This window comes from Hyla sarda, chromosome 6 (genome assembly GCF_029499605.1).
Source record: "Hyla sarda isolate aHylSar1 chromosome 6, aHylSar1.hap1, whole genome shotgun sequence".
NCBI classification, from domain to species: domain Eukaryota; kingdom Metazoa; phylum Chordata; class Amphibia; order Anura; family Hylidae; genus Hyla; species Hyla sarda.
The window spans coordinates 240,277,241-240,349,329 of NC_079194.1; the positions used below are offsets into that span (position 1 = coordinate 240,277,241).

General features: G+C 45.9%; 1 long non-coding RNA gene across 1 annotated transcript; it reads right to left on the reverse strand.

Annotated features, from left to right (window-relative positions):
* Positions 1 to 10,095: 10,095 nt before the first annotated feature.
* On the reverse strand, positions 10,096 to 39,820 carry LOC130276854 (uncharacterized). The gene is made up of 3 exons (XR_008845267.1): positions 39,770 to 39,820; positions 23,820 to 23,883; positions 10,096 to 11,233 (listed from the first exon to the last, which is right to left on the reverse strand). It is a non-coding gene; the product is annotated as an uncharacterized LOC130276854 (long non-coding RNA).
* Between the last annotated feature and the right edge of the window lie 32,269 nt (positions 39,821 to 72,089).

The window sequence follows — 72,089 nt, forward strand, 5'->3', positions numbered from 1 at the left end:
GTAAGGAAAATGTATATTACAAATAAAAAAAATTTTTATTCACATATACAATATGTCTACTTTATGTTTGCATCATAAAAGTGACGAATTTTTACTTTTGGAAGACACCAGAGGGCTTCAAAGTTCAGCAGCAATTTTCCAATTTTTCACAACATTTTCAAACTCACTATTTTTCAGGGACCAGTTCAGGTTTGAAGTGGATTTGAAGGGTCTTCATATTAGAAATACCCCATAAATGACCCCATTATAAAAACTGCACCCCCCAAAGTATTCAAAATGACATTCAGTCATCATTTTAACCCTTTAGGTGTTTCACAGGAATAGAAGCAAAGTGAAGGAGAAAATTCACAATCTTCATTTTTTACACTCGCATGTTCTTGTAGACCCAATTTTTGAATTTTTACAAGGGGTAAAAGGAGAAAATGTATACTTATATTTGTAGCCCGATTTCTCTCGAGTAAGCATATACCTCATATGTCTATGTAAAGTGTTCGGCGGGCGCAGTAGAGGGCTCAGAAGGGAAAGAGCGATAAGGGAATTTTAAAGAGTAAGTTTTTCTGAAATGGTTTTTGGGGGGCATGTTGCATTTAGGAAGCCCCTATGGTGCCAGAACAGCAAAAAACCCTCACATGGCATACCATTTTGGAAACTAGACCCCTTGAGGAACATAACAAGGAATAAAGTGAGCCTTAATACCCCACAGGTGTTTCACGACTTTTGCATTTGTAAAAAAAAATTATTTTTTTTCACTAAAATGTGTGTTTCCCCCCAAATTTCACATTTTTGCAAGGGTTAATAGCAGGAAATACCCCCCAATATTTGTAACCCCTTCTCTTCTGAGTATGGAGGTACCCCATAAGTTGACCTGAAGTGCACTATGGGTGAACTACAATGCTCAGAAGAGAAGGAGTCATATTTGGCTTTTTGAGAGCAAATTTTGCTCGGGGGGCATATCGCATTTAGGAAGCCCCTCTGGTGCCAGAACAGCAAAAAAAAACACATGGCATACCATTTTGGAAACGAGACCCCTTGAGGAACGTAACAAGGGGTACAGTGAGCATTTGCCCCCCACTGGTGTCTGACAGATCTTTGGAACAGTGGGCTGTACAAGTTTTCATTTTCACGGACCACTGTTCCAAAGATCCGTCAGACACCTGTGGGGGGTAAATTCTCACTGCACCCCTCATTACATTCCGTGAGGGGTGTCGTTTCCGAAATGGGGTCACATGTGGGGTTTTGTTTTTTTTGCGTTTTTCAAAACCGCTGTAACAATCAGCCACCCCTGTGCAAATCACCTCAAATGTACATGGTGCGCTCTCCCTTCTGGGCCTTGTTGTGCGCCCCCAGAGCACTTTGCGCTCACATATGGGGTATCTCTGTAGTCGGGAGAAATTGCGTTACAAATTTTGGGGGGCTTTTTTCCCTTTTACCTCTTGTGAAAATGTAAAGTATAGGGCAACATCAGCATGTTAGTGTAAAAAATTAAATTTTTTTACACTAACATTCTGGTGTAGACCCCAACATTTCCTTTTCATGAAGGGTTAAAGAAGAAAAAGCCCCCCAAACCTTGTAACGCAATTTCTCCCGAGTGTGGCGATACCCCATATGTCGCCCTAAACTGTTGCCTTGAAATACGACAGGGCTCCAAAGTGAGAGCGCCGTGCCCATTTGAGGCCTAAATTAGGGATTTGCATAGGGGTGGACATAGGGGTATTCTACGCCAGTGATTCCCAAACAGGGTGCCTCCAGCTGTTGCAAAACTCCCAGCATGCGTGGACAGTTAACGGCTGTCCGGCAATACTGGGATTTGTTGTTTTTCAACAGCTGGAGGCTCTGCTTTGGAAACAGTGGCGTACCGGATGTTCTTATTGGGGGAGGGGGGCTGTGTAGGGGTATGTGTATATGTAGTGTTTTTAACTTTTTATTTTATTTTGTGTTAGTGTAGTGTAGTGTTTTTAGGGTACAGTCACATGGGCGGGGGATTACAGTCACATGGGCGTGACCCAGATGCGAGAAACCCACAGTAAAAGCCTCGCCCATGTGAATGTACCCTGTACATTCACAGGGGGGGGGGGGGGGTGCACCAGCTGTTGCAAAACCACCACTCCCAGCATGCATGGTCTGTTAGTGCATGCTGGGAGTTATAGTTTTGCAACAGCTGGAGGCACACAGGTTAGGAAACACTGAGTTAGAAACAGACAATGTTTCCCAACCAGTGTGTCTCCAGTTGTTGCAAAACTACAACTCCCAGCATGCCCAGACAGCTGAAGGGCATGTTGGGAGTTGTAGTTCGGCAACATCTGAAGGGCCAGATGTTGCTGAACTAAAACTCCCAGCATGCCTGGACAGTAAGTGCATGCTGGGAGTTGTAGTTTTGCAACAGCTGGAAGAGCACAGATTGGAGACCATTATACAATGGTCTCCAAACTGGGGCCCTCCAGATGTTGCAAAACTACAACTCCCAGCATGCCCAGACAGCCAAAGGCTGTCTAGGCATGCTGGGAGTTGTAGTTTTCAGACTCCTAGAAGCAGCAGTGAAGATCTTCACTGCTGTTTCTGAGGACCATATACTCACCTGCCGGTCCCGTCGCTGCTCGTCCACGTGGCCGGTCCTGCCGCTGCTCCTCGGTCCCGCCAGGTAAGGCCGCCGGTCCCCTGATGTTCCCCCCCTATGCCGCAGGTCCCCGCGAGCCCCCGCAGCCATCGTCCCCCGTTCTGCCCGACTTCCAGGGGCGGGGGATCTGAACTTTCACCCCAGATCACTGTGAATGGTCCACACGGACCAATCACAGTGATCGCTGACCAGGACCATCAATGGATGGTCCTGGGGATGAAGCAGAAGTTGTCCCCTGCTGGAAACAGCGGGACTTCTGCCAGTTAACCCGTGCGATGCTGCGCATCGCCGGGTTAACTGAATGTCATTTATAAACGCCGGGATGCGCGAACGCACTGCACAACCCGGCGTTTATATATGCCATTCTGCGGGAAGGGGTTAATAGTTGCTAAACATTAATGGAAATACCAGGTAGCTCTAGTCATGGAGCACAGTGTTGTTGTTTTTCCCACTTTAGAAATAATACAAGAATTTAGGTGCACTACTGTGTTAGATGTATACAATGACATTGGCTATCCCTCAACACTGATGTTAAAATTGAGACATTCGCCAGTATATCCTCATATGAAGGACATACCTGAGCCGGCACACCAATGCCAAGGTTTCTCAAAATGGCGCGGGACCTAACGCTAATCCTACCTGTGCGTAATAAGCAAAACAGGGGCCAGTGGGCAATTACGGCAGCATTAGGTCCGACTAACAGCCTCCTCCCAGGTACCCTCCAGTTGGACTGAGCACACATACAATGGGAGTGGGGGAGGCAAGCTGCAAGCCCCACCTGAATTGGCTAATATAGGTGCATGGCCTCACAGGTGCTACCCTAATGCTGCCTGGAAGATATTCAAGGCGCATTAACTATGGAGTTTACACACCACCAAGTATAAAATTTAAACAGACGACAAAATACGTGGTCTCAAATGGCTGGAGGTGCTCTACCCCAAATGCGGTTGTGCATTTATACTGGGGGAGCAGATCCTGCCCTTGTAGTCCATTGCTAGGGGTGATCCCCAGCATAAAAATGCATACAATGGAGGATGCCTGCAGCGGACTGCAAGTGCCACAATAGAATCCTACACCAGATAGACGGTGTGGATGTGTAACAATTAGAATAATACAATACAGGAATATGGGTGCACTACTGTGTTAGATGTATACAATGACATTGGCTATCCCTCAACACTGATGTTAAAATTGAGACATTCGCCAGTATATCCTCATATGAAGGACATACTAGAACCCGCACACCAAAGCCAAGGTTTCTCAAAATGGCGCGGGACCTAACGCTAATCCTACCTGTGCGTGATAAGCAAAACAGGGGCCAGTGGGCAATTACGGCAGCATTCGGTCGACTCACAGCCTCCTCCCAGGTACCCTCCAGCGTGACTGAGCACACATACAATGGGAGGGGGAGGCAAGCTGCAAGCCCCACCTGAGTTGGTTAATATAGGGAGGAGGCTGAGTTGGTTAACCTGGAAGGAGGCTGTGAGTCGACCGAATGCTGCCGTAATGGCCCACTGGCCCCTGTTTTGCTTATCACGCACAGGTAGGATTAGCGTTAGGTCCCGTGCCATTTTGAGAAACCTTGGCGTTGGTGTTCGGGCTCTGGTATGTCCTTCATATGAGGATATACTGGGGAATGTCTCAATTTTAACATCAGTGTTGAGGGATAGCCAATATTATTGTATACATCTAACACAGTAGTGCACTCATATTCCTGTATTGTATTATTCTAATTGTTACACATCCACACCGTCTATCTGGTGTAGGATTCTATTGTGGCACTTGTAGTCCGCTGCAGGCATCCTCCATTGTATGCATTTTTATGCTGCGGTTCGCCCCTAGCAATGGACTACAAGGGCAGGATCTGCTCCCCCAGTATAAATGCACAACCACATTTGGGGTAGAGCACCTCTAGCCATTTGAGACCACGTTTTTTATTGTTTGTTTAAATTTTATACTTGGAGGTGTGTAAACTCCATAGTTAATGCGCCTTGAATATCTTCCAGGCATCATTAGGGTAGCACCTGTGAGGCCATGCACCTATATTAGCCAACTCAGGTGGGGCTTGCAGCTTGCCTCCCCCCCTCCCATTGTATGTGTGCTCAGTCCAACTGGAGGGTACCTGGGAGGAGGCTGTGAGTCGACCGAATGCTGCCGTAATTGCCCACTGGCCCCTGTTTTGCTTATCACGCACGGGTAGGATTAGCGTTAGGTCCCACGCCATTTTGAGAAACCTTGGCGTTGGTGTGCGGGCTCAGGTATGTCCTTCATATGAGGATATACTGGCGAATGTCTCAATTTTAACATCAGTGTTGAGGGATAGCCAATGTCATTGTATACATCTAACACAGTAGTGCACCCATATTCCTGTATAGTATATCAGTGTTTACAAATGAAAATGCCTCCAAGTGTTGCAAAACTTGGAATGCTGGGAGTTTTGCAAAAGCTGGAGGCACTCTAGTTGGTAAACACTGTGTACATGTACCAGAGCTGAGTGCGTGATCATGTACATGTAGCAGAAATGAGTGTGCAACATGTGTATGGAGCAGTGCTGAATATGTGATTATGTGTAAACATGACCACGCACACACTCAACTCTGATACATACACCTGATCATACACTCAGCTCTGCTGCATACACACAATCACAAACTCAGCTCTGCTGCATACACAATCACACACTCAGCTCTGCTGCATAGACAATCACACACTCAGCTCTGCTGCAAACACATGATCACACATATACACAGACCTAACAGCCATACCTCCTTCTCCCTCCCTGCACATACAGTGGTATTCTTAGGGCTTGTTCACATGGCCGTCTGTTAATAAATGCCCGTTCTGATATCCATTTGATCATTTTTAAACGGGTTGCAAACAGCAGTAAAATAATCCCATTGATGTAAATAGGATTTTTATACAATTCTTTATCACCCATTTGCACGCGTTTGCTTCCTGTTCTGTTTTTATTGATGGGAGAAAAGACGGTGCATGCAGTATTTTTCTTCCGTCAAAAATAACTAAATAGAAACGGATATTATAAATTTAACATTGAAGTCTATGGCACATGGATGAACCTTTAATGTCATTCGTTTGCCTAGGTTTGTAATATCCGTTTCTGAACTGATATTACTTCTGAGTATGCTCAAAAGAGGTGACATCAGCAGACTCCTGCAGTGCTGAGGGACTACTACTCCCATCATGCAACAGACTAATTTCCATGATGGGAGTAGCAGTTCCCCCAACTGCCGGCGGCTGGGTAGGCTACATTAGTGTTTGTACTACTACACGCCACACTACTACTTTGACACCCAAATGTATGCCCCCATGCATATTTATAATAATTCATTGGCCCCAGTGTGTCTATAATAATTCATTGGCCCCAGTGTGTCTATAATAATTCATTGGCCCCAGTGTGTCTATAATAATTCATTGTCCCCAGTGTGTTTATAATAATTCATTGGCCCCAGTGTGTCTATAATAATTCATTGGCCCCAGTGTGTTTATAATAATTCATTGGCCCCAGTGTGCTTATAATAATTTATTGGCCCCAGTGTGCTTATAATAATTCATTGGCCCCAGTGTGCTTATCCTTATCCCCCCCCCCCCGTGTCCTTATTTCCCCTCCCGCCTACTGCTCCTCATCTTCTTGGAGCAGGGCAGCAGTGGGGACATGTTGGGGAAGGGCGGTGGTGAATGATGAATGAAGCTAACATGTCCCTCATGTAGGCTTCATTCATTCATTCATTTACCACTGCCGCTGCCCGACATGTCTATTCTCTGCTGCTTATCTCCGTACCCGATGGTGGTGATGAGCAGCAGAGAATAGACATGTCCCGGCGGTGCACTGATGGGGACATGTCGGGCGGCGGCGGTGAATGAATGAAGCCTACATGCGGGACATGTCGGCTTCATTCATTCACCGTCATCGGTTCCCGACATGTCCCGCTGCTGCCCTGCTCCAAGAAGATGAGGAGCAGGAGGCAGGAGGGGAAATAAGGACACTGGGGGGGGGGGGAGAGTAAGGGTAAGCACACTGGGGCCAATGAATTATTATAAACACACTGGGGCCAATCAATTATTATAAACACACTGGGTCCAATGAATTATTATAAATATGCATGGGGCATACATTTGGGGGTCAAATTAATAGTTTAAAAACCCCACCGGGAGCCCTGAATCGCTCTTCGATGCCAGCTATTCAGGGCTTCTGGCGGGGGATTTAAAAATGAAAGTTTACATAGTAGTATATACATTGCAGGAGAGCGGAGCATGACACCTGCTCCCCAGCTTTATAACTGTTGATCGCATCGTGTCTCAGAAGTGAGACCCAGTGCGATCAATCCCTTATCCCCTGTACTACTACCCCCAACATGGAACAGACTCCATTCCATGATGGGGGTAGTAGTACAAACACTTATGTAGCCTCCCCAGCTGGAAAGGAGTCTGTTGCATGATGAGAGTAGTAGTAGTCTGGCTGCAGGAGTCTACAGGCGGCTGGTACGTGTGCCCTTGATGTTCTATATTTGCGTTAAAAATTTCAGCAATGCGCAAAGTTTGACTGGGTAAACAAACCTTGCGTAGGTAATAAATTAGTGTCCACTGCATTTTTTGCTCCATGGTGCACGAACAATAGACAACATCTGAAAATGTACCAAAAAAGATGTACAAAAAAGACGCAATGTAGGGGGCGTGGTTTGGTCGCCGGGCTGAATGGCTGCATAAAGACGGAGCTCCTGCTATAACACTGGGATAACTAGTGATATCTCCCTGCCAGCGACTTAATTTTGCACCCAGTGAGTGGTCCTACCACTATGGCGACCCCGGGCAGAAAAAGAAACTTCCATAAAGGGGGGTTTTCAGACCCTGACAAGCTATTTTTCCTCTGGAGACCCTGCTAGCAAGTATGCCCAAGATGGCACCGCGGTGCGCTCAGAGAAGGCTGTGGCGGGAAGAAACAAGCAAAGACAGCGGGACACGGGAGGAAGTCCGGAGGCTCTGAAAAAGCCCGTACCAGTCGCTACCCTCCACCCGAGTGCACCAACCTTTATCTTTTGAGATGCCACTTCACTGGAGTTCTCGTCACCTACCCGCCAGGAGAGTGCATCATGGCCGGAGGAAGCGCCGAGTGCCGGAGGTCTTGCGCAGGAGTCCTCCCCGGCCTGCAACTCGTGGGATACCGCTGCTGCTGATACCCAATCTTCTCCTCAGGTTAGTCCCCAAAAGCAGAGGCCCCGTCTGACTGCACCAGACGGTGACCCGGAAACAGCCCAAGATCCTGCGCAGGCTGCGGATACTGATATCTTCTCCTCCCTTAAAACTAATGATACGGCAGTTTCTGACACCCTGCTTAAGGAGATGTTACAAGGCCTACCCAGCTCACTCCAAATTGATTTTAGCAAGTTACTGTACCCATTGCAAGCCTCTACTTCACTGTTAGAACTGAAAATGTGCCATACAGAAACCAAACTTACCTCCTTTGCTTCTGCCCATAATGAGCTACAGGATGCGCATAATGCATTAGATGAGAAAGTGGATTCCCTTCATGTTAAAATGGTAGATTCAGAAGATCGCAACAGGCGTAACAATGTGAAGTTCAGGGGTATCCCTGAAAACATTCCAGGATCCCAGCTTGTTAAATATGTAAAGCAACTCACCAAGCAGCTGCTCCCAGATCTTGAGGACTATGAGTACAGTATTGACAGAGCACATAGAGTGGCTAAGCCACGTTCTTTACCTGATGAACTGCCAAGGGATGTTTTAGCCAGGTTTACGTTCTTTATTGCCAAAGATCAGCTCCTGCAATATTCCCGCAAACATCCTGTACTCCCGGAACCTTATGAGGATGTCAAGCTCTTTGCAGACCTGTCCACCGCCACACTGCAGGCCAGATGCAATTTCGGCCCTTTAACTGAGACTCTCCGGACCCTGGGGGTCCCCTATAGGTGGGGGTTTCCGGCCAAGATTTTGATCAATAGAGAAGGCAAGGTACATGTCATGCCAACTGCTGATATGGGTCTGTCAATCCTACGGGACTGCCTGAAAATGATGATCCCCCGTCTCCCCGTGCCAGCGCTCCTAACAGAATTAATCCAGAGTAACTGAACTGTACTGTTTGATGTTTTATTCTCCCCTATATTGCTTTCTCTGAAGGTCCTGGTGGAGTAGCACTTGATGAATCCCTTGACCAGTTTGTGACTTTAAAAACCCACACCCACGGATACGGTGCCTATAACATTCTTACCACCGGTTTCTCATACTGTTCTGAGACTTTGCTCAGTCCCTAACATAACCTATTCATTCCTGCTATTTTCTCTTTGAAGGATAACCTTGTTGCATCGATTTTTCTCTTTTATTATTTTTATTTCTATTGTGCTTGTTCAAAACTAATGTTTCTTCCTTTGTAATTTTAGTAAGAGCAACCGTGTGACACCCCCGTCTTTGGCTCACAGAGCCAAGTCGGGTTTTTAATTCTGTTTCTTGACAGTCCAGTGTGTGTCGACTTTACTTCTACATACCAGGTCAGTGTGTGAAATCCTTGTCTGCAGCATCATATGGTGAGTCGAGTTTGTCACTTACCCCACCTCTTCCCCCTTAGCGTACTTCTACTATCAGTTAGCATGAGCTTGAGTATACTCTCCCTAAATGTCAACGGACTTAATAGTCCGCAGAAACGGCACTTCATGTGGCGTGAAGTAGAGAGGAGAGATGTTTCAGTGATATGTCTACAAGAGACACATGCCTCCTCCTCAAATCCTCCTCCTTTGAGCCACAGAAAGTTTCCGACTATAATCTCCTCTTCTCTCGATAAGAAAAAAAGAGGTGTCCTGATTGCATTTCGAAATTACTTGGCTGTATCGATCTCCAAACAGATAATAGATCTTCAAAGCCGATACGTTATTTTAGTGTGTTGCATAAACAATGTGTCTTATATGCTTGTGAATTTGTATGCCCCCAATACCAGGCAAAGTCTCTTTCTGAAAAGACTATTCAAATTAATTGCGGATGTGCGGGAGGGGGAGGTGCTCGTTTGTGGAGATTTTAATTCAGTACCCAATCCTTGTATAGATTTATCTAAATCTGATGGGAAACGTTCATTTTATTTAAGCGATAGCCTTAAACGTAATGATTATTTTGATGCATGGCGTATCCTACACGCTTCAGAACGCGACTTTACCTACTATTCCCCCCGCTTCCGCTCTTACTCAAGAATTGATTTTATTCTAGTGTCCAGGGGGCTTCTAGACAGGATGGAAAAAGCGGAGATTGGCGAATTAACGTGGTCAGATCATGCGCCTACTATGTTAACGCTTATAGATACCAAACCCCAGCACAGCGACTTTGTCTGGAGAGCTAACTCTCATATAATAGCGCACACAAAACATAGCAAAACTATAGAAGACTCCCTTACGGAGTATTTTCAATTGAATTAATCCTCCAAGGTGACCCCTACGACTGTGTGGATGGCGCATAAAGCAGTTATAAGGGGCGACTTCATTCATTTAGGTTCCACTCTGTACTGGAATCTTCACACAAAACCAATCCCCAATCAGAAGTCTTTTCCAGACTAATTACTGCCTGTACCAAATTACGCCAAATACTCCACCAGTTTGAAATAGATTTACGGAAGTCTAAGTTTCGCTTCTATACTCAGGACAACAAACCAGGCTCTTTATTAGCTAGGAGACTAAAGCCCTCCCTGGCCAAAAGTAGAATAGCAACCTTAATACACCCAGTTACGAAAAAAACAGTGCTCTCACCTAGAGAAATAGCCAATGCCTTCAGAGATTATTACAAAAATCTTTACAACTTGCAGCTTGATCCCCAGACGACCCAGACGACTCATTCATCTATTACCTCCTTTCTGCAGTCTGTACATCTTCCTCGCCTTTCTGACTCTGCCTTACAATCCCTCAATTCTCCTTTTTCTCTGTAAGAAGTACTGTCCGCTATAAAATCTTTACCTTCACATAAAGCCCCAGGCCCAGACGGACATCCGAACGAATACTTCAAACCATATAGTAACATTCTAGCACAACACTTATTGACGGACCTCAATATACCAATGGATACGGGATCACTCCCACAAGAGATGTTAACTGCTCTGATAACTACCATTCATAAAACAGGCAAACCTGCAGACAGTACTACCAATTATAGGCCCCTTTCCCTGTTTAATGGTGACGTTAAGATATATGCAAAGATACTGGCGTCCAGATTGATGCCCTTGCTCCCTTCCTTAGTCGGGGCCGACCAAGTTGGCTTCATTGCAGGACGAGGGGCCCTGATAATACTAGACGTATGTTATCTCTTATCCAGTGTTGCGAGACACACAATCTCCCAGCTGCCTTCCTCACTCTCGATGCCGAGAAGGCGTTCGACAGAGTGAACTGGCGATATGCGTTTTCGGTCTTGGAGACTTTTGGCTTTTCTGGGGCCATCCTTAGCGCTATTAAAGCTCTCTACTCTAATCCAGCAGCAATGGTTTTTTCTAATGGTGCGTTGTCCGACCGGTTCACTCTGTCGAATGGAACAAGGCAGGGGTGCCCCTTTTCTTTGTACTCTCTGTAGAACCTCTTGCCCAAGCAATACGTGCTCATAACGGTATCCATGGCTTATCTGTAGGAAAGAGAGAACACAAAGTTGCACTATTCGCGGACGATATCATTTTGTCTTTGACTGACGTCTCGACTTCCCTACCCTCCCTTTTTTCTTTACTTGACGACTTTAGCAAAGTATCCTACTATAAACTCAATGTCACGATACCGGCTGGCAGGAGGTGGATCCTCTGTGCCAGAGAGGGATTGGCGTGGACCGTGCTAGTGGACCGGTTCTAAGTCACTACTGGTTTTCACCAGAGCCCGCCGCAAAGCGGGATGGTCTTGCTGCGGCGGTAGTGACCAGGTCCTATCCACTAGCAACGGCTCAACCTCTCTGACTGCTGAAGATAGGCGCGGTACAAGGGAGTAGACAGAAGCAAGGTCGGACGTAGCAGAAGGTCGGGGCAGGCAGCAAGGATCGTAGTCAGGGGCAACGGCAGGAGGTCTGGAACACAGGCTAGGAACACACAAGGAAACGCTTTCACTGGCACAATGGCAACAAGATCCGGCGAGGGAGTGCAGGGGAAGTGAGGTATAAATAGGGAGTGCACAGGTGAACACACTAATTAGAACCACTGCGCCAATCAGCGGCGCAGTGGCCCTTTAAATCGCAGAGACCCGGCGCGCGCGCGCCCTAGGGAGCGGGGCCGCGCGCGCCGGGACAGGACCGACGGAGAGCGAGTCAGGTACGGGAGCCGGGGTGCGCATCGCGAGCGGGCGCCACCCGCATCGCGAATCGCATCCCGGCTGGAGGCGGTATCGCAGCGCACCGGGTCAGTGGATCTGACCGGAGCGCTGCAGTAGCGAGAGTGTAGCGAGCGCTCCGGGGAGGAGCGGGGACCCGGAGCGCTCGGCGTAACAGTACCCCCCCCCTTGGGTCTCCCCCTCTTCTTAGAGCCTGAGAACCTGAGGAGCAGACTTTTGTCTAGGATATTGTCCTCAGGTTCCCAGGATCTCTCTTCAGGACCACAACCCTCCCAATCGACTAAAAAAAAAGTTTTCCCTCTGACCTTCTTGGAGGCCAGTATCTCCTTTACGGAGAAGATGTCAGAGGAGCCGGAAACAGGAGTGGGAGAGACAAGTTTGGGAGAGAAACGGTTGATGATGAGTGGTTTAAGAAGAGAAACGTGAAAGGCATTAGGAATACGAAGAGAAGGAGGAAGAAGAAGTTTGTAAGAGACAGGATTAATCTGGCACAAAATTTTGAAAGGACCAAGATAGCGTGGTCCCAATTTGTAGCTAGGGACACGGAAGCGGACATATTTAGCGGAGAGCCATACCTTGTCTCCAGGAGAAAAAATGGGGGGAGCTCTTCTTTTCTTATCAGCAAACTGCTTCATGCGTGATGAAGCCTGTAAGAGAGAATTTTGGGTCTCTTTCCATATGGTGGAAAGATCACGAGATATTTCATCCACAGCGGGCAAACCAGAGGGCAAGGGAGTAGGGAGGGGGGGAAGAGGGTGACGGCCGTACACCACGAAAAATGGGGATTTGGAGGAAGATTCAGAGACTCTGAAGTTATACGAGAATTCGGCCCATGGTAGAAGATCTGCCCAGTCATCCTGGCGGGAGGAAACAAAATGCCGTAAATAATCACCCAGGACCTGGTTAATTCTTTCTACTTGCCCATTGGATTGAGGATGATATGCAGAAGAAAAGTTTAATTTAATCTTGAGTTGTTTACAGAGAGCCCTCCAGAATTTTGACACGAATTGGACGCCTCTATCCGAGACGATCTGCGTGGGCAACCCGTGAAGACGAAAAATGTGTACAAAAAATTGTTTTGCCAACTGAGGCGCTGAAGGAAGACCAGGAAGAGGGATGAAATGTGCCATCTTGGAGAATCGATCAACGACCACCCAAACAACAGTGTTGCCACGGGATGGGGGTAAGTCTGTAATAAAGTCCATACCAATCAGAGACCAAGGCTGTTCGGGGACAGGCAGAGGATGAAGAAGACCAGCGGGCTTCTGGCGAGGAGTCTTATCCCGGGCACAGACAGTGCAGGCTCGCACAAAATCCACAACATCCGCCTCCAGAGTCGGCCACCAATAGAAACGAGAGATGAGTTGCACGGATTTCTTGATGCCCGCATGACCTGCGAGATGGGAGGAGTAACCCCATTTGAGGATTCCGAGGCGTTGGCGTGGAGAGACGAAGGTCTTCCCTGGAGGAGTTTGCCTGATGGAGGCTGGAGAAGTGGAGATCAGGCAGTCAGGAGGAATGATGTGTTGCGGAGAGAGCTCTACTTCCGAGGCATCCGAGGAACGAGAGAGAGCATCGGCCCTAATGTTCTTATCGGCAGGCCGAAAGTGAATTTCAAAATTAAATCGGGCAAAGAACAGAGACCACCTGGCCTGGCGAGGATTCAGCCGTTGGGCAGACTGGAGATAGGAGAGGTTCTTGTGATCGGTGTAAATAATAACTGGAAATCTTGATCCCTCCAGCAGATGCCTCCATTCCTCAAGTGCTAATTTAATGGCTAGAAGCTCTCGATCCCCGATGGAGTAGTTCCTCTCCGCCGGAGAGAAGGTCCTAGAAAAAAAACCACAAGTAACAGCATGCCCGGAAGAATTTTTTTGTAGAAGGACCGCTCCAGCTCCTACTGAGGAGGCATCAACCTCCAATAGGAAGGGTTTAGATGGGTCAGGTCTGGAGAGCACGGGAGCCGAAGAAAAGGCAGACTTGAGCTGTTTAAAGGCGTCTTCCGCTTGAGGAGGCCATGACTTAGGATTGGCATTCTTTTTGGTTAAAGCCACGATAGGAGCCACAATGGTGGAAAAATGTGGAATAAATTGTCTGTAATAATTGGCGAACCCCAAAAAACGTTGGATAGCATGGAGTCCGGAGGGGCGTGGCCAATCTAAGACGGCAGAGAGTTTGTCTGGATCCATTTGTAGTCCCTGGCCAGAGACCAAGTATCCTAGGAAAGGAAGAGATTGACATTCAAACAGACATTTCTCCATTTTGGCATAAAGTTGATTGTCACGAAGTCTCTGAAGAACCATGCGGACATGCTGGCGGTGTTCTTCTAGATTGGCAGAAAAAATCAGGATATCGTCCAGATATACAACAACACAGGAATATAAGAGATCACGAAAAATTTCATTAACAAAGTCTTGGAAGACGGCAGGGGCGTTGAACAGGCCAAAGGGCATGACCAGATACTCAAAGTGTCCATCTCTAGTGTTAAATGCCGTTTTCCATTCATCCCCCTCTCTGATGCGGATGAGATTATAAGCACCTCTTAAGTCCAGTTTGGTAAAGATGTGGGCACCTTGGAGGCGATCAAAGAGTTCAGAGATGAGAGGTAGGGGGTAGCGGTTCTTTACTGTGATTTTATTAAGACCGCGGTAGTCAATGCAAGGACGTAGGGAGCCATCTTTTTTGGACACAAAGAAAAATCCGGCTCCGGCAGGAGAGGAGGATTTGCGGATAAAGCCCTTTTTTAAATTTTCCTGGATGTACTCAGACATAGCAAGAGTCTCTGGGGCAGAGAGAGGATAAATTCTGCCCCGGGGTGGAGTATTGCCCGGGAGGAGGTCAATAGGACAGTCATAAGGCCTGTGAGGAGGTAGAGTCTCAGCTTGTTTTTTGCAAAAAACATCCGCAAAGTCCATATAGGCCTTAGGGAGACCGGTTACAGGGGGAACCACAGAGTCACGGCAAGGAGTACTGGGAACCGGTTTAAGGCAGTCCTTGAAACAAGAGGGGCCCCAACTCTTGATCTCCCCAGTGGACCAATCCAGGGTTGGGGAATGGTGTTGAAGCCAGGGTAGTCCAAGGAGAATTTCGGAAGTGCAATTGGGGAGGACCAAAAACTCAATTTTCTCGTGATGACGTCCGATGCACATTAGGAGGGGCTCCGTGCGGAAACGTATGGTACAGTCCAATCTTTCATTGTTAACACAATTGATGTAGAGGGGTCTGGCGAGACTGGTCACCGGGATGTTGAACCTGTTGACGAGAGAGGCCAAAATAAAATTTCCTGCAGATCCGGAATCCAAGAAGGCCATAGTAGAGAAGGAGAAGGTAGAGGCAGATATCCGCACAGGCACAGTAAGACGTGGAGAAGCAGAGTTGACATCAAGGACTGTCTCACCTTTGTGCGGAGTCAGCGTACGTCTTTCCAGGCGGGGAGGACGGATAGGACAATCCTTCAGGAAGTGTTCGGTACCGGCACAGTACAGGCAGAGATTCTCCATGCGGCGTCGTGTCCTCTCTTGAGGTGTCAGGCGAGACCGGTCGACCTGCATAGCCTCCACAGCGGGAGGCACAGGAACGGATTGCAGGGGACCAGAGGAGAGAGGAGCCGGGGAGAAAAAACGCCTCGTGCGAACAAAGTCCATATCCTGGCGGAGCTCCTGACGCCTTTCGGAAAAACGCATGTCAATGCGAGTGGCTAGATGAATGAGTTCATGTAGGTTAGCAGGGATTTCTCGTGCGGCCAGAACATCTTTAATGTTGCTGGATAGGCCTTTTTTAAAGGTCGCGCAGAGGGCCTCATTATTCCAGGATAGTTCTGAAGCAAGAGTACGGAATTGTACGGCGTACTCGCCAACGGAAGAATTACCCTGGACCAGGTTCAACAGGGCAGTCTCAGCAGAAGAGGCTCGGGCAGGTTCCTCAAAGACACTTCGAATTTCCGAGAAGAAGGAGTGTACAGAGGCAGTGACGGGGTCATTGCGGTCCCAGAGCGGTGTGGCCCATGACAGAGCTTTTCCAGACAGAAGGCTGACTACGAAAGCCACCTTAGACCTTTCAGTAGGAAACTGGTCCGACATCATCTCCAAGTGCAGGGAACATTGAGAAAGAAAGCCACGGCAAAATTTAGAGTCCCCATCAAATTTATCCGGCAAGGATAGTCGTAGGCCTGAGGCGGCCACTCGCTGCGGAGGAGGTGCAGGAGCTGGCGGAGGAGATGATTGCTGAAGCTGTGGTAGTAGCTGCTGTAGCATCACGGTCAGTTGAGACAGCTGGTGGCCTTGTTGCGCTATCTGTTGTGACTGCTGGGCGACCACCGTGGTGAGGTCGGCCACAACTGTCAGAGGAACTTCAGCGGGATCCATGGCCGGATCTACTGTCACGATGCCGGCTGGCAGGAGGTGGATCCTCTGTGCCAGAGAGGGATTGGCGTGGACCGTGCTAGTGGACCGGTTCTAAGTCACTACTGGTTTTCACCAGAGCCCGCCGCAAAGCGGGATGGTCTTGCTGCGGCGGTAGTGACCAGGTCGTATCCACTAGCAACGGCTCAACCTCTCTGACTGCTGAAGATAGGCGCGGTACAAGGGAGTAGACAGAAGCAAGGTCGGACGTAGCAGAAGGTCGGGGCAGGCAGCAAGGATCGTAGTCAGGGGCAACGGCAGGAGGTCTGGAACACAGGCTAGGAACACACAAGGAAACGCTTTCACTGGCACAATGGCAACAAGATCCGGCGAGGGAGTGCAGGGGAAGTGAGGTATAAATAGGGAGTGCACAGGTGAACACACTAATTAGAACCACTGCGCCAATCAGCGGCGCAGTGGCCCTTTAAATCGCAGAGACCCGGCGCGCGCGCGCCCTAGGGAGCGGGGCCGCGCGCGCCGGGACAGGACCGACGGAGAGCGAGTCAGGTACGGGAGCCGGGGTGCGCATCGCGAGCGGGCGCCACCCGCATCGCGAATCGCATCCCGGCTGGAGGCGGTATCGCAGCGCACCGGGTCAGTGGATCTGACCGGAGCGCTGCAGTAGCGAGAGTGTAGCGAGCGCTCCCGGGAGGAGCGGGGACCCGGAGCGCTCGGCGTAACACTCAACTCTTCTAAGTTTCAAATACTGCCTATTAACATGGCCCAATTGGAGATTGATGCTTTGCAACGACAGTTTATACTAGATTGGCAGACAGAATCTATAACCTATCTAGGGATAAAACTTACTGCTCCCTCTAAAAATACCTTTCATACGAACTTCCCTCCTCTAGCTGCCTCTCTCACAGCATCCTTTCTCTCTTTTTCTAAACAAATTACCTCTTGGCTGGGTCGTCTGGCGGCTTTCAAGATGCTATTTCTCCCGAAACTCCTTTACTTGTTTAGAACCCTCCCCATCGCCATCCCAAGATCCTTTTTCAATTCCTTAAATAGGGATATATATCACTTTGTGTGGGCGGGTAGAAAGCCGAGGGTAGCCCGTAAACTTATGACAACTCACCAAGATGTGGGAGGCCTTGGCTTCCCAAATATTGAAGATTACCATAGAGCCTGCATCCTGGATCAGTTTCAATACTGGTGGCTGACTAATCCCGATAAGTATTGGGTAGATATTGAATCTGAATGCTCCTCTCCCCTATCCCTCAGATCTCGCTTATTGGTGCAAACTAGTGATTCTACCCCTCCCCTTCCTCCCGCGCGTCTAACTTCTATCAATCTCTCTGACACAGTATGGAGACATTTCCTAGCGCAATCTCTGCCTAAAAGAACATGCTCCCCAGAGGACATACCCATTGACTTCCTAACACACTGCATCCCTGATCTGTCTCTACTAGCGTGGAAAGAAAGAGGGATAGCATGCATTGGGGACTTGCTTGACTCCCATGAAACTATTCACTTTCCATATTTAAGAGGTAGATATGATATCCCTAAAACTGATTTCTATAAATGTCTGCAGATTCGGAGTCTCTTCACTGATAAATTCAATCGGACTCTATTAATCCCTTCCATAATATTGCACTTTTTGCAGAATCCTGCACCTACCAAGAAAGGAATTAAAGTTTTCTACAACTTACTTAATGACAGACTGGAATCCTCTAAACTTCCCTATATGATTAAGTGGGAGAGGGAACTGGGAGAGACGTTCACCACGGAACAATGGTTGACCGCACTCAGAATGGCCAAGCTAATGTTCCGTTCTACGAACCATAGAGAGGCAGTCCTCAAGTCAATGTTTAGATGGTATTTCACTCCCTCTAGATTATATTGTATGAATACTGAGTGTACTAAATACTGCTGGCGTAACTGTGGTCAGGAAGGTACGTTATTGCATACATTATGGGGATGCCCGAAACTTGTCCCCATCTGGAATGGGGTTACCAAGCTGCTATAGAGATTTTTGGGCCAAGAGTTTATCTTAAAACCTAGTCTAGCTATTCTTCTCCTGGACCTCAATCAGATTCCCCCACACTCGTATGCTTACTGCACATGTATTAATGTCAACTAAGCTTTTGATTACAAGGAGATGGAGATCTACAGACATACCTGATTTGATGGAATTGGCAAATGTGGTAAATCTGTCATGTGGATATGACAGAATGTATGCACTAGCACACTCACATTACAAGTCCTTCCAGAAGAGATGGGCCACATGGATGGCTAGCCCCACTGTCCCCACCTTAAACCTGACTGAACCAATATTCTGTGCTATAAATTGGCTTAGGTCTCGACACACACTGTGACAATACCGGTGCTCTTTCCTGGTTTATTACCCATGTACTACCTTGTATGTTCTTTTGTCCTATTGCTCTCACTCTTAAGCTGGGAGCGATCTCGCTCCTCTACACTTTCTTTTTCGTGATGTTTTTATGCTTCTCTGACTACTGATAGATCGGACAGTCCGATAAACGGACTGATAGTTACCCTGTTGAAACGTTTGATTGTTATCTATGTGCCGCCTACTTATGTAGATGTACCCTTTGGGAACCTGCAATGTATATTGCTGTACTTATTGTTTACATTTTTTCAAAACTCAATAAAAACGTTAAAATAAAAAATAAAAAAGGACACAATGAGTGACAATGCGCAAAATTATGCATAAAAAAATAAACATAAAAAATGGGTAAAATCATTGATAAATGTCCCCCTGTGTGCCTTTGTTTCCGTTTTCCAGAGGGTTTCCTCTCATCTCAGCAGGAGTAGTAGTAGTTTAGTGCTTATTGGGGGAGATTTATCAAAACCTGTCCAGAGGAAAAGTTGCCCAGTTGCCCATAGCAACCAATCAGATTGCTTCTTTCATTTTTAACAAGGCCTCTGCAAAATGAAAGAAGCAATCTGAGTGGTTGCTATGGGCAACTGGGCAAATTTTCCTATTCACAGATTTTGATAAATCTCCCCCATTGTGTCTTTTTTCCTACTCTGCTGCTGCTGTATGTATACAGTCCTTCCTCATGTATCTAATCCCCCTCCCCCTCTACCTTAGCTGTTCTGTTTTTGGTGTAACTCCTTCCTTGCTGTGCTGCCATTTTTTTCTTTCTGTTCACATAGCACCTTGCAAAGCCACTGCATGTGTAACCCCTTCATGCCATCTATAGTACTGTACTGTGTAAATGATAAGCCTAGCATAGTGCCAGACTGTTCAGTCCAGGGCACTTTCACCACTGCAGTGTCATGGCATAATAGAAAGGAGTATGTTCTGTCATGTGATTGGTCAGGCTATAAAAATAAATTAAGGGCATGAGAAATAGCTGTTTACTATAGAGTGAACTGTCAGGGCCTCAATAACAGCCACCACTCTGAAAGGGCTATTTAGCAAAGTGCTGGTTTAAAAAAAAAATCTTTTGAAACAACAAAAACACTTAAAAGGAACCAATGAAGTCCCTGGTGACACACAGAGTAGCCCTAATACCTGACAAGTAAGGAGAACATCTGTTTTTGTTTGTCTGGTTTGTGGTTGGTATTTGTTTTTGGGTCTGGTCTGTGGTCCATATTTGAATATGGGAGCTGGTCTGGGGAAGTGTATTGATCGAGGAGTCTGTATTTATTTTGGGGTATGAAGAAAGAGGTTTAAATGCTATAGGATGGGAAGGGGATGTCCTTTATACATGGACATTTCACAAGGTCAAAAGAAAATAGTAGAGCACAATTATGTAGTTAAAGTGGACCTGTCATTTAGTTCAGTACAGATAGTACAGATTGCTAAGAGCTAGGGAGTGAAGTGCTGCACCACTCACTTATTCCTGGTCGTTCTCCTGATCAGTTGGGATCTCAGCACTAAGACCCTAAACAATCAAAACTTACTGTGACATGTAAAGTTTTTTTTAAATGACAGGGACAATTTAAAAATGTATTAAAAAATGTATTCAATCCATGCAATCTTCAAAAACATTAAAGGGGTACTCCAGTGGAAAACAATTGTTTTTAACCAACGGGTGCCAGAAAGTTAAACAGATTTGTAAATTACTTCTATTTAAAAATCGTAATCCTTCCTGTACTTACGAGCTGCTGTATACTCCACAGGAAGTTATTTTCTTTTTGAATTTATTTTCTGTCTGACCACTGTGCTCACTGCTGACACCTCTGTCCATGAACTACTCCAGGAACTGTCCAGAGTAGGAGCAAGTCCCTATAGCAAACCTATCCTGCTCTGGACAGTTCCTGACATGAACAGAGGTGTCAGCATACATCAGCTGTAGTATACAGCAGCATACAGCAGCTGTAGTATACAGCAGCTGATAAGTAATGGAAAGATTAAGATTGTTTAATAGGAGTCATTTACAAATCTGTTTAACTTTCTGGCACCAGTTGATTTAAAAAAAAAAAAATTCCACTGGAGTACCCCTTTAAATCCTCAGTCCAGAACCCCAAATTCACACCCCAGCTTTAAAAAGAAATTCAGACCCCCAAATTGATCTAGTACCAGAAATAGATTCAAGATAATGTTTATGAATACTCTCTAGATAGTCTATAGTGCTACAGACATAACTGTGTAGAAAGTCGAGATTCTGCTCCCAATCTTTACTCTGAAGCAGGGGTGTAACTATAGGGAGTGCTGACAAAACAAGTAAATCTTGCTTCATTACCTGGGGTGAATGCATGAAATTGCTGGGAGTCCAGATTGCACAGTAACACAGAACCCAGTAATGGTCCATAGGAAAATATAGTAAAAATAATATAAAAGACTTTATATGGTTTCTGCAATATCAAAACACAGGATATACAGGACCTATTCACTTCAGGCGTATGTGGCCCTTAGTCATGGCTAACAGCATAAAGGTACAACATAGGAATATAAAGGGTAGGCACTGACCAACAAACTATGATGTACAAATCATTTAAGCATGTTAGATATAAGGGGTGATGAGTATGCATACACCCCTGGGCCCTGACCGTGGGGCAATCTTCTTCACAAATTCATTGTACTGACACAAGTATGTTTGTGGTAGGCAGAGGATTGAGTATAATGTGTATTAGTATTCTAGGGATAATCGGATGGCTGGTTGTCAGTTCTTGACGCCAGGAGAATGGTACAAATCTGTATAGGTATTGATGATGATGGTTGTAGTCCTCCTGACGATTCCACTTACCACGACTCCAAGCCCTGAGAAAGAATCCTCAAAAAACAGGATTTTGGATAACACCTTTAAACTTTACTTAAAGGGGTACTCCGCTGCTCAGCATTTGGAACAAAATGTTCTGAATGCTTAGAGCCAGCTCCGGAAGCTTGTGACCTCAGCCCCGCCCCCTCATGATGTCACACCCCACCCCCTCAATGCAAGTCTATGAGAGGGGGCGTGACGTCCGTCACGCCCCCTCCCATAGACATTCATTGAGGGGGCGGGGCGTGACATCACGAGGGGCGGTGCTATGGAGTCACAAGCTCCCGGCGCCGGCTCTAGGCGTTCGGAACATTTTGTTCCAAATGCTGAGCAGCGGAGTACCCCTTTAAGTAGAGCAGGTCCAAAGAATACAGATGTCACAGACAAAGTTGCAGTAGTTTGGTTACACAGGAGTAGGTGAACCTAGGGAGCAGCCACAGTCACAGTCTGGTAGAGATTATGGGTGGTATTCATGAAAAGTGGAGTAGATGAACTCTTTTTACTCCATTAATTCATGTGGTGGAAACTGTGCACCTGCACCAAATGTATTACATGGTGCAGGGCATGACAAAAAAAGGGGATCCCCAAGAGGGTGACTGACCCAACGCTAACTCGAGCAAAATACCAAAAACAACACAATGCGTTATAAGAGTCAAAATGCTTTATTAAACAATACGCAAAAGGGCAAATAAAGCCCATGGAATGGTTAAAGACAAGTAAAAAACAACATCAGGGATGACAATCCAGTGGACAAGACAATACTGGTGGTGACTGGGGTCAATAGGAAAATGATGAATACAACATACGGGGATCACAAAGATCAACCTGGGTAAAAACACAGCTATATAAAAAAAACAGTTGACAATGGCTAAGAAAAACAAAGCAGCAAGATGGTATAAAGTGCAAAATACCAATGTATAGGTACTGAGCTAGTGCAAAAGTGTGCAGGGAAACCTGCTGAATTACCAACAGTAGGCATCACAAACAATGGACATTAGTATCCCCTTAATCAGGGATTCCCATATTGAAAAAATAATAGTGCTGCATGAGGCATGATGTGCAGAAAAAACCTACTAAACCATAATACAACCTGTTGTGACGGACGCCAGTGGACCACCAGAACCCAACGTTTCGCTTCTCGCTTCAATCGGGGTGTGGCCTTAGATCACCACTACTTCCTATTTATACAGCATGGGGCCAATAGAATTGGTCTCCCACGGGCAGCTGACTGATAGCTCCACCTATGTGGATTTGTAATCACCTGGTGTTCCTTGTGCTGCGATGTGTATACATCATAAGGATGCGACCTACTGGGAAGGACTTAGTGACGTAGTTAGAGATGGTGCAGGGCATGTGATAAATCTGGTGCTGATCACATTTCTTCCGGTGACTTTTTAATCCATGCGTCAATTATGTGACTTTTTAATAACGCTGTCCACAGTTAGTTTGTAAGCTCTTTTTTATTTGGTGGTGATTAGCACCTCTTTTGGTGGTTTGCGCCAATGTATGTGACTTTTTTAAAAAGTCACTTTTATAAATCCCTGACCACTGCAAAAAAAAATAAGAAAAACACATCTACCATAGCAACAATCCAAAACACAGGTAAATGAAGTCGCAAAAAACACACTGCGCCAAAATTTAGCAACAAATTTACTCAAGAAAGCCAGGATAAAATGCTTCATAAATACCCCCCCCATGGGACTTGTTGTACCTCTAGTTACTTAGACCCTAGACTTTATGTTGACTTGGTACAAACTTGACTTGTTCTGACTGGACTTGGACTGACTGAAGACTTTTTACTGACTTGACTTTGACACTTGACTGGGTACTTACCTGACAATGTTCTTGTAATAGTGCTTACCCCTGAGATCTTCACATGGGCCGTCAATAGAAACTTGAAAGGTCCCTCTCCCTCACCTACGTTTCCTTGCGTGTAGCTGGGATGCCACAGGCTTGAGGGCATCCAGTAAAGGGGCTGCAGATGTTAGTTCATCACGGGGAAAGATATGGCCCTGAGGATTCCCCGTACCTTGATCCAGTTGCTATAGGGCCCAACAGACTTGTTTTTGTCCCTAAAGCGTCACTTGGGTAGTGGTTCCACCTTAGTAGCGGTATCCACCTGTAAGAACTTCAGCTAAGTCTGGAACTAGGTGTCGCTTGGGGCCTAACCTCATTATAAGGTATGAGGGCAGGAGACTGAAAAAGAGCTCCTCACTAAAGTTCTGGGGAACTGCAGACGGCAGATGTATCCTGACCACCGGCAAAAGCCAGACTAGAATGGAGGCAAGGCTGATTTCCCCTGATAGGCTACAGGATGGTTACTTACCAGCTTTACAGCAGAAGACAATTATTCCTTGCATAGAAGTTAAAGGCACAGTAGGCTGGAAGCCCTGAAAATAAATAAAATACATTTTTACACCAGGACGCAATAAACTTTGATAAAAAAAAGGGGCACCTTAGGAGACAGCAAGGACCCAAACAGAGTTCAAATAGCAAAGATGTTCCTGCTCCCAGACACCACACATGTATGTTACATCAGAGCCACTCATCTACCAACAACAAAATTTTTCAAAAATGTCAACAATGTTTAAGATTTAAGAAGCTGTCTAACCAATAACAACATTCATTTGGTATTCTAATGTTGAAAGCTACACTGTGATTGGTTACTATGGACAACAAACACTGTGTTCAAAAACAATTAAAAAAGTCTGCCCCAATGTTTTCACTGTTTCCGGGGCCCTATGTAATCACATGACCTACCCTGGCTATTCCCCCCCATATTTTTCCTAGGATAGACATAACACTTGTAATCTCCTTAAAAGGGAACCTGTCACTTAACTTTACCCTATATAATGATTGGCAATGCATAATAGAGGTTAATATCCTTCCATGCCCTGGTGTCTGCTGAAAATAAAATGTAGAAAAGAAACAACTTTTATAAATGTCACACGCAGTATGTTAATGAAGTTCAAATAGTCAGCAAGCCTGCGGCTGAAATAGTCACGGCACCCAGGGCTGTTATCACACCTACCCAGACAGGAATGACAGCCGAGCTGTGAGCAATGACATCAGGCCCTGACTGAGCTGTAGTGTTGCTCGCGAATATTCGCAATTCGAATATTATTCGCGAATATCGCATATTCGCGAATTCGCGAATTTCGCGAATATAGCGCTATATATTCGTAATTACGAATATTCGTTTTTTTTTTTTTTCTTCACAGTACACATCACAGTGATCATCCCTCTCTGCTTCCAGCTTGTGTGGTCTAAAGAAGGCTCTAATACTACTGTGTGAGACTGGCGTGCGAAAATTCGCATATGCGAAAATTAGCATATGCAAATTTTCGTATATGCGAATTTTACCTTATGCTAATTTTGTATATGCTAATTTTCACATCTGTAAATGTTCGCATACGCGAATGTTCGCATATGCGAAAATAAAACGAGGATATAACGAATGTGCGAATATTCGCGAATATATGACGAATATTCGTCCATATATTCGCGAATATTCGCGAATTCGAATATGGCCTATGCCGCTCAACACTACTGAGCTGCTCAATCATACCTAGATAGGTATTACAGCTCGGGAAGCCATGACTACTGACTTCTTAGCCACACACCCAACTGACTACCTGAGCCTCATTTATACTGTGTGTGACATTTATAAAAGTTGTTTTCTCCACAATTTTAGATGTACCAGAAGACATCCAGGCACAGTAGGGCCTGTGATATTAACCTCTATCATGTGTCGCCACTCGTTATATAGGGTAAAACTTGGTGACAGGTTCCCTTTAAAGGAGATAGCCAGTGGTGAAAAACGTATCCCCTATCCTAAGGATAGGGGATAAGTTTCAGATCAGGGGGGGGGGTCCGACCGCTGATGCCCCCCACGATCTCCTGTACGGGGACACGGCAGCCCGCGGGAATGGCAGAGCTGGAGCGCTGCCTTCCGCAATCTCCGGCTCTGCCGTAGATTTGTATTGAGGGGGCGTGTCAGCCACTGCTTCGTGCAGTGGTCAACACGCGCTATCTGGCCAGCGGTCAGACCCCCTTCCGATCTGAAACTTATCCCCTATCCTTAGGATAGGGGATAAGTTTTTCACCACTGGACCACCCCTTTAAGAAAATATTCTATGTGTCAAAATATGATGAATGTATCTCAATTCACTTCACCTAACTTATGTAATACCTTCTTACCCAGCACTAAATAGTTATGTAATTTGTCAAAATTTTTTATATTTTAAGACATGTATATCCATATTGATGTAAAGGTTCTGTAACATGATTAAAAGTAAATGATTAAGAAACAGGTGAATTGTGAATGCTGATACAGAAATGATAAATCAGGCAACATTGTATTACATTACAATAAGTATGAATATATGTAAAAAGTATGACATAGATACACAAAAACAGGCAATGGCATTGATTTACTAATGCAAATATGCCAGGATTCTGCACCAAAAATCTTGTGTACATGTTTTGCAACAAATTTACTTTAAATGTTACACATCTTTGTACTGCATCCAACAAGGGGGTCTGACCTAGTAGAATTGATTTTGGGAGGGGGGGGGTGATCTGCCCCAAATAGGGTGGGGCTTTAGTATAACTTCAGGTGCCGAAAAAAAGTGCCAGAAATGTTTTCCACATTGTTATAGGGGCTATGCACCATAAGGTGATTTTAGTACTTACCTGCTAGACACTAATGGACATGCTTTCTTTTGGTGAAACTTGGTGAAATGGCTATTTCCTGTTGGAGTTCCCTCCCTCCAACTAAAAGTTCCAGGATCCCTTGTTTGTAAGTGTCAGGTCACTTTTCTCCCTCCCACACATCAGTCACCCCACCCACTTAAGCACACCCGGGACAATTCCCTGCAGCCCTGTAGAGAATAACTCCCCCCCCCCCCATTCACCCAGTGGACGCTCCACCCATTGAAGCAGACAGGCTCCTTTCAACAGCTAACTAGTGATGTAATGTCTTGTTACAGCCCCTGTAGCATAGTCAAATAAAAATAAAACCTGGAATACCCCTTTTAGCCAACTGGTAGTTGGTCATAATTTAGACTGGACAGTCTAAAAGTGCAACAGATTTCTCAAACTGATAATTGATACATCTGGTGCCCTTGTAGACTGTCTAGTCTAAGTTTTCTGTCTCTAAGAATTAGACAGCTTTAGTAAATCTGGGACAACAAGCCAATCCTATTTAATGAGGTTTTTTTGGACACTATTCTGTATGGGACAGACACCTTTTGGATCCTATCATTCTCCAGGATCCAGGTATCCATGACCTGATAATTGCTCCATTCATTGGACTGGGTGATAAGTGGCTGTGTATATGAATGTTTTCTTCCTTTCGGCAGCAGACGTTAGGCTGTGCATGGAATTCGGTAGCCCTTATTGTAGAGTATGCATGTTTACAGATTATGCGGTTCAAAAGTCATTGTCAAATTGTAACGTGTAGGTCAATAACATGGGTGAGAGGGTGCCCCTCACCTGATCCTCTCTCTACGTACCTGCCACCTACTTATCAAGGTGGACTTCTGAGTTCATCAGACAAATGTGTGAGCTACAAACACCCCTAAAGATTAGATAAAGAGCATTATCTGGCATCTACTATCATTATATACCTACAGAGATAACAGGCAGATAACAGACCTGTATGTCAGCTTTGTTTGCCTAGCACAGAAATATCATTAAGTAGTCAGATTTTGGAGACATTTTCCACATTAACATTATTTCCAACTGTCCATCTAATGCAGTGTTTCCCAACCAGGGTGCCTCCAGTGGTTGCAAAACTACAACACCCGGCATGCCCGGACAGCCTTTGGCTGTCCGGGCATGCTGGGAGTTGTAGTTTTGTAACCGCTAGAAGCACCCTGGTTGGGAAACACTGATCTAATGTGTATGGTGGCCTGATTCTCCCCTGACAGTAGATGTCTCCTCTGGCTGACAGCTGTTTAGGTCTATGGTCTGCTTAACCCCTTAAGGACCAGGCCATTTTACACCTTAGGACCAGAGCGTTTTTTGCACATCTGACCACTTTCACTTTAAGCATTAATAACTTTGGGATGCTTTTACCTTTCATTCTGATTCCGAGATAGTTTTTTGTGACATATTCTACTTTATGTTAGTGGTAAAATTTTGTCGATACTTGCATCATTTCTTGGTGAAAAAATTCAAAAATTTGATGAAAAAATTTAAAATTTAGCATTTTTCTAACTTTGAAGCTCTCTGCTTGTAAGGAAAATAAACATTCCAAGTAAATTATATATTGATTCACATATACAATATGTCTACTTTATGTTTGCATCATAAAGTTGACATGTTTTTACTTTTGGAAGACATCAGAGGGCTTCAAAGTTCAGCAGCAATTTTCCAATTTTTCAAAATCTGAATTTTTTCAGGGACCAGTTCAGTTTTGAAGTGGATTTGAAGGGCCTTCATATTCGAAATACCCCACAAATGACCCCATTATAGAAACTGCACCCCTCAAAGTATTCAAAATGACATTCAGTAAGTGTGTTAACCCATTATGTGTTTCAGAGGAATAGCAGCAAAGTGAAGGAGAAAATTCAAAATCTTAATTTTTTACACTCGCATTTTCCTGTACAAGGGGTAATAAGAGAAATTTGTAACTTAATCTTTCTCGAGTAAGCACATACCTCATATGTGAATGTCATGTGTTCGGTGAGCGCAGTAGAGGGCTCAGAAGGGAAGGAGCAACAATGGGATTTTGGAGAGTGAATTTTGCTGAAATGGTTTTGGGGGGGCATGTCGCATTTACGAAGCCCCTATGGTGCCAGAACAGCAGAAAACCCCCACATGGCATAGCTTTTTGGAAAGGTGGGGGGATCCATTGTTCTGGCACTATGAGGGCTTTGTAAACACACACGTGGCCTTCAATTCTGGACACATTTTCTCTTCAAAAGCCCAATGGCGCTCCTTCTCTTCTGAGCATTGTAGACCCAGTTTTTGAATTTTTACAAGGGGTAAAAGGAGAAAAATCCTCTCAAAATTTGTAACCCAATTTCTCTCGAGTAAGGAAATACCTCATATGTGTATGACAAGTGTTTGTCGGGCGCAGTAGAGGGCTCAGTTTTTCTGAAATGGTTTTTGGGGGGCATGTCACATTTAGGAAGCCCCTATGGTGCCACAACAGCAGAAAAAAAAACCACATGGCATACCATTTTGGAAACTATACCCCTCAAGACATGTAACAAGGGGTCCAGTGAGCCTTAATACCCCACAGGTGTTTGACAACTTTTCGTTAAAGTCGGATGTGTAAATGAAAAAAAAAATGTTCACTAAAGTGCAGTTTTTTTCCAAAATTTTACAATTTTTATAAACGGTAATGGGAGAAAATGCCTCCCAAAATGTGTAACCCCATCTCTTTTGAGTATTGAAATACCCCATGTTAGGACGTAAAATTTTCTGCAGGCGAACTACAATGCTCAGAAGAGAAGGAGTCACATTTCGCTTTTGGAAAGCAAATTTTGCTGAAATGTTTTTTTGGGGGCATGTCACATTTAGGAAGCCCCTATGGTGCCAGAACAGCAAAAATACCCACATGGCATACTATTTTGGAAACTAAACCCCTCAAGGAACGTAACAAGGGGTACAGTGAGCCTCAAAACCTCACAGGTATTTCACGACTTTTTGTTAAAGTTGGATGTGTAAATGAAAAAAAAATTTTTTTTCACTAAAATGCAGATTTTCCACAAATTTTACATTTTTACAAGGGGTAATAGGAGAAAATTACCCCCATAATTTGTAACCCCATTTCTTCTGAGTATGGAAATACCCCATGTGTGGACGTCAAGTGCCCTGCGGTCGAACTACAATACTCAGAAGAGGAGGAGCGCCATTGAGCTTTTGAAGAGTGAATTTGTTTGGAATGGTAGTCAGGGGCCATGTGCATTTACAAAGCCCCCCGTGGTGCCAGAACAGTGGACCCCCCCCCCCCCCCCTCCACATGTGACCCCATTTTGGAAACTACACCGCTCACAGAATTTAATAAGAGGTGCAGTGATTATTTACACCTCACTGGCATTTGACAGATCTTTGGAACAGTGGGCTGAGCAAATGAAAAATAAAATTTTTCATTTTCCCATACCACTGTTCCAAAAATCTGTCAGACACCTGTGGGGTGTACATGCTCACTGTACCCCTTATTACATTACGTGAGGGGTGTAGTTTCCAAAATGGGGTCATATGTTGGGGGGTCCATTGTTCTGGCACTATGGGGGCTTTGTAAACACACGTAGCCTTCAATTCCGGACACATTTTCTCTTCAAAATCCCAATGGCGCTCCTCTTCTGAGCATTATAGTTCATCCATGGAGCACTTTACATCCACATTTGGGGTATTTTCTTACTCAAAAGAAATGGGGTTACAAATTTTGGTGGGCTTTCCTATTTTCCCTTGTGAAAATGAAAAATTGAAAGTAACACCAGCATTTTAGTGAAAAAAATTTTTTCCCATCCAACTTTAGCGAAAATTTGTCAAACACCCGTGGGGTGTTAAGACTCACTATACCCCTTGTTACATTCCGTGAGGGGTGTAGTTTCCAAAATGGGGTCACATGTCGGTATTTATTTTTTTGCGTTTATGTCAGAACCGCTGTAAAATTAGCCACCCCTGTGCAAATCACCAATTTAGGCTTCAAATGTACATGGTGCACTCTCACTCCTGAGCCTTGTTATGCGCCCGCAGATCACTTAACGCCAACATAGGGGATATTTCCGTACTCATGAGAAATTGTGTTACAAATTTTGGGGGTCTTTTTTTCCTTTTACCTCTTGTGAAAATAAAAAGTAAAGGGCAACACTAGCATGTTAGTTTAAAAAAATTTTTTTTTACACTAACAGGCTGGTGTAGACCCCAACTTTTCCTTTTCATAAGGGGTAAAAGGAGAAAAAGACCCCCAAAATTTGTGGTGTAATTTCTCCCGAGTACGTAGATACCCCATATGTGGCCCTAAACTGTTTCCTTGAGATACGACAGGGCTCCGAAGTGAGAGAGCGCCATGCGCATTTGAGGACTGAATTAGGGATTGCATAGAGGTGGACATAGGGGTATTCTACGCCAGTGATTCCCAAACAGGGTGCCTCCAGCTATTGCTAAACTCCCAGCATGCCTGTACAGTCAGTCGCTGTCCAGAAATGCTGGGAGTTGCTGTTTTGCAACAGCTGGAGGCTCCGTTTTGGAAACACTGCCTTACAATACGTTTTGAATTTTTATTGGGGGGACAGTGTAAGGGGGTGTATATGTAGTGTTTTACAATTTATTTTGTGTTAGTGTAGTGTAGTGCTTTTAGGGTACATTCGCACTGGCAGAGGTGTTTACAGTGAGTTCCCTGCTAGGAGTTTGCGCTGCGGCGAAAAATTTGCCGCAGCTCATACTTGAAGCAGAAAACTTACTGTAAGCCTGCCCGTGTGAATGTACCCTGTACGTTCACATGGGGGGGGGGGGGGGCAAACCTCCAGCTGTTTCAAAACTACAACTCCTAGCATGTACTGACAGACCATGCAGGCTGGGAGTTGTACTTTTGCAACAACTGGAGGCACACTGGTTGGAAAACCTTCAGTTAGGTTCTGTTATCTAACTCAATATTTTCCAACCAGTGTGCCTCCAGCTGTTGCAAAACTACAACTCCCAGCATGTACTGATCACCGAAGGGCATGCTGGGATTTGCAGTTTTGCAACATCTGGAGAGCTACAGTATAGAGACCACTGCAAACTGTGGCCCTCCAGATGCTGCAAAATTAGTTGTAGTTTTGCAAGATCTGGAGGGCTATAGTTCAGAGACTACCATATAATGGTCTCAAACTGTAGCTCTCCAGCTGTTGCAAAACTACAACTCCCAGCATGCCCAAACCGCTGTCTGGGCATGCTGGGAGTTGTAGTTTTGCAACATCTGGAGTGCTACAGTATAGAGACCACTATATAGTGGTCTCAGACTGCAGCCCTCCAGATGTTGCTAGGCAACTTACCGGCTTCCGTCGGATCCAGGGAGCCTGCTGCAAGTCATCGCCGATCTCCGACGCCGATCGTCGCCCACAGCCTCCGCAGATCGGTAAGTGGACTCCGGCGCCGGTCCTCTGTCGTTTCCTCGTTCTGCCCCGCCTATTGTGGGTGGACAGGACGGGGAAAACGAAAGTTAACCCCCCCGCCCCCTATCTGCTATTGGTGGTTGTGTCTAATTGAATGTGCTGACAACAAAATCACATAAGGCCCCTTTGTTTATCTGTGTCTGAAGTCTTCGATAATACGCTATTATTATGTTGCAGTCATGTCACTCATGCACATAGGCAGAAGAAATCCCATGTCTGAGCATCGTATTGCAGTGTCCTACTGGGGATCCCTGCAGGGCCTGTGGTTGGATGTTGTATGTTGCATATCATGTGTCATGTGACTTTATTGATAAGTGTTTCATAGTGTTTTGTAGTAATTTGCACCGTTGGTGTGAAACAGTGTATTAATATTTATTTATTAATATATTAATATTTATTTATTAATGTTTTATTAAACAAAATTAAAAATGATTAAAAAGGAATCGTATAAAGATAGATTGGACACATGCAAAAAATGCAAGACCAAGGAAAATAGCGCATAGTCGAAATAATAAGTACAAAAAATACCTAATAAATCATGTTTACTAGTTAAGACATTGGGCCTCATTTATTAAAGCTTTTCAGAGTAGATTTTGTAAGGTTTTTTGTGTTGCATGTGTTGTGCGACAGAATTTTCGACAAAAGATCCAAAAAACCCTACTAACTCTCCACTCTATTCAGAAAACCCTACAAAGAGACGTGGCCATCAGGATGCATTTTTGGAGAATAATAACATCACTGGTTATGGATACTAGATTGACAGGGACAGAACGTTGATCCAGGGATTTATTCTGATGCCATATTTGGGAAGGAATTTTTACCTCTAGTATGAGGGTTTTTTGCCTTCCTCGGGATCAACTCAGTTGGGACTCAATAGGTTGAACTTGATGGACTCTGGTCTTTTTTCTACCTTATAAACTATGTTACTATTTAAGCCCTGGAAAACCCGACCGCTCAGAGCATGTGTAAAAAGAGCAAAACGTATGGAAAAATCACCAAATACAAGAAACATTAGTAAATACCATGAAAAAATTCCTGTCAGAAACAAAATCCCACAAAGAAAACTCCACTCCACTCTTAGTAAATGAGGGCCAATGTGTGTATATGGACAAGAAAGAGATATGGCTATATGGCAGTGGTACTCATGTATGTCTTATGAGATATACTAGGCTGACTTGTCTGCTGCACAGTATGCATATGCTTAGTAACTGGGCAGTACTAATAAAGGAGTTGCTCTGCAGCATATGAGTACTAATATCATTATGCTCCTTTTACAGGCATGAGTTGCAGACCACTGTAACATGAAGATACCACCCATGGAACTAGTCTATTAAGCCTTTATATAAGATACATCACCCCGCGACATTCTTTTTTAATTTGAAATAATTTTTATTTTTCAAATATTATAACAAGTGAACAAGCAGTTCAAGTATAGAAGAATATGGAAATAAAATGATAACACGCACACACGCAGGTGTGCAAAGAACATGAGAAAGCATATAATGAGTATAAAGAACAAATGGGGAGTGATCCCCAGTAGCAAGGTTAAAGGGTAACTCTCATTAAAACAAATTTTTGCTATTGCACTCCTTATGGTAAATAAAAAATATTTCTAATATGCTTTGTTTAAAAAAAAAAGACGTTTTCTATGTTTTATTTGTGCCTTAAAAAAGCTCAAGAGCACATTTTCCCCATCTTATACACAGACTTAGGACCGAAGTCCAAACACAGGAAGTGCAGCCTGGAGTGCTGAGGGGTGTGTGTCCAGCCTCATCCAATCATAGCTCCTCTCACACTTAACTGCCATATGCTGTTGGTTGGACACACCCTCCTCAGCACTCCAAGCTGCACTTCCTGTGTTTGGACTTCGGTCCAAAGTCTGTGTATGAGATGGGGGAAAATGTGCTCTTGAGCTTTTTTAAGCACAAAGAAAACATAAAAAACTTCATTTTTTTTTTAAACAAAGTATATTAGAAATATTTTTTATTTACCATAAGGAGTGCAATAGCAAAAATTAGTTTTAATGAGAGTGCCCATTTAACAATGACGTATGTATCAACATAGAATGTACAAGGAAAAAGGTAAGCACGGTGAACTAAAGTGCTGTAGAATTGTAACCGACTTACACATTGAACCCGGAAAAACATGTATAGAACTAGTGTGGATAAGAACACTACCTGAAGGGTAAAAGAACCACTTAATGGCTCCTAATTAGATTTGCATTATAGTTTCTTAAGAACTCTGATGGGTCTAGTAGAGAACTATAGTTATTGATAAGTGCTAGGGTGCCGTATATGGCAACAAAACAGGTTTGGACAGGGGAAGACTGAAAAAGATGTACTTAGACAAAGGAGAGGGATAGGAAAAGACAATTGGTTCAAGCGGAGTATTGAGTACTAGACATCCAGGACTGCCACTGGGCCTGAAATTTCTCATAGGTGCCTTGGGCCAATGCAAATTATTTCTCATACGCGCAGTTGAGGTTGACAAGGTTAATAACTTCACATAGAGAGGGAACCTGGACAGACTTCCATTTTTTTTAGTGAGTAACAGTTTGGATGCAATAAGGAGGTGGGCTATTGTGGTCCTCACTAGGGGTGGATACTTATCTAGGTCTATGAGGAGTAATGCAGTTTTGGGGACTAGAATAGATGTATGGTCAAGCAATTTGTTGATTAAGCGTTCACACCAGCCCAAAAGGTGTAAAAGCTGGACAATTCCACAGGATGTGGTACAGTGTTCCCACCATTGCACATTCTCGCCAACAAAGGTTGGAGCATTCTGGGTTTAAAAGGTGAATTCTGGAGGGAGTAAAGTACCATCTGCAGATAGTTTTCATGATAGCTTCTTGATGGTTAGTTGCCCTAAACAGCTGCTGTAAGAGCTGGAAGGTTTTAAGCCACTTGTTAACCCCTTAAGGACCAAGCCCATTTTCACCTTAAGGACCAGAGCATTTTTTGCACATCTAACCACTGTCACTTTAAGCATTAATAACTCTGGGATGCTTGTACTTATGAATTTGATTCAGAGACAGTTTTTTCATGACATATTCTACTTTAGGTTAGTGGTACATTTTCGGCGATACTTGTATCATTTCTTGGTAAAAAATTCCAAAATGTCATGAAAATTTAGCATTTTTCTAACTTTGAAGCTCTCTGCTTGTAAGGAAAATGGACATTCCAAATAAATTATATATTGATTCACATATATAATATGTCTACTTTATGTTGGCATCATAAAGTTGACATGTTTTTACTTTTTGAAGACATCAGAGGGCTTCAAATTTAGCAGCAATTTTCCAATTTTTCACGAAAATTTCAAAATCAGAATTTCTTTAGGGACCAGTTCAGTATTGAAGTGAATTTGAGGTTCTTTATGTTCGAAATACCCCATAATGTATCACATTATTAAAACTGCAACCCTCAATGTATTCAAAATGACATTCAGAAAGTTTGTTAACTTTCACAGGTGTTTCACAGGAATAGCAGCAAGGTGGAGGTGAAAATTCAAAATCTTCATTTTATACACTAACATGTTCTTGTAGACCCATTTTTGTTAATTTTTACGAAGGGTAAAAAGGAGAAAAAGACACCAAAATGTGTAACCTAATTTCTCTCGAGTAAGGAAATACCTCATATGTGGAAGTAAGGTGCTCTGCTAGCGCACTACAGAGCTCATAAGGGAAGGAGCGACAATGGGATTTTGGAGAGCGAATTTTGCAGAAATGGTTTTTGGGGGACATGTTGCATTTAGGAAGACTCCATGGTGCCAGAACAGCAAAAAGAAAATCCACATGCTATTTGGGAAACTAGACCCCTCAAGAAATGTAACAAGGGGTATAGTGAGCCTTAACACCCCACAGGTGATTGACAAACTTTTGTTAAAGTGGGACGTGAAAAATGAAAAATTAGATTTTTTTCACTAAAATTCGGGTGTTACCCCAAATTTTTCATTTTCACAAGGGGTAAAAGGAGAAAAAGCCCCTCAAAATTTGTAACCCCATTTCTCTCGGGTAAGGAAATACCTCATATGTGGATGTAAAGTGCTCTGTAGGTGCATTAGAGAGCTCAGAAGGAAAGGAGCGACATTTGGGCTTTTGAAGAGCTAATTTTGCTGAAATGGTTTTTGGGAGGCATGTCACATATAGGAAGCCCCCATGGTGCCAGAACAGCAAAAAAAAAAAAAAAAAACCACATGGCATACTATTTGGGAAGCAACACCCCTCAAGGAATGTAACAACAAGTGGTACAGTAAGCCTTAACATCCCCCAGGTGATTGAAAAATTTTCGCAAAAGTTGGATGTGAAAATGAAAAATGTGATTTTTTTTCACTAAAATGCTGGTGTTACCCCAAATTTTTCATTTTCACAAGGGGTAATAGGAGAAAAAGCCTACCAAAATTTGTAACCCCACTTCTATGGAAATACCCCATATTTGGATGTTAAGTCCTCTGCGGGCCCACTACAAATACACATTTTTCATTGGGGTGTTAAGGCCCACTATACCCCTTGTTATGTTCCGTGAGGGGTGTAGTTTCCAAAATGGGGTCAAATGGGGGTGTTTGTTTTTTTTGTTTTTTGCATTTATGTCAGAACCACTGAAACCAGCAGCCACCCCTGTGCAAATCACCAGTTTAGGCCTCATATGTAAATAGTGCGCTCTCACTCCTGAGCCTTGTTGTGCGCCCACAGAGCATTTTACGTCCACATATGGGGTATTTCCGTACTCAGGAGAAATTGTGTTACAAATTTTGTGGGTCTTTTTTCCTTCTACCTCTTGTGAAAATAAAAAGTATGGGGCAACACCAGCATGCTAGTGTCATTTAAAATTTTTACACTAACATGCTGGTGTAGACCCCAACTTTACCTTTTCATAAGGGGTAAAAGGAGAAAAAGCCCCCCAAAGTTTGTAGCGCAATTTCTCTCGAGTACAGAATTACCCCATATTTGGCCCTACACGGTTGCCTTGAAATACGACAGGGCTCCAGTGTGAGAGAGCGCTATGCGCATTTGAGGCCTAAATTAGGGATTTTTATAGGGACAGATGCAAGCATGGTGCCTCCTCCACCAAAATACCCTATGGCAGTGTTCCCCAAACAGGGTGCATTGAGCTGTTACAAAACTCCCAGCATGCCTGGACAGTCAATAGCTGTCCGGCAATACTGGGAGTTATTTTGCAACAGGTGGAGGCATCTTTTTGGAAACAGTACCGTACGAAACATTTTTTATTTTTATGGAGGGGGGACACTGTAAGGGGGTGTATATGTAGTGTTTTACTCTTTATTTTGTGTAGTGTAGTGTTGTGTTCTTAGGGTACATTCACACGGGCAGAGGTTTACAGCGAGTTTCCCACTGGGAGTTTGAGCTGCAGCTGAAAATTTGCCACAGCTCAAACTTAAAGCAGTAAAACTCACTGTAAACCCCGCCCGTGTGAATGTACATTCACATGGGGGGGACCTTCAGCTGCTGCAAAACTACAACTCCCAGCATGCATTGACAGGCCGTGCATGCTGGGAGTTGTAGTTATGCAATAGCTGGAGGCACACTGTTTGGGAAACACTGAGTTAGGTGACAGATTACTGCAGTGTTTCTGCACCAGTGTACCTCCAGCTGTTGAAAAACCCCAACTCCCAGCATGCCTGGTCTGTCACTGCATGCTGGGAGTTGTAGTTTTGCAACAGCTGGAGGTACACTGGTGCGGAAACACTGCGGTAGTCTGTTACCTAACTCAGTGTTTCCCAACCAGTGTGCCTCCAGTTGTTGCAAAACTACAACTCCCAGCTGGGAGTTGTAGTTATGCAACAACTGGAGGAGAAAAGTTTGGAGACCACTGTGTAGTGGTGTACAAACTGCGGCCCTCCAGATATTGCAAGACTTTAACTCCAAGCATGCCCAGGCATGCTGGGAGTTGTAGTTTGGCAACATCTGAAGGGCCAGATGTTGCAGAACTACAATGCCCAACATGCCTGGCTGTCTGGGCATGCTTTGAATTGTAGTTTTGCAACATCTGGAGGGATACAGTATGGAAACCACTGTATAGTAGTCTCCAAACTGTGCCCTTCCAGATGTTGCAAAACTACAACTCCCAGCATGCTGAGACAGTCCAGGCATGCTGGGAGTTGTAGTTCTTTAACATCTGAAGGGCCAGATGTTACAGAACTACAACTCTCAGCATGCCTGGACTGTCTGGGCATGCTGAGAGTTGTAGTTTTGCAACATCTGCATAGTGGTCTCCAAACTGTGGCCCTACAGAAGTTGCAAAACTACAACTCCCAGCATGCCCGGACAGCCAAAGGCTGTGTGGGCATGCTGGGAGTTATAGTTTGGCAAATCCTAGAAGGCAGCAGTGAAGATCACTTACCACTGATCTTCCCTGCTGCCTCTGTGATGCCTCCGCTGCTGCCTCCTAACTGCACTCTGGCCCCCACTGCCATCTTCCCCCCACTCTGCCCAGACATCCAGGGGCGGGCAGAGCGGGGATTTCAACTTAAACCCCCCCCCCTGCCCTGTGATTCGCTGGTCGGTCCTGACCGGCCAATTGCAGGGGATAGGAGGAGGTGGCACCCCTGCCACCTCACTCCTATGCTTCAGGATGGTCAGAGCTGTCTCTGACAGCCCCGATCATCCCTATTTTCCTGGCGATCTGGTCACCAGAGACCCGATCAACCTGGAAAAGCCGTGATTTTTTTTTGTAAGGAGAGTAAATGCACAGAACCACTATCATCTACCAAATCTTTGGCGGAAGTCATTCCACTTGCACACACATAGAAAGGTCCAGATCAGGGATGTGCAATTCTAGATATTCTAAAGGAATATTTGTCAATGGACAAGGCTTGGCCCCAAACTATCTGAGGAGGAGATAGCAGAGAGGTGGGATTTAGGGGGGATAGTTCCTTTAGTCTGAAGAAGCAGTCTAGAAGGCAGGGATAAGGGGGCAGAACAATCCGTCAGAACAATCCGTCTCAAGTTTTACCCATAATTTGTCTTTGGTGTTAGTCCACCAGTATTTCAGCTGGTCTAGCAAACAGGCTTTATGGTAGTCCTGTAGTCGTCAATATGAGGAAGCCCTAGCCCTCCAATTAGCTTATGATGTGTCATTGTATCTCTGGCAACTTTCGGCCGCTTCCAACCCCACCCCCCATACAAACTTTCCAATTTGACCATTCAAGTCTTGATAGAAAGACTTCGGCAAGACAATTGGAATGGTATGGAACAAATAAAGTAGCTTGGGAAGTAACATTATTTTAAATGCTGCTAGGCATCCAAACCATGACAAAAAGATCTTCGAGTATGTGGTCATAGAGAGGGAGAGCGAACTGGAGAGCAGAATAACATTTGCAGCGTATAAGTGACGTGTAGGATAAGTCAGCTGTACACCCAAGTACGTCACTGAGGCATTTTGCCAGTCTAGGGGAAATCTGGTTTTTAAATCAGTCAAAGATGGTGTCGGAAGGGAAAAAGGTAAGATTTGAGATTTAGAACCCCGCAACATTCTTGATCTTTATATCTACAAGGCATTATATGTGATCTCAGTGTGATCGCTGAATAAGAAGTATACAGCACAATGTGATGAATAGTGCATATGATATACATGTCCTCTATATCTATAGCCTGCTTTTACTTTTCGCTGAACGCTATGTTATAGTGGGCAGGGCCGGACTGGGGATGAAAACCAGCCCTGGAAATTATTGCATACCAGCCCCACAGCACTGTGTCATTGTGCCAGCAAACGGCCGCAGAGTGCAGGCGTATCACTTTGTGGCTATATAAATATATATATATATTTACAGGGCCGGCCTTAGGGGTGTGCGAGCTGTGCGGCCGCACAGGGCGCCATAGCAACAGGGGCGCCGGGCGTCCGACACAGCTCACACCAGGTATATGAAATTTGTATTGCCCGACGTGCAGTTCGGGCGCCGGGCAGGTAACTTCTTCAGACATTTAGCGCTGCTTCGGGAAAGCAGCGCTAAATGCCGGTGTAATGAAGAAAACTGTGCCCTGTAGCAGAATGTGACCCTCCGCACAGGGACACAGTTTTCTGCTTTGCAGGCCGCTCCCTCTCATTACATTCCCACTACCTTCCCTCAACTGTGTCCCTATGCGGAGGGTCACATTCCGCTTCAGGGCACAGTTTACTTCATTACACAGGGAGGTTTCACTTACCCCGCCCTCCTCTGCGTCTCTGGTTGGCTGGCCGGCCCGAGTCTGAAGAGGGACGTCGCGCATGTGACGTACCTCCGCAGACCCGCACAGGAGGAGGTCAGTGATGTCACTCGTCAGGCCGACGCCGGAGAGAAGCGCAGCGCAGGACAGGTAAGTGTGTCTATATCTGTGTGCATGTGTGGGTGTCTGTCTGTGTGTATGTGTGTGTGTATGTGTGGGTGTCTGTGTGTGTGGGTGGGTGTCTGTCTGTCTGTGTGTGTACGTGCATGTGTGGGTGTGTGAGTCCGTGGGGGGGGGGCCTGCTACTACCTAATGTGGGGAACCTGCTACTACCTAATGTGGGGAACCTGCTACAACCTAATGTGGGGAGCCTGCTTCTACCTAATGTGGGGAACCTGCTACTACCTAATGTGGGGAACCTGCTTCTACCTAATTTGGGGAACCTGCTTCTACCTAATGTGGGGAACCTGCTTCTACCTAATGTGGGGAACCTGCTACTACCTAATGTGGGGAACATGCTACTATGTGGGGGACTATACTGCACCTAATGTGGGGAACTATACTGCACCTAATGTGGGGGAATTTTACTGCACCTAATGTGGGGAACTATACTGCACCTAATGTGGGGGAACTATACTGCACCTAATGTGGGGAACTATATGGCACCTAATGTGGGGAACTATATGGCACCTAATGTGGGGGAACTATACTGCACCTATTGTGGGGGAACTATACTGCACCTAATGTGGAGAGCTATACTGCACCTAATGTGGGGGAACATACTGCACCTAATGTGGGGGAATTATACTGCACCTAATGTGGGGGAACTATACTGCACCTAATGTGGGGAAACTATACTGCACCTAATGTGGGGAAACTATACTGCACCTAATGTGGGGGAACTATACTGCACCTAATGTGGGGAACTATATGGCACCTAATGTGGGGGAACTATACTGCACCTAATGTGGGGAACTATACTGCACCTAATGTGGCGGAACTATACTGCACCTAATGTGGGGAACTATATGGCACCTAATGTGGTGGGGGAACTATACTGCATCTAATGTGAGGAACTATACTGCACCTAATGTGGCGGAACTATACTACACCTAATGTGGAGAGCTATACTGCACCTAATGTGGCGGAGCTATACTGCACCTAATGTGGGGAACTATACTGCACCTAATGTGAGGGAACTATACTGCACCCAGTGGAGAGCTATACTGCACCTAATGTGGGGAACTATACTGCACCTAATGTGGGGGAACTATACTGCACCTAATGTGGAGAACTATACTGCACCTAATGTGGGGGAACTATACTGCACCTAATGTGGGGGAACTATACTGCACCTAATGTGGAGAGCTATACTGCACCTAATGCGGGGGAATTATACTGCATCTAATTAAGGGGAGCAGGGGACTGGTGAAGGGGTACATGGGACTGATTAAGGGGGCAGGGGACTGATTAGATATAAAAATATTTGTCACAAATATTTTTTTCCTCTTTGCGTACGTTTATGGGGGTGGGGGTGCCACAAGGTTAGCTTGCACAGGGCGCCTGAACACCAAAGGCCGGCCCTGTATGTATATATATATATATATATATATATATATATATATATATATATATATATGTAAGGAGTACACCCCTACTTTGCCAAATGTTACAATGAATTGTGTCAGTGTTCAAGATCTAATCACAGTTCACCACAAATTCAGAAAGTAAAGTGCCACAACCCTCTCTTATAGTGAAAAATTGCAAAAGAAAGAAAGGTGCTATGTGAAAATCCTGTATTCTGAGACCAATATTACCAATAATACCAGTATACAAGGAGGAATATTATCACCATACATATCACTATCATAATGTTACTGACCAAATCCTGTATACTGAGACCAATATTACCCATAATACCAGTATAAAAGGAGGATTATGACCATGCATATCACTATTATAATGTTACTAACCAAATCCTGTATACTGAGACCAATATTACCAATAATACCAGTATACAAGGAGGAATACTATCACTATACCTATTACCATCATGCTTATACTGACCAAATTCTGTATACTGAGAGTAATATTACCCATAATACCAGTATACAAGAAGGAATATTACCAGCATACATATTACCGTCATACTGTTACTGCCACACACTGGGCCCCTGAATATAATACTGCCACACACTGGGCCCCTGAATATAATACTGCCACACACACTGTACCCCTGAATATAATACTGCCACACACTGTACCTCTGAATATAATACTGAAACACACTGTACCCCTGAATATAATACTGACACACACTGTACCTCTAAATATAATACTGCCACACACTGTACCTCTGAATATAATACTGCCCCACAATGTATCCTTTGAATATAATACTGCCACACACTGTGCCCCTGAATATAATACTGCCACACACTGTGCCCCTGAATATAATACTGCCACACACTGTGCCCCTGAATATAATACTGCCACACACTGTGCCCTTGAGTATAATACTGCCACACACTGTACCCCTGAATATAATACTGAAACACACTGTACCCCTGAATATAATAGTGACACACACTGTACCTCTAAATATAATACTGCCACATACTGTGCCCCTGAATATAATACTGCCACACACTGTACCCCTGAATATAATACTGCTGCACACTGTACCCCTGAATATAATACTGCTGCACACTGTACCCCTGAATATAATACTGCTGCACACTGTACCGCTAAATATAATACTGCCACACACTGTATCCCTGAATACAATACTGCCACACACTGTACCCTGAATATAATACTGCTACACACTGTACCCACTGAATATAATACTGCCACACACTGTACCCCTGAATATAATACTGCCACACACTGTACACCCTGAATATAATACTGCTATACACTGTACCCACTGAATATAATACTGCCACACAGTGTACCCCTGAATATAATGCTGCCACACACTGTATCCCTGAATATAATACTGCCACACACTGTTAATACTGCCACACACTGTATCCTCTGAATATAATAATGCCACACACTGTACCCTAAATATAATACTGCCACACACTGTATCCTCTGAATATAATACTGCCACACACTGGGCCCCTGAATATAATACTGCCACACACTGTACCCCTGAATATAATACTGCCACACACTTTACACCCTGAATATAATACTGCCACACACTATTCCCCTGCAATATTACTGGCATATGCTATGCCCTAATGCCGACTAATTGTACCTCTGTGTCTCTAAAAACAATGAATGATGCCACTGTGCCCCCACAATAAATGAAGACCCTGTGCCCACAAAATAAATTATGCCACTGTGCCCCCAGGATTAATAATGCCACTCGCCCCTAGCATTAATGATGCCACTGTACCCACAGAATTAATGATGCCACTGTGCCCCCAGAATTAAGGATGCCACTATGCCCCACAAAATTAAGGATGTTTCTGTGCCCACAGAATTAAGAATGCCACTGTGCCAACAGAAATAAGGATGCCACGGTGCCCCAGAATTAATGATGCTACTGTGCCCCAAAAATTAATGATTCCGCCTTGCCCCCAGAATTAAGGATGCCACTGTACCTACAGAATTAAGGATGCCGCTGTGCCCCCAGAATTAATGATGCTACTGTGCCCCCAAAATGAATGATGTCGCCTTGCCCCCAGAATTAAGGATGTCACTGTACCTACAGAATTAAGAAAGCCACTTTGCCCACAGAATTAAATATGCCACTTTGCCCCACAAAATTAAGGATGCTACTGTGCCCACAGAATTAAGAATGCCACTGTGCCAACAGAAATAAGCATGCCACTGTGCCCCAGAATTAATGATGCTACTGTGCCCCAAAAATTAATGATGCCGCCTTGCCCCCAGAATTAAGCATGCCACTGTACCTACAGAATTAAGGATGCTGCTGTACCTACAGAATTAAGGATGCCGCTGTGCCCACAGAATTAATGATGCTACTGTGCCCACGGAATTAATGATGCCACTGTGCCCCCATATAAACTGTGCCCCTACATGAGCTTTGCCACTGTAACTCTTCATCTGTTGCAAACTACAACTCCCATCATGCATAGACAGAAGGTCATGATGGTAGCTGTAGTTCTACAATAACTGGAGAGTCACAGATGGGGGAACACAAACTTTTACCTGAGAGCTTAGGATCGCCGTCCCAGGTCCCGCACTGCTCTGGCCTCTTCTAGTCAGGCCTGGCCAGAGCAGATGATGCAGGCAGCTAATCGTGCTGCCTGCATCATAGGAGAAGCGCAGGGCAGGGACACATCGCTCCTTTGCTCTAGGCTGCGGCTATTCATTTGTATTGGCGTCTTAAAGACACAGCTACAAATGAATAAGGCGAGATCCAGCGGATGGTCCGAATGACTGGTGGACGCAGTCCTTATCTATACCGTGATCCGCCAGTTGAGTACCCTTGATATAGGACATAGATCAATGTTTCCTAACCAGGGTGACTCCAGCTGTTGCAAAACTACAACTCCCAGCATGCTGAGAGTTGTAGTTTTGCAACAGCTGGAGGCACCCTGTTAAGGAAACACTGATCTATGGCCTATTTTATTGTTTCCCAACCAGGGTGCCTCCAGCTGTTGCAAAACTACAACTCCCAGCATGCTGAGAGTTGTAGTTTTGCAACAGCTGGAGGCACCCTGTTAAGGACACACTGTTCTATGTCCTATTATAGTGTTTCCCAACCAGGGTGCCTCCAGCTGTTGCAAAACTACAACTCCCAGCATGCTGAGAGTTGTAGTTTTGCAACAGCTGGAGGCCCCCTGTTAAGGAAACACAGATCTATGTCCTATTTTAGTGTTTCCTAACCAGGGTACCTCCAGCTGTTGCAAAACTACAACTGCCAGCATGCTAGGAGTTGTAGTTTTACAACAGCTGTTGGCAGCTGGTGAGAAAAGTGGGGGGGGGGGTGAGCAGGGATCGTGCTAGGAAGGGGGGAGGGATGATGCTGGAAAAGGTTGGACAGGGATGGTGTGGGGGGGGGGGGAGTTTGGGGGACACAGAGTGCCCCCCGCTCCTCCTGCCACCCCCCCCCCCCCTAAAAAACTTTCAGCGGCCGCTGCATTATGCATACAAGGTCCTGATACAAGTGTCAGGACCTTGTATGCTAGTGTGAGGCGGCGGCCAATTGGGCAGTCAAGCACGGGCCGGCCACTGCCAGCTCACGAATTTTCCCGGTATCCCGGTAGTCCAGTCTGGCCCTGATAGTGGGTCTGACTTGAGACATCTCAACACTACACACATGCCCCCTAAATAGACTCCATCAGCTGACAGGAGGCAGGGGCATGATTAAACACAGAACAGGAGGTAGGGCAAGCAGCTTATAGTTTGACATTTGGGGACCCTATCAGTGCCTGTGGAACTCCATTACCATATGGATCTTAAAACACTATAGCCCCTGATGAATGTACCCAAGTACAGGAAACATAGTAACATAGTTCATAAGGTTGAAAAAAGACCAGAGTCCATCAAGTTCAACCTATAACCCTAATGAGTCCCTACTGAGTTGATCCAGAGGAAGGCAAAAAAAAAAAAAAAACTCATACTAGTGGTAAAAATTCCTTACCGACTCCAAATATGGCAATCAGAATAAATCCCTGGATCAACCTTCTGTCCCTATAGATCTAGAATCCATAACCTGTAATGTTATTATTCTCCAAAAATGCATCCAGACCCCTTTTAAATTATTTTACCAAGTTAGCCATGAGCACCTTCTCAGGAAGAGAGTTTCACAGTCTCACTGCTCTTAAAGTAAAGAACCCCCGTCTGTGCTGGTGTTTAAACCTTCTTTCGTCAAGACGTAGAGGATGCCCCCTTGTGATAGATACAGTCCTGGGTATAAATAGGTCATGGGAGAGATCACTGTACTGTCCCCTGATATATTTATACATAGTTATTAGGTCGCCCCTAAGCCTTCTTTTTTCTAAACTAAATAACCCCAATTCTGATAATCTTTCTGGGTACTGTAGTCCTCCCATTTGAACCCTCTCCTGCTCCACTATATCTTTCTTGTACACTGGTGCCCAGTACTGTACACAGTATTCTATGTGTGGTCTGACTAGTGATTTGTACAGCCATAGAATTATTTCCTTGTCGTGGGCATCTATGCCCCTATTGATGAACCCCATGATTTGATTTGCCTTGGCAGCAGCTGCCTGACACTGGTGACTACAGCTAAATTTACTGTTAACTAAGACTCCTAATTCCTTTTACACGTCAGTCATCCCAAGTGTTCTCCCATTTAATACATAATCCCAGCCCAGATTTTTCTTCCCCATGAGCATTACCTTCCTTTTATCAGTCTTGAACCTTTTCTGCCACTTCTCAGCCCAAACCTCCAACCTATCCAGATCCATTTGTAACAGTGCACTGTCCTTTATTGTGTTTACCGCTTTACAGAGTTTAGTATAATCTGCAAAGATTGCTACTTTACTATCAACTCCTCTACAAGGTCATTAATAAATACCGTATTTATCGTCGTATAACACGCACTTTTAAATTCAAGGCAAAAACCCTGCCTGTGTGTTATACGCCAATAACTTCTTCTGGTCACTGATTTAAAATGGCTGCAGCAGCGGCTGCTTGTTAAGGATTAGCAGCCCGGCCGCGGCCACTTTAAATAAGTGACCAGCAGCGGCTCCTGCGGGTTCAGACTTCTCCCTGCTCTGCTTTTTATTTTCCTTGCCTTCCTTCTACCCCTGCCTTTTATTTTATTTTTAATTTTTTTATCTTCCTTACCCAGCCGTGCTCCGGCAGGCCTGGTCAGGTGGCGGGTCTTGCGGGCTGTGCGGTCAGTGAAGCAGGAGAGTGATGTCCTCTGCCGGCTCCGCTGCACAGCATCAGGGACGTCACTCATCGTTCCCTGCAGCTGCCTGCATCATTCCCTGCAGCTTGTTTAACTTCAGCAGCCGGCCGCAGCCACCTTAGAATAGTGACCAGCGGCAGCAGCATTGAATGAAAAGTGATGTCCCTGATGCTGTGCAGCGGAGCCGGCAGAGGACGTCACTCTCCTGCTTCACTGACCGTGCAGCCCGCAAGACCCGCCACCTGACCAGGCCTGCCGGAGTGCAGCTAGGTAAGGAAGATTAAGAAAATAAAAATAAAATTTTAAAGCAGGGGGAGAAAGGAGATGTTGAGGCAGGGGGCATGATGAGAGGGGGGCATGATGAGGGGGGGGGAATGATGAGACAGTGGGGGGAATCATGAGATCGGGGAATGATAAGACAGTGGGGGAATGATGGGGGAATGATGAGAGGGTGGGGGAATGATTGGGGGAATGATGAGAGGGTGGGCGAATGATGAGAGGGTGAGGGGGATAAGGGGTGTAAATGTGTCACAGGGGCTGATAAAAGGGGAGGAATGATGGGGGGGGACCAAACTGAGGTGCAGGGGAAATCAAAGTTGGGGGGATAATATGGCATTTAGTCTAAGTCATTTATCCTACATGTATTTATTTTTTACTTACATTTGCCTGTTAAAATGGGGGTGCGTGTTATACGCTAGTGCGTGTTATACTCCGATAAATACGGTATATTAAATAGAACAGGACCCAAGACTGACCCCTGTGGTACCCCACTAGTAACAGTCACCCAATCAGAATAAGTACTATTAATAACCACCCTCTGTTTCCTATCACTGAGCCAGGTACTTACCCACTGGCACACATTTTCCCCCAGTCCAAGCATTCTCATTTTATGCACCAACCTTTTATGTGGCACCATATCAAATGCTTTGGAAAAATCCAGATATACGTCATCCAGCGATTGCCCCTGGTCCAGTCTGGAGCTCACCTCCTCATAGAAGCTGATCAGGTTAGTTTGACAGGACCGATCCCTCATAAAGCCATACTGATATGGAGTCATACATTTATTTTTATCAAGATATTCAAAAATAGCATCCCTTATAAAACCCTTAAACAATTTACCTACAACGGAGGTTAAACTAAAAGGCCTATAATTCCCGGGGTCACCTTTTGACCCCTTTTTAAATATTGGCACCATATTTGCCATGCACCAGTCCTGGGGAACAGTCCCTGTTACTATAGAGTCCCTGAATATTAAAAATAGGGGTCTGTCTATTACATTACTTAATTCCTTTAGAACACGGGGGTGAATGCCATCCGGCCCTGGTGATTTGTCTGTTTTGATTTTTTTTTGTAGGCAGCACTGTACTTCTTCCTGGGTTAGATAGGTGACCTGCACTTCTTCCTGGATTAGACAGGTGACCTGTATTGGGGAGTTTACCTTATCTCATATTTCACCTGGCTTTTCATTTTCCTCGGTGAATACAATAGAGAAGAATTTGTTTAGTATATTTGCTTTTTCCTGATCCCGGTTAATAATTTCTCCTTTATCGTTTTTCAAAGGGCCAACCATTTCATTTTTAAACTTTTTGCTATTTATATAGTTAAAGAACATTTTGGGGTTAGTTTTACCCTCTTTGGCAATTAATCTTTCTGTCTCTATTTTTGCAGCTTTTATCTGTTTTTTACTTATTTTACATTTTTTCTCTATAGCTTTTTAATGCTTCTTCACGGATGTTCTGTTTTAGTAGTTTAAATGCTTTATTTTTGTAATTTATTGCCCCCTTAATATTTTTTATTCATTCATATTGGTTTTCTTTTATTTCTGACCATTTTATTCCCATAAAGTATATACATCTTACAGTGAGAATTTAAAATATTTTTAAAAGTCTCCCATTTAGTGTCATTATTCTTGTTTTTAAAGGAGTACTCCGGCGCGCACTTTTTTCCTTTTATCCCGTCCGGGCTGCAAAATAAAAGAAAACACACTTTCTCTTACCTGCCAACGAGCCCCCGGAGCTCCGGTACACTCCGGTACAGGTGTTCGGTCCCCGGGCTGTATTCTTCTTACTTCCTGTTAGCCCGGCACGTCACACGGAGCTTCAGCCTATCACCGGCTGCAGAGATGTCCCGCCTCAGCCGGTGATAGGCTGAAGCTCCGTGTGAAGTGTCGGGCTAACAGGAAGTAAGAAGAATACAGCCCGGGGACCGAACACCTGTACCGGAGTGTACCGGAGCTCCGGGGGCTCGTTGGCAGGTAAGAGAAAGTGTGTTTTCTTTTATTTTGCAGCCCGGACGGGATAAAAGGAAAAAAGTGCGCGCCAGAGTACTCCTTTAAGGACATTATCCAAATCTATATTGTTAAGGGCTTCTTTGAGTTGATCAAACTTTGCCTTCCTAAAGTTCATTGTTTTTGTGGCCCCTCGCAAGGTTCACTTATTGCAGAACAAGTTATAATGTATTATATTATGTTCACTATTTCCTAGGTGTCCTTCTACTTGCACATTAGTTATTCTGTCAGGTCAGTTGGTTAATAGGAAGTCCAGTAGGGCACCCCCTCTGGTCGGACCCTGCACCATTTGGGACAGAAAATTGTCTTTAGCTATAGTCAGAAATCTGTTTCCTTTATGAGATTCACAGGTCTCAGTCTCCCAGTTTATATCAGGATAGTTAAAGTCCCCCATTATTATGATGTCATTTTGATTTGCTGCCTTGTTTATTTGCCTCAGTAATTGATCTTCTGGGTCTTCCATTATATTTGGTGGCTTATAGCAAACCCCAATCAGAATTTTTTTAGTTCTATCTCCATATATTTCTACCCATAATGACTCCACATTATCGTTTCCCTCCCGTATATCCTCCCGCAGTGCGGCCTTCAGACTCGATTCCATATAAAGACAAACTCCTCCCCCTTTCCATTTTGGCCACTCCTTCCTGCATAGACTATAATCCTGTATGTTGACCATCCAGTCACAGCTATCGTCCAACCAAGTCTCTGCTATACCCACTGTCATAATTTCCACAGAGGAACTGGAGTGGTTGATGTCTGTTTTATTGGACAGACTTCTGGCATTAGTCAACATGCAATTCAAAGGTGTATGTTTTTTCTTCCAGTGAAGCCTATCCCTATTAATTATTCTAACCCCTCCCTCCCCTCCACCACCAGGTACATTAATAAGTCCCCCCTCTCTATCTACACTATCTTCCCCCTCTACGTTGTAGGTTCCCTCCCCCCCCCCAGTCCCCAGTTTAAACACTCCTCCACCCTTCTAGCCATCTTCTCCCCCAGCACAGCTGTACCCTCCCCATTGAGGTGCAGCCCATCCCTATGGTAGAGCCGGTATCCGACAGTGAATTCGGCCCAGTTCTCCATGAACCCAAACCCCTCCTTCCTACACCAGCTTCTGAGCCACTTGTTTACCTCCCTGATCTCCCGCTGCCTCTCTGTTGTGGCTCGTGGTACAGGTAATATTTCTGAAAATATTACCTTGGAGGTCCTTGCCTTAAGCTTGCGGCCTAAGTCCCTGAAATCATTTTTAAGGACACTCCACCTACCTCTTACTTTGTCATTGGTGCCAATATGTACCAAGACTACTGGGTCCTCCCCAGCCCCACCCAGCAACCTGTCAACCCGATTCACGACGTGCCGAACTCGAGTGCCAGGAATACAATACTGTTCGGCGATCCCAGTTTTTGTGACCGATCACCCTGTCTGTCCCCCTAATAATTGAGTCGCCCATTACCAGTACCTGTCTGGCCTGCCCTGCACTCCTCCCTCCCTCCTTTCTGGAATAGACACCCCCTTGGCAGTCGGAGGCAGAGTCCTGCTGCAGTACTGATAGCTCTAAAATGGCATCCCCCTCATCTGCCAACCGGGCAAACTTGTTGGGTTGTGCCAGATCAGGACTAGCCTCCCTGACATTTTTCCCTCTATTCCGTTTTCATAATGTAACCCAGCCAACTGCCTGACTGTCCTGCACCTCTGTCCCAAGATCCTCCCCTAGCTCTTCCCCAGAGAGTCCTTGCTCAGTGAGCAGGAGACTCCTCTCCAAGTTGTCAATGCGTCTCAGTGTTGCCAGTTGCTCCTCTAGATCCAGGATCTGGGCTTCCAAATGAACAACTCGCACACATCTTGCACAGCAATATGCACCCTCAAACTGCTGTTCAAGGTGCACACTGGAATGCCAACATGGAGGCCATACTAGATTTGGGGATTGCAAAAATTAACAGTAAAAAAACAATCAAATATTTCAATTAAACTACCTAAATTTAAAGTCCCTTAATTTTAAGTCCCTCTCACTTTTATACTTACACTCACTTGTATACTTCACACTCTTGTATACAGACACACAATCACTAGCTCAGTCAGACACTCGCTTAGCATACTTTCTTTTATAGTTACCAGACCCCACCTCTCTCTTCCACTGCCTGGAAGTGAATGCAAAAAAAATATGTTGGATGTGATAAGGGAAAAAAATTGGTGTGTTTAACAATTGTTTTCTTGAGGGAGCACTGCCTCCGTCTGGAGAAGAAAAGGTTTAGTCTAAAAGGGCGACACGCCTTCTTTACCGTGAGGACTGTGAATTTATGGAACGGTCTACCTCAGGAACTGGTCACAGCAGGAACAATTAACAGCTTTAAAACAGGGTTAGATACATTCCTGGAACAAAATAACATTAATGCTTATGCAGAATTATAAAACTACATCCCTTCCCCTTATCCCCTTACACCCTTCACTTCAATCATGTCTTTTTTCAACCATACTAACTATGTAACTATGTAACTATATAACTGTGGTCCTAGCTGCCATCATACCATTGACAAGATATTACCATATAGTTCTGGGTTGATTCCTTCCTGTTCTTATGATTATTAAGGGGGAGATTACTTTTCATTCTGATTCCGAGATAGTTTTTTCGTGACATATTCTACTTTATGTTAGTGGTAATTTTTTGTCAATACTTATGAAAAAATTGAAAATGTTGCCTTTTTCTAAATTTGAAGCTCTCTGCTTGTAAGGAAAATAGACATTCCAAATAAATTATATATTGATTCACATATACAATATGTCTACTTTATGTTTGCATCATAAAGTTGACATGTTTTAACTTTTGGAAGACATCAGAGGGCTTCAAAGTTCAGCAGCAATTTTCCAATTTTTCTAAATCTGAATTTTTCAGGGACCAGTTCAGTTTTGAAGTGGATTCGAAGGGCCTTCATATTAGAAATACCCCATAAACGACCCCATTGTAGAAACTGCACCCCTCAAAGTATTCAAAATGACATTCAGTAAGTGTGTTAACCCATTAGGTGTTTCAGAGGAATAGCAGCGAAGTGAAGGAGAAAATTCAAAATCTTCATTTTTTACACTCGTATTTTCCTGTAGACCCAGTTTTAAGAGAAGAAGCCCCCCAAAATGTGTAACTTAATCTTTCTCGATTAAGGAAATACCTCATATGTGAATATCATGGGTTCGACGAGCGCAGTAGAGGGCTCAGAAGGGAAGGAGCAACAATGGGATTTTGGAGAGTAAATTTTGCTGAAATGGTTTTGGGGGGCATGTCGCATTTACGAAGCCCCTATGGTGCCAGAACAGCAGAAAACCCCCACATGGCATAGCTTATTGGAAAGGTGGGGGGATCCATTGTTCTGGCACTATGGGGGCTTTGTAAACACACACGTGGCCTTCAATTCTGGACACATTTTCTCTTCAAAAGCCCAATGGCGCTCCTTCTCTTCTGAGCATTGTAGTGCACCCACAGAGCACTTTACATCCACATATGGGGTATGTTCTTACTCAGAAGAAATGGGGTTACAAATTTTGGGGGGCTGTTTCCTATTTTCCCTTGTGAAAATGAAAAATCTAGGGTAACACCAGCATTTTAGTGAAAAATATTTTTCTTTTCATTTTCCCATCCAACTTTAATGAAAATTCTTCAAACACCTGTGGGGTGTTAAGGGTCACTATACCCCTTGTTACATTGTACATTCACATGGGGGGGCAAACCTCCAGGTGTTTCAAAACTATGACTCCCAGCATGTACTGACAGACCGTCCATGCTGGGAGTTGTACTTTTGCAACAGCTGGAGGCACACTGGCTGGAAAACCTTCAGTTAGGTTCTGTTACCTAACTGTTACCTAACTCAGTTTGCCCAGCAAACAGCTGTCAGGGCATGCTGGGAGTTGTAGTTTTGCAACATCTGGAGGGCTACAGTTTAGAGACCACTGTACAGTGGTCTTCAAACTGTAGCCCTCCAGGTGTTGCTAGGCAACTCACCGGCTTCCGTAGGATCCAGGGAGCCGCATCACCATCCTCTGCTGCCACCAATCGCTGCCTGCTGCCGCAGCCAATTGCCACCCGCTGCTACCGCCTATAGTATGTGGACCTTCGGCGCCGTTCCCCGTCTGTTCCCCCGTTCTGCCCGGACAACAATGGTTAGGCAGGGCGGGGGAACTGAATGTAAACCCCCCGCCCCCGATCTGCTATTGGTCGTCGCTCCTGAACGACCAATAGCAGAGATAGGATGGGTGGCACCCCTGCCACCTCACTCCTATCCCTTCAGGGGGATCGTGGGTGTCTTGGACAACCCCGATCCCCCTTATTTTCCGGGTCACCGGGTCACCAGAGACCCATATGACCCGGAATCACCGCAAATCCGCACATGGCGAGGACCGAAATTCCCACGGGCGTACAGGTACGCCCTTGGTCCTTAAGCACCAGGGAGCAATGGCGTACCTGTACGCCCTTGGTCCTTAAGGGGTTATTCAGCGGGTAAGGGTGTGAGGGGTTCAGAGCTATGCTCATTGGGTGGGATATAACAAAATAAACCTTTATATACCTTTAGCGATCCTGCGGTGCCTTGCAAAAAAAATGGGTTTTGGGCAACTGGCCCAATGTGTCATACTTTCACTCAGCGAATTACTGGTCGAGTTAGGGCATTGCTGTGGCCAACGATTCGCTTAGCTGCAGTATGACACACTGGGCCGGGGTGCTTTCTGGGCCCGACGCATCATGCTGCAGCTCAGGAAGATGATCACATCAAGGACCGGAACAGGACACCTGAGGCACAGTGGAAGCACTGAAGGTAAGTAAAGGTTTATTTTGTTATATCCCACTCAATGAACATAGTTTTGAAACCCCCTGCACCCACTGGATAACCCCTTTAAGAGAGTGCTTCTAATCTTAGCTCATTGCCTCTATAAAAGAGACATGGGAGACAGAAATCTTGCTGATTGATAGGGGATCAAATACTTATTTCACTCAGGGAAATACAAATCTCTGTAGTATGTCAGTTTGTCCTCCCTCTCAGTGGGTGAAAAAAAGTCCCCCATTTTGTGCCGGTAGCAAGGGTCCAATAAAGTGGAGAGTCAGATGTCATCCCTCTGCTGAATGGTGACAATTTGGCGGTCACTACGCAAGCAAGTGAGCATGCATTGTGCCATTTGTGCAAGTGACTCGGAGGGACTACCTGCCTCCATCTCCACTGCATACTGCCACGGTGTGTCTGGGTCCTCTGTCCCGCCTTCCTCATAACTCTCTAGCTCCTCTGGCTGTTCCTGCTCCTCCTCTCCTGTCAGATGACTATAAAAACCACCCATTTCACGAAACCTAAACTGTGCTCCACTAGGATGTCTTGCAGATGGGGGGGAACACTTCAGGAACTGCTTGACAACCAGATTGAACACGTGTGCTATGCAGGGTGCATGTCTCAGGCTTCCTTGTCGCAGCGCAGACAAGATGTCCTTCATGTTGTCCGTCACCATGCTTCCCATTTCCAGCTTTCATGGAGTAAGCCATGATTTGATTTCTTTGATGAATGACTTTTAGGAGTTCCTCCCCTGTGTGATTCAGTTCGCCAAGGCAAACCATGTGAAGAATAGCGTGAAACGGCCTTGCCCTACACACATGGCATACTGGAGGGGCACTGAGACTTGTCCATGCAGTGGAGGCTGAGGACATGGTGGAGGATGAGGAGGAGTCGCACACTGTCACAGGACCAACAGCCTGAGAGCGTGGAGGCGGAAGCGGGGTGACCTGTCCAAGTTGCTGTTGTGGCTGTGCAGAAATCACATTTACCCAGTGTGCCGTAAAGGACATGTATTGTCCCTTACCGTAGTTACAGCCACACACGTTGGCGCTGCCGTGCACTTTGGTACACACCGACAGGCTCAAGGACTGATCCACCTTCTGTTCCACAAAATTGTGCAGGGCTGGTACTGCCTTTTTCGCAAAGAAATGACGGCTTGGGACTCTCCACCTCGGCTCGGCACAAGCCATCAGTTCTCTGAAAGGTGCAGAGTCCACCACTTGAAAAGGGAGGGACTGCAGTACCAGCAACTTGGACAGGAGCAAATTCAGCTTCTGCACTGTGTGATGAGTGGGCACATACTGTTGTCTCTTGGACATGGCTTTGCTGATGGATTGCTGGCGGAATGACTGACTCGAAGGAGGATGGGTATGACAAACAGCTCCCTTCGGCTGAGGTGGTGGAGCCTTGGAAAGCTAAAACAGGGAGCGGCATGCCACTGGGTGATGCAGCAGGCTGGACCACCACATCAGAGCCATGATTCTCACAGGCCGCTTTATGATGATGCTGCATATGTTGACGCAGGGCCGGGGTGCCAACATTGGGACCCTGGCCACGCTTCACCTTCTGCCGACACATCTTGCATGTGGCCAGGTTAACCTACTCCGGATGCTTGATGAAAAACTGCCACACTGCTGAGTAGCTGATTTTCCCCCCAACAGTCCGCACTGGTTGAGTGCTACTGCCGCCGACTCTGGGAAATTCTGATCCACTACCTCCCAGGAAGGTAGGCTGCCGCAATGCAGGTGGTCTACCCCGGGCACGTTTGGCACCAGACTTTCCACTTCTGCCACCATGCTGACTGCCAACCATGCTACCATCTTGCTATCTCAGCTGCTGCCTCATGGGCAACCTGCAACCCCCTTCGCCTGATGATGATGAAGCCCCTTCTGCACCCGGCTCCCAAGTGTGATCGGCTTCATCATCATCGAGTTGTGTCTGCACATCACTGATGTCCTCCTCAGGTTCCTTAACAGTGTCTGCTTCAGGAGCCTGAATGCTCGCAACACCCCCTCCCACCCCACTCTCCTCATCACTACTTGCCCGCCTAGCGAAGGAAGCAGCGGATGTCTCCTCCACTTCTTGGCTGCGCAGTAGCTGCTGACTGTCTACTAGTATATCGTCCTCACTAAATAGTGGAGCTGAACCCAAAGCATAAGATACTTCTGTGGGGGAGGGAACAGCGTAGGACAGAGGCAATGGGAGGACAGGGACTGCTCATGGGCCATGCCAACTGAGAGTTGTGTCTGAGGAACCCACCAACTGTTGACTGGGGGTGTCGGATGTCACTTGTGATGAAGTGGATGACCGAGTTAACCAATCGATGAATGCAAATGGGTTGCTGGTCGAGAGTTCAAATAGCTGATAGCGACTCCTGCTGCCACTCACCCCTAGTCTGCTGTGATCTCTTCCTGATGTTAGGCCTCTGCCATTCCTCTGTGGATGTCCTGGCAAAAAGAAAACGTACACCACCTATGTACGCACAGGTTACACTTGAGAGGAGAATAAGCTCCATAACGCAACCTGTATTAGGCCCTGTAATCAGGTGACTATGGCTTTTCGTGCTCACCCTAACTGGCCCCGGTTATCTTTACAGTTGTTGTACAACCAACTGCAGCAGTACAGAATTGCTGTGTAGTAGAGCCCAGTACAGTATTATTAGGCACTAGTAGCAGGTGACAATGGCTTTTAATGCTCTGCCTAAGGTAGATAGGTCCCCAGTTGGAAGGTAATTTCCCCCATTGGGCAAATGCCACCAGTAGGTATAAAATTTGCCCCATTATGTAGATACCAAAATTGTTAATTCCCACCAATCCCCTACTTAACCAAATGGTATGCTAAGAACCTCTATTTTTCTCTTTAGCAGTATTGCAATGCAAAACGTGTTTCGTTTCACATATATCTTAGCGCTAGCAGTGTGCAGCTGTAAATCCTTTTGTTTGTACTAGATAATTCTCATCCCCATTAAGTAGATGCCTCCAGTAGGTAAGTAATTTTCCCTAATAAGGAAGATGTCCACCGTACATTAATAACCCCCCCCCCCCCCCCCCACATACTCCTTTCCCCCATTTGGTAAATGCCCTGGTAGACAGAAGACCCCAGGAGGTACATAATGTCCCCCCTATTGCGTAAAGGCCCCCAGTTACCCATTAGGTAGCTGGCCCCAGTAGTTAGATAATCCCCCCCCCCCCCCCCCATTAAGTTAAATCTTCCAGTAGTTAGATAATTCCACCCATAAGGCAGAGTCCCCAAGTAGGTAGGTAATTTCTCTGTTAGAAAAAGGCACCTGTAGTTAGATTAAACCCCCCCGCCCCATTAGGAGGATGCACCAGTAGGTAGGTAATCCCCCCCCATTAAGTACCGTAGATGCCCCCAGTAGCTATAAGGAAGCAGTTTTATGCCTCCTCCCACCCACTCAGGATGCCCCTAGTAGAAAGGTATCTTCTCCTAATAGGTCCCCACCAAAAAACAATTAAAATCCTACTAACCTTCCCTCTATTCTCGCACTGAGGCCAGGACCTCTATGCTCTTTGTTCCATCACCTGAAGCGGTGCAGGACCTCACCTGCAAACTACATGTGATAAAATGATGTCATCACTCGCAGCCTGCAGCAAAAGCCCTGCACTGTTGTACAGTTCAGGAGCAGAATGTCCAGAAAAGATAGGAATCCCTGCTCTTGTCCATACATTCCGCATGCATCACCTCTCAGTATTGTACAGGAACGGAAGGCTATGTCAATAGCTAGGGTGTCACACAAAGTGTTGTGCCCCTAAGAATTTTGCCCCTACGCCACTGCCGATGAGTGGCCTCTTAGGTATTACTCCCCCTGTGTGTGTTGATCTTTATGAGCACAGATTAGCAGTAAATGATGCAGTTCATTTAGCAGGAACAGTCACTGAATACTCGTGCCACACAGATTTGAGGTTGGTGTCCCCACTTTTGGGAAACTCCTGGACAATCTAAGAGGGTATGCAAGTATGGGTTAGGTTAGGGGTCTGGAAAAAAATTTCAGCTTTTGACTGCATCTCCTGAACAGTCAGATAGCCACTGTCTTAGCCAAATGATGTACCACAGCACCTATATATCTTTATAATCTACAATATTTCAACTTGCAATGTACTGACATATAGTAAAGGGATGTGGATAAATATTCTAGAGATAGTTGAAACTACTCAGATATTCATTATCAGGAACTCACACATTATCCTAATAAAAAGGCCATAACAGTATATGGCATCCAATAAACAAAGGCGTATGATAACAGAGGTTAATGTCGTTTATTTCATGTTCATTGGCTCTGGTCTGTGGTCACATTCAGTGGAATGACTAAAGTGTAATAGACCAATATGATAGCTTGTACTTTTCCTTTGCCATGAATAGATTATGGGGATAATAGAAAGATACACTGCATTGTATACCGCACACAGTGGTACGGACAGTATGATGAACAGGATGTTCATATAAGATGTACCTGCCAGATTACCTACAGGCTCACACATAGTGCACATCCAAGCTGATTGAGCCAAAGTTCTCCAATTAAAGGGATCGTCCAGTTTAGACAACCCATCTTCTTACAGCCTATTAGGGAATTCTCATGTTAATAATAGCTGTTTTTCTGTTCAGGATCCTCATCTATTGGCTATAGTGGAGAAGTGTCTACTCTGGAGGACCTGTCCTACTACATTGATGTGAACGGGCCCTATGCAATAACTAATTTTCCCTGTCGACTGGGGTCCCAGCAGAGCTGATGACTGGAGTCCCAGCAGAGGGACACATTCTGATCATCATTTTGTCAAAATATCTTTCCCACATGTAGAAATAGTTCAAAGTGGTTAAACCATATAGTACAGTAGAGAACAGTAATTGATATCATATCCTGTCCTGGTGACCAATTGTGTGCAATGATGGGGTGATACATTGTTTTATGGTTATACTGCCGAAACAAGATCTACTGAAGAATTGGTGAATTTCCCTGATCATTAGTTACCTACTATATTCAATAACACATCATATAAATCAGTGGTCTCCAAACCAGATGGTTCAAAAGTACAACAGATAAAGGTCCACAGCTTGGAGACCACTTGTATACATCATATGTTGTAAACTGAACAACTTATGACATGTACAGTGACTATAGGACTGTTAAAGGAGTATTCCAGGACTGGAAAACTTATCCCCTATCCTAAGGATATGGGATAGGTTTCAGATTGTTTCAGACCACCGCACAAAGGGGCGGCTCACACGCCTCCTCAATACAACTCTATGGGAGAGTCGGAGCACTGCCTTTGGCCCCCGCGTGATCTGAAACTTATCAATACTGGACTACTCCTTTAAGGAGATACAGTCAAGAGCTGCAAGACTGCAAGATTTTTTTGACCCCCACCATAACCCATGCTTGCTAACCTTATTAGATTGTCCAGAAGTCTTCCGAAAGTTGGGACACCAGCTGGACCTCAAATCTGTTTGACATGAGTATTTAGTGACTGTTACTGATAAAGGAACTATGCGCTTAATCTGTGTTGATAAAGATCATCACACAGTCATACACAAGGGGGTCACCAATCTTTTCACAAGTCACTTCCTGGCCGAGAAGAGATATAGTGAGCTAATAGCTCCCGGCATCTAAAATCCGAATTGTGAGTCATGTTAAAGGAGTACTGTCCAAAGGATAGGGGATAAGTTTCTGATCGCCGGGGGTCTGACCGCTGGGGGTCTGACCCCCTTGATCTCCTGCACGGCACCCCAGCTCTCCCTGGGAATGGAGTGTGTCGACTCCTGCGCTGGCTGACACACCCCCTCCATGAATGTCTATGGGAGAGCCGGAGATACAGAATTCCTGTGGACAGCCGAGGTGCTTTTCAGGAGATTGCAGGGGTTCCTAGTGGTTGGACCCCCATGATCAGACACTTATCCCATATGCTTTTTAATAGAGGAGAAGTTGAACAGTACCATAGTACTCCTTTAACATGACCCACAATTCAGATTTTAGATGCCTGGAGCAATTAGCTCACTACATCTCTTCTCGGACAGGAAGTGACCTGTGAAAAGATTGGTGACCCTTTTGTGTTTGACTGTACGGTGATCTTTATCAACATAGATTAAAGAGCGCAGTTCCTTTATCGGTAACAGTCACTAAATACTCATGTCAAACGGATTTGAGGTCCAGCTGGGAATCTAGGAAGGTTAGCAAGTATGGGTTAATGTGGGGGTGTTACGCCGAGCGCTCCGGGTCCCCGTTCCTCCCCGGAGCGCTCGCCTCATCCTCGTTGCTGCAGCGCCCCGGTCAGATCCACTGACCGGGTGCGCTGCGGTCCCGCCTCCAGCCGGGATGCGATTCGCGATGCGGGTGGCGCCCGCTCGCGATACGCACCCCGGTCCCCGTACCTGACTCGCTCTCCGTCGGTCCTGTCCCGGCGCGCGCGGCCCCGCTCCCTAGGGCGCGCGCGCGCCGGGTCTCTGCAATTTAAAGGGCCAGTGCACCAATGTTGGTGCCTGGCCCAATCTTCCCAATTACCAATTAGTGTGATCACCTGTGTACTTCCCTATATTACCTCACTTCCCCTGCACTCCCTTGCCGGATCTTGTTGCCTTAGTGCCTAGTGAAAGCGTTCCCTTGTCTGTTCCTAGCCCGTGTTCCTGACCTCCTGCCGTTGCCCCTGACTACGATCCTTGCCGCCTGCCCCCGACCTTCTGCTACGTCCGACCTTGCTTCTGCCTACTCCCTTGTACCTCGCCTATCTTCAGCAGTCAGAGAGGTGAGCCGTTGCTAGTGGATACGACCTGGTCACTACCGCCGCAGCAAGACCATCCCGCTTTGCGGCGGGCTCTGGTGAAAACCAGTAGTGACTTAGAACCGGTCCACTAGCACGGTCCACGCCAATCCCTCTCTGGCACAGAGGATCCACTACCTGCCAGCCGGCATCGTGACAGTAGATCCGGCCATGGATCCCGCTGAAGTTCCTCTGCCAGTTGTCGCCGACCTCACCACGGTGATTGCCCAGCAAGCCCAACAGATTGCCCAGCAAGCCCAACGGATTGCCCAGCGAAATCACCAGCTGGCATACTTGACCACCGTGACACTGCAACTTCAGTCACAGATACAGCAGCTGCTGCCACAGACACAGCAGCTACAACAACCATCTCCTCCGCCGGCTCCTGCAACTCCTCCGCAGCAACCGGCCGCTCCTAACCCCTGCTTGTCCCTGCCGGACAAATTTGATGGGGTCCGCAATGATCCTGCCACAGCCACAGTCCAGTCCTACTTCGCTGAGGTCCGTGGTGTCTTCGAGGAGCCTGCCCGAGCCTCTTCTGCCAAGACTGCCCTGCTGAACCTGGTCCAGGGTGTTTCTTCCGTTGGCGAGTACGCCATTCAGTTCCGTGCTCTTGCTTCCGAGTTGTCCTGCAATAGTGAGATTCTCTGCGCGACCTTTAAAAAAGGCCTATCCAGCAACATTAAAGATGTTCTGGCCGCACGAGAAACTCCTGCTAACCTGCATGAACTCATTCATCTTGCCACTCGCATTGACATGCGTTCTTCCGGATGGCGTCTGGAGCTCCGCCTGGATATGGACTTTGTTCGCACGAGGCGTTTTTTCTCCCCGGCTCCTCTCTCCTCTGGTCCTCTGCAATCCGTTCCTGTGCTTCTCGCCGCGGAGGCTATGCAAGTTGACCGGTCTCGCTTGACACCTCAAGAGAGGACACGACGCCGCATGGAGAATCTTTGCCTGTACTATGCCGGTACCGAACACTTCCTGAAGGATTGTCCTATCCGTCCTCCCCGCCTGGAAAGACGTACGCTGACTCCGCACAAAGGTGACACAGTTCTTGATGTCAACTCTGCTTCTCCACGCCTTACTGTGCCTGTGCGGATATCTGCCTCTACCTTCTCCTTCTCTACTATGGTCTTCTTGGATTCCGGATCTGCAGGAAAAATTTTTTTGGCCTCTCTTATCAACAGGTTCTACGTCCCTGTGACCAGTCTCGCCAGACCCCTCTACATCTATTGTATTAACAATAAAAGATTGGACTGTCTCATGCGTTTCCGCACAGAACCCCTCCTAATGTGCATCGGACCTCATCACGGAAAAATTGACTTTTTTTTCCTCAGGTTCTTTGGCCCCAAGAAGAGGGGGAGACCCAAGGGGGGGGGTACTGTTACGCCGAGCGCTCCGGGTCCCCGTTCCTCCCCGGAGCGCTCGCCTCATCCTCGTTGCTGCAGCGCCCCGGTCAGATCCACTGACCGGGTGCGCTGCGGTCCCGCCTCCAGCCGGGATGCGATTCGCGATGCGGGTGGCGCCCGCTCGCGATACGCACCCCGGTCCCCGTACCTGACTCGCTCTCCGTCGGTCCTGTCCCGGCGCGCGCGGCCCCGCTCCCTAGGGCGCGCGCGCGCCGGGTCTCTGCGATTTAAAGGGCCAGTGCACCTATGATGGTGCCTGGCCCAATCTTCCTATTAGCTTAATTGGCTCCCACCTGGTCCCTGACTATATCTAACCTCCTCCCTTGCACTTCCTTGCCGGATCTTGTTGCACTTGTGCCTAGTGAAAGCGTTCCCTTGTTTGTTCCTAGCCCGTGTTCCTGACCTCCTGCCGTTGCCCCTGACTACGATCCTTGCCGCCTGCCCCCGACCTTCTGCTACGTCCGACCTTGCTTCTGCCTACTCCCTTGTACCTCGCCTATCTTCAGCAGTCAGAGAGGTGAGCCGTTGCTAGTGGATACGACCTGGTCACTACCGCCGCAGCAAGACCATCCCGCTTTGCGGCGGGCTCTGGTGAAAACCAGTAGTGACTTAGAACCGGTCCACTAGCACGGTCCACGCCAATCCCTCTCTGGCACAGAGGATCCACTACCTGCCAGCCGGCATCGTGACAGGGGGTCTAAAAAAAATTGCAGCTCTTGACTGTATCTCCTTAAAGGGGAATTCCAGGATTTTTTATTTGACTATGCTACAGTGGCTGTAAAGTTAGTGTAGTTCATAATATATTGTGATCTCACAATTCTTCTGTGATTATCGCCCCAATATTTATTTTTAACAGTAAACAAAATTATTTAGGTCTCAGGATTTCCCAGGTTGCAGTGCATCATTAGTAAGGGGATCAGAGGGAGTCTGTCCTTCTTCAATGGGTTACCCTGCGACCGCTGGGTGGGAGAGAGATCATTTTGCAACAGCTGTAGGCACCCTGATTAGAAAACACTGGTGTATTGCATTGAAGGGATCACAGGTATATTGCATTGAAGGGATCCCACACATCAGCCACCCCAATAGGTGGGGTGGCTGATGTATGGGAGGGAGGAAAGTGACCTCATACTTACAAACTATGGAACTATGGGATGTGGTGTTTAGAGAATGAAATTCAACAGGAAATACCCAGTTCTGGCAGGTATGTACCACTAAAATTACCTATAGTTACTGTACATATCAAAAGTTGTTCAGCTTACAACAAATGATGTATACAAGTGGCTTCCAAGCTGTGGATCTTTAGCTATTGTACTTTTAAACCATCTGGAGGTCCATAGTTTGGAGACCACTGATGTATAGGATGTGTTATTGAATATAGTAGGTAACTAATAATTAGGTAAATTCATCAATTCTTCAGCAGATCCTTTTCGGAAGTATAACCATAAAGCAATGTATCACCCCATCATTGGACACAATTGATGACCAGGACAGGACATGATTTCAATTACTGTATGATATGATTTGTAAGTTATATTTATCCTTCTAAAGCAATGGTCTCAAACTGCGGACCTCCAGATACAGCAAAACTTCAACTCCCAGCATGCCCGGACAGCCAACGGCTGTCGGGGTATGCTGGGAGTTGAAGTTTTGCAACATCTGGAGGGCCACAGTTTGAGACCACTGTTAAGGTAACATTATCCATATTTTTTTATTTTTTTTATTTGTGTTTTGAAAATTACAACCCAAAAAGAGAAAAAAAGAGAGAGAGAAAAAAAATACATATATCATCACATTTACTCTAAATTAAAAATGCACTAAAAAGGGTCAGGGAATAGGGGAAAGGGAAGAGAGAAAAGAGAGGAAAAGAGGGTTTATAAAAAGAGTAGAAAGTAGAAGTAGAGAGAAATAGGGCCTTCTGTAGGATCATGTTTACTTACTGATACATCTTTAATCACTTGGTGTTCTTTTCCCTAGTTAAACGGGTACTCCAGTGAAACTTTTTTCTTTTAACCCCTTAAGGACCAGGCCATTTTACACCTCAGGACCAGAGCGTTTTTTGCACATCTGACCACTGTCACTTTAAACATTAATAACTCTGGAATGCTTTTAGTTATCATTCTGATTCCGAGATTGTTTTTTCGTGACATATTCTACTTTAACATAGTGGTAAAATTTTGTGGTAACTTGCATCCTTTCTTGGTGAAAAATCCCAAAATTTGATGAAAAATTAGAAAAATTTGCATTTTTCTAACTTTGAAGCCCTCTGCTTATAAGGAAAATGGATATTCCAAACAAAAAAATATTTTATTCACATATACAATATGTCTACTTTATGTTTGCATAATAAAATTGACGTGTTTTTACTTTTGGAAGACACCAGAGGGCTTCAACGTTCAGCAGCAATTTTCCAATTATTCACAAAATTTTCAAACTCACTATTTTTCAGGGACCAGTTCAGGTTTGCAGTGGATCTGAAGGGTCTTCATCTTAGAAATACCCCACAAATGACCCCATTATAAAAACTGCACCCCCCCCAAAGTATTCAAAATGACATTCAGTCAGCGTTTTAACCCTTTAGGTGTTTCACAGGAATAGCAGCAAAGTGAAGGAGAAAATTCACAATCTTCATTTTTTACACTCGCATGTTCTTGTAGACCCAATTTTTTTATTTTTACAAGGGGTAAAAGGAGAAAATGTTTACTTGTATTTGTAGCCCAATTTCTCTCGAGTAAGCACATACCTCATATGTCTATGTAAATTGTTCGGCGGACGCAGTAGAGAGCTCAGAAGGGAAGGAGCGACAAGGGGATTTTGGAGAGTACGTTTTTCTGAAATGGTTTTTGGGGGGCATGTTGCATTTAGGAAGCCCCTATGGTGCCAGAACAGCAAAAAAAAAACACATGCCATACCATTTTGGAAACTAGACCCCCTGAGGAACGTAAAAAGAAATTAAGTGAGCCTTAATACCCCACAGGTGTTTCACGACTTTTGCATATGCAAAAAAAATATATATTTTTTTCACTAAAATGTGTGTTTCCCCCCAAATTTCACATTTTTGCAAGGGTTAATAGCAGAAAAGACCCCCCAAAATTTGTAACCCCATCTCTTCTGAGTATGGAGGTACCCCATGAGTTGACCTGGAGTGCACTACGGGTGAACTACAATGCTCAGAAGAGAAGAAGTCATATTTGGCTTTTTGAGAGCAAATTTTGCACGGGGGCATGTCACATTTAGGAAGCCCCTATGGTGCCAGAACAGAAAAAAAAACACATGGCATACCATTTTGGAAACTAGACCCCTTGAGGAACGTAACAAGGAATAAAGCGAGCCTTAATACCCCACAGGGGTTTCACGACTTTTGCATATGTAGAAAAAAAAAATTCACTAAAATGTTTGTTTCCCCCCAAATTTCACATTTTTGCAAGGGTTAATAGCAGAAAAGACCCCCCAAAATTTGTAACCCCATCTCTTCTGAGTATGGAAATACCCCATGTGTGGACGTCAAGTGCTCTGCTGGCGCACTACAATGCTCAGAAGAGAAGGAGCGCCATTGAGCTTTTGGGAAAAAAATTGTTTGGAATGGAAGTCAGAGGCCATGTGTGTTTACAAAGCCCCCGTGGTGCCAGAACAGTGGAACCCCCCACATGTGACCCTATTTTGGAAACTACACCCCTCACAGAATTTAATAAGGGGTGCAGTGAGTATTTACACCCCACTGGCGTTTGACAGATCTTTGGAACAGTGGGCTGTGCAAATGAAAAATAAAATTTCAGACACTGTTCAGACACCTGTGGGGCGTAAATGCTCACTGTACCCCTTATTACATTCCGTGAGGGGTGTAGTTTCCAAAATGGGGTCACATGTGGATATTTTTTTGGGGGGGGTTATGTCAGAACCGCTGTAAAATCAGCTACCCCTGTGCAAATCACCAATTTAGACCTCAAATGTACATGGTGCGCTCTCACTCCTGAGCCTGGTTGTGCGCCCGCTGAGCATTTTACGCCTAGATATGGAGTATTTCTGTACTCAGGAGAAATTGCGTTACAAATTTTGGGGGTCTTTTTTTCCTTTTAACGCTTGTGAAAATAAAAAGTAAAGGGCAACACCGGCATGTTAGTGTAAATGTTTTTATTTTTTTACACTAACAAGCTGGTGTAGCCCCAACTTTTCCTTTTTATAAGGGGTAAAAGGAGAAAAAGCCCCCCAAAATTTGTAGTGCAATTTCTCCCGAGTACGGAAATACCCCATATGTGGCCCTAACCTGTTTCCTTGAAATACGACAGGGCTCTGAAGTGAGAGCGCCATGCGCATTTGAGGACTAAATTAGGGATTGCACAGGGGTGGACATAGGGGTATTCTATGCCAGTGATTCCCAAACAGGGTGCCTCCATCTGTTGCTAAATTCCCAGCATGCCTGCACAGTCAGTGGCTGTCCGGAAATGCTGGGAGTTGTTGTTTTGCAACAGCTGGAGGCTCCGTTTTGGAAACACTGCCATACAATACGTTTTTCATTTTTATTGGGGGGACAGTGTAAGGGGGTGTATATGTAGTGTTTTACCCTTTATTATGTGTTAGTGTAGTGCAGTGTTTTTAGGGTACATTCACACTGGCGGGTTACGGTGAGTTTCTCGCTAGAAGTTTGAGCTGCGGCGAAAAATTTGCCCCAGCCCAAACTTGAAGCAGGAAACTTACTGTAAGCCTGCCCGTGTGAATGTACCCTGTACGTTCACATGGGGGGGCAAACCTCCAGCTGTTTCAAAACTACAGCTCCCAGCATGTACTGACAGACCGTGCATGCTGGGAGTTGTACTTTTGCAACAGCTGGAGGCACACTGATTGGAAAACCTTCAGTTAGGTTCTGTTACCTAACTCAGTATTTTCTAACCAGTGTGCCTCCAGCTGTTGCAAAACTACAACTCCCAGCATGTACTGATCGCCGAAGGGCATGCTGGGAGATGTAGTTATGCAATAGCTGGAGGTACGCAACTACAACTCCCAGCATGCCGAGACAGCTGATTGCTGTTTGGACATGCTGGGATTTGCAATTTTGCATCTTGAGGGCTACAGTTTTAGAGAACACTGCAAAGTGATCTCCAAACTGTGGTCCTCCAGCTGCTGCAAAACTACAATTCCCAGCATGCTATGACAGCAAACAGTTGTTTGAGCATGCTAGGAGTTGTAGTTTTGCAAGATCTGGAGGGCTACAGTTTAGGGACCACTATATAGTGGTCTCAAACTGTAGCCCTCCAGCTGTTGCAAAACTACATATTCCAGCATGCCCAAACAGCTGTCTGGGCATGCTGGGAGTTGTAGTTTTGCAACATCTGGAGGGCTACAGTTTGAGACCACTGTATAATGGTCTCAAACTTTTCCCCTGAAGATGTTGCTAGGCAACTCACCGGCTTCCGTCTGATCCAGCCGCACGTCATCGCCGCCCGCCGATCTCCGTCGCCCGCAGCCTCCGTCGCCCGCCCGGATCGGTAAGTGGATCTTCGGCGCCGTCCCCGTCGTTTCCCCGTCTTGCCCCGCCTATTGTGGGTGGGCAGGACGGGGAAAACGAAAGTAAACCCCCTGCCCCCGATCTGCTATTGATGGTCGCGTCTAGACCACCAATAGCAGGGATAGGAGGGGTGGCACCCCTGCCACCTCACCCCTATGCCTTCAGGGGGATCGTGGGTGTCTTAGACACCCGCGATCCCCCTTACATTCCGGGTCACTGGGTCACTATAGACCCGTAATGACCCGTAATCGCGCAAATCGCAAGTGTGACTTCACTTGCGATTTGCCGCGATCGCCGAAATGGGGGGGTCTGATGACCCCCCTGGGCATTTGCACGGGAGGCCTGCTGAACGATTTCAGCAGGCATCCCGCTCCGATCCCCGCCCGGCGCACGGCGGGGACTAGAACTGCCCATGACGTAAATGTACGTCCCTGGTCCTTAAAGGGGTAGTCCAGTGGTGAAAAACTTATCCCCTATCCTAAGGATAGGGGATAAGTTTGAGATCGCGGGGGGTCCGACCGCTGGGGCCCCCTGCGATCTCTCTGTACGGGGCCCCGGCTCTCCGCCGAGATAGCGGGTGTCGACCCCCGCACGAGGCGGCGGCCGACACGCCCCCTCAATACATCTCTATGGCAGAGCCGGAGATTGCCGAAGGCAGCGCTTCGGCTCTGCCATAGAGTTGTATTGAGGGGGCGTGTCAGCCGCCGCCTCGCGCGGAGGTCGACACGCCCCCTTCCAGCGGGCTGTCGGGGCTCCGTACAGGAGATCGCGGGGGGCCCCAGGGGTCGGACCCCCCGCGATCTGCAACTTATCCCCTATCCTTAGGATAGGGGATAAGTTGCTCACCACTGAATCACCACTGGACTACTCCTTTAAGACCCAGGGTGTCGGGACGTACCATTACGTCATGGGTCCTGTAGGGGTTAAATCCACTGGTGCCAGAAAGTTAAACAGATTTGTAAATTACTTCTATTTCAAAATCTTAATCCTTCCAGTACTTATCAGCTGCTGTATACTACAGAGGAAGTTGTGGAGTTCTTTTCTGTCTGACCACAGTGCTCTCTACTGACACTTCTGTTCATGTCAGGAGTTGTCCAGAGCATGAGAAGTTTTCTATAGGGATTTGCTTGTACTCTGGACAGCTCCTGACAAGGACAGAGGTGTCAGCAGAGAGCACTGTGGACAGACACAAAAGAAATTCAAAAAGAAGAGAACTTCCTCTGTTGTATACATCAGCTGATATGTACTGGAAGGATTAAGATTTTTAAATATAAGTAATTTACAAATCTCTTTAACTCAGTTTATTTTTTTTTATTGTTTTCCGCTGGAGTACCCCTTTAGATTCAGCTCAGAGGAAAGATACTGACTGATATGGTGTATTTTGGGCTAATCCGAGCGGTTAAATTGAAACCATTTGGTCCAAAGGGCAGTAAAGTCGGTAGGGAGCAGAAGCAACTGAACGCTCCATTAAACAGTTAATGTGTGTATCATTGATTATATGATGTACCGGTATATTTGGTATTTCAACACTATTCCACAACTATTTTGGTACATTTCTTGACAGTAGCTAAGTTAAACATAGCTACTGTCAAGAAATGTACCAAAATAGTTGTGTCCGATATATGCATGTCCTCTAGGCCTATATGTAATAGAGCTACTTCTGTGCCTCAGGGGAACAAACAACCTATTACTGTATTTTTCGCCGTATAAGACGCACTTTTTCTTCCCCAAAACTGGGGGGGAAAAGTTGGTGCGTCTTATACGGCGAATACACACACCTATCGCGCCGGTCCCTGTGGCCATCACCCGATCACGGTGATGCCCTGTATTAACCCTTTAGACGTGGCGATCAAAGCCCGCTGCGTCTGAAGTGAAAGTGACACTAACCCAGCAGTTCGCGACCGCCACGGTGAAATTGCGGCGTCCCGAACAGCTTACAGGACACCGGGATGGACCTTACCTGCCTCCTCGGTGTCTGCTCCGTGCCGGGATCCCCTGCATGGCCGGCACTCTCCTTCGTCGTCATCACGTCGTCGCGCACGTCGTCCCGTCATCCAATAGGAGCGGCGTGCGTAGCGACGTGATGATGGCGACGTGATGACGGCGACGGAATGCGTGGATCCCGGGGAAGAAGACGTCCGGAGAGTTGGGGACACCCCGGGGACGCGGCGAAAGCGATGGAGCGACATCCAGGGCAGCGGGGACGAGCGGTGACGGGTCCAGAGCGGCGGGGACACATGAGTACTACTTCCTATACCAGTGGTCTTCAACCTGCGGACCTCCAGATGTTGCAAAGCTACAACTCCCAGCATGCCCGGACAGCCAACGGCTGTCCGGGCATGCTGGGAGTTGTAGTTTTGCAACATCTGGAGATCCGCAGGATGAAGATCACTGTTGGGTTCAGAATCTTTTTTTTCTAGATTTTGCACCTTTAAAATTGGGTGCGTCTTATATGCCGCTGCGTCCTATAGGGCGAAAAATATGGTATATTATGCAGTGTTAACTGTATTTGTTTCCATAAGGAGCTAATTGCGTCACATTCCCACCATACATGAAGAAGGGTGCCAGTTACCTTGTTGCTTCTCCAACATACTTCAGAACGGTCGGGGTACATTTTAGTATATAAGGAGTCCAGTACCAACATTATAATAATTACCTAGAGATTTCTAAGTGGGAAATACAGCTGGAGACTTTTATAGGCAGGATGAACACCCTTTCCCATTGCCCAATAGAAAAGGTCCTGCCCAATTCTCTTTCCCATTTCTGGTATGGAGATGGAATGTGTAAATTTGGAGTAAGAGTCTCGTATGTTTGAGAAATTCCTTTTTGTAGGAGTTTTTTTGAGAAATACTTCTAATTAAATAAAGGTTGTGTAGATTCTAAAGGGGGGGGGATTGAATTAACAAGATGTTGTAATTGAAGGTACTTATAAAATTCAGAGTCCGAGAGGCTACATTTTTTAGTGATAGAAGAAAAGGGTAGAAGGCCGGTACGATCAGTAATATCTGAATATTTATGAATCCCATTGTGTTTCCACATATAAAAATTTGAGTTCGGGATTTGCTGCTGAATAACATTAAGTGGTAGGTCTTTAAGTGGGAGGGGTAAGAGTCCCTGGCAAATGTTGGGGAGAGATCAAGCCTGCAATGTAGCTATTGTTGTGGGCAAATAGTGTTTCAAAGGTGCAGAGGATAGGTGGCTTGTCCACAACAGAATTTCTAATGACCCAGTGGGGGATTCCGTTGTTTCAATTTCGACCCACTGTTTGGACATATCACATCGCCACCAGGCCTGGGCCTGGTCTAGTATAGAGGCTTGGTAATAACGCTGCAGGTCGGGGCATCCCGCAACCCCCTTTCTTGATCCGGAGACACAGAAGGCCAGATTAAATTCTAGTCTTTTTATCCTTCCAAATGAATTGTGACAGTAACCTTTGCAGAGAGTAAATCTTATGTTTAGCTATTGTCACGATGCCGGCTGGCAGGTAGTGGATCCTCTGTGCCAGAGAGGGATGGCGAGGACCGCGCTAGTGGACCGGTTCTAAGCCACTACAGGTTTTCACCAGAGCCCGCCGCAAAGCGGGATGGTCTTGCTGCGGCGGTAGTGACCAGGTCGTATCCACTAGCAACGGCTCACCTCTCTGACTGCTGAAGATACTGAAGATAGGCGAGGTACAAGGGAGTAGGCAGAAGCAAGGTCGGACGTAGCAGAAGGTCGAGGCAGGCAGCAAGGATCGTAGTCAGGGGCAACGGCAGGAGGTCAGGAACACGGGCTAGGAACAGACAAGGGAATGCTTTCACTAGGCACTAAGGCAACAAGATCCGGCAAGGGAGTGCAGGGGAAGTGAGGTAATATAGGGAAGTACACAGGTGATCACACTAATTGGTAATTGGGAAGATTGGGCCAGGCACCAACATTGGTGCACTGGCCCTTTAAATTGCAGAGACCCGGCGCGCGCGCGCCCTAGGGAGCGGGGCCGCGCGCGCCGGGACAGGACCGACGGAGAGCGAGTCAGGTACGGGGACCGGGGTGCGCATCGCGAGCGGGCGCCACCCGCATCGCGAATCGCATCCCGGCTGGAGGCGGTACCGCAGCGCACCCGGTCAGTGGATCTGACCGGGGCGCTGCAGCAACGAGGATGAGGCGAGCGCTCCGGGGAGGAACGGGGACCCGGAGCGCTCGGCGTAACAGTACCCCCCCCCCTTGGGTCTCCCCCTCTTCTTGGGGCCAAAGAACCTGAGGAAAAAAAAGTCAATTTTTCCGTGATGAGGTCCGATGCACATTAGGAGGGGTTCTGTGCGGAAACGCATGAGACAGTCCAATCTTTTATTGTTAATACAATAGATGTAGAGGGGTCTGGCGAGACTGGTCACAGGGACGTAGAACCTGTTGATAAGAGAGGCCAAAAAAAATTTTCCTGCAGATCCGGAATCCAAGGAGACCATAGTAGAGAAGGAGAAGGTAGAGGCAGATATCCGCACAGGCACAGTAAGGCGTGGAGAAGCAGAGTTGACATCAAGAACTGTGTCACCTTTGTGCGGAGTCAGCGTACGTCTTTCCAGGCGGGGAGGACGGATAGGACAATCCTTCAGGAAGTGTTCGGTACCGGCATAGTACAGGCAAAGATTCTCCATGCGGCGTCGTGTCCTCTCTTGAGGTGTCAAGCGAGACCGGTCAACTTGCATAGCCT